Source organism: Erigeron canadensis, chromosome 1, assembly GCF_010389155.1.
Source record: "Erigeron canadensis isolate Cc75 chromosome 1, C_canadensis_v1, whole genome shotgun sequence".
NCBI classification, from domain to species: Eukaryota; Viridiplantae; Streptophyta; class Magnoliopsida; order Asterales; family Asteraceae; genus Erigeron; species Erigeron canadensis.
Genome location: NC_057761.1, coordinates 39374952 through 39447040, shown reverse-complemented (window position 1 = coordinate 39447040; position 72089 = coordinate 39374952). Strand labels below are relative to the sequence as shown.

The 72089-nt window shown below is 31.6% G+C and overlaps 4 protein-coding genes and 1 long non-coding RNA gene across 5 annotated transcripts; 3 read left to right on the top strand and 2 right to left on the bottom strand.

Moving 5' to 3' along the window:
- Positions 1-6851: 6851 nt before the first annotated feature.
- Positions 6852-9213, top strand: LOC122603694 (probable galacturonosyltransferase-like 3). Its single transcript, XM_043776472.1, has 2 exons — positions 6852-7565; positions 8538-9213. Exons 1-2 carry the CDS (start codon positions 6950-6952, stop codon positions 8927-8929), a joined length of 1008 nt encoding a protein of 335 aa, XP_043632407.1. The 5' UTR covers positions 6852-6949; the 3' UTR covers positions 8930-9213.
- Positions 9214-16134: 6921 nt separating this feature from the next.
- Positions 16135-19278, bottom strand: LOC122595666. The gene is made up of 5 exons (XR_006323276.1): positions 19083-19278; positions 18336-18494; positions 16677-16759; positions 16492-16542; positions 16135-16401 (listed from the first exon to the last, which is right to left on the bottom strand). It is a non-coding gene; the product is annotated as an uncharacterized LOC122595666 (long non-coding RNA).
- A 7135-nt stretch (positions 19279-26413) lies between these two features.
- LOC122603817 (serine/threonine-protein kinase STN7, chloroplastic) lies at positions 26414-30269 on the top strand. The gene is made up of 10 exons (XM_043776640.1): positions 26414-26975; positions 27108-27197; positions 27408-27527; positions 27611-27709; positions 28156-28324; positions 28423-28516; positions 28687-28780; positions 28951-29007; positions 29112-29525; positions 29918-30269. The coding sequence occupies exons 1-10, from the start codon at positions 26508-26510 to the stop codon at positions 30077-30079; spliced, it is 1767 nt and encodes a 588-aa protein (XP_043632575.1). The 5' UTR covers positions 26414-26507; the 3' UTR covers positions 30080-30269.
- A 7057-nt stretch (positions 30270-37326) lies between these two features.
- LOC122604266 (small polypeptide DEVIL 4-like) lies at positions 37327-37805 on the top strand. The gene has a single exon (XM_043777172.1). It carries the CDS (start codon positions 37427-37429, stop codon positions 37559-37561), a length of 135 nt encoding a protein of 44 aa, XP_043633107.1. The 5' UTR covers positions 37327-37426; the 3' UTR covers positions 37562-37805.
- Positions 37806-50369: 12564 nt separating this feature from the next.
- On the bottom strand, positions 50370-52479 carry LOC122584883 (transcription factor bHLH30-like). Its single transcript, XM_043756957.1, has 2 exons — positions 51955-52479; positions 50370-51387 (listed from the first exon to the last, which is right to left on the bottom strand). Exons 1-2 carry the CDS (start codon positions 52477-52479, stop codon positions 50914-50916), a joined length of 999 nt encoding a protein of 332 aa, XP_043612892.1. The 3' UTR covers positions 50370-50913.
- Positions 52480-72089: the final 19610 nt, after the last annotated feature.

Sequence of the window (72089 nt, the reverse complement as noted above, 5' to 3'; positions counted from 1 at the left end):
ACTCGATTAAGTTCGGCTCGGTAGAATACTAATTATGTTAAAATATATAATACTCAATGGTAAAAATGTAAATAAGCACAAGCTCGATTAAGCTTGCGAACTTTTCGAGTAGGCTATACTGAGGCTCGAGCTCGACTCGAAAGTCTACTCGAGTAGCTCGAGCTCGGCTCGACTAAAACCGAGTCGATTTCGAGTAATCTGCAAGTCGATTTCGGATAACTCGCGAACTATCTCGTCACATTTACACCCCTAGATGTAAATATAGATTTTTGATGAGCTGATAGATATATGTAAAGATTGATTTTGAATATATAAATTATTAATTCTGATTTTGGCTTATAATGGATCATATGATAAAAATTACTCAGTAGAATTTGGTGAATGAAGAAGATATTTTTCTATGAAGGTTTGGTGTTTTGTTTGTGAAGAAGATAATAATAATTAATTACACTTTCGGACTTGACATGACGATGTGACATTTAACGGGTGATTAACGACAAAAACCAACGACATTACCTTTAATGAGAGATTTTTATAGGGAAAAAGATTCCTAAACTCTTATGAATGTGACAAGTGGATTCCACTTAAACTCTTTTCTAATCTCTCCCTTGAATTTCCACATGTCACTATCCAATTAATTAGGAGAATTTTTAGGCTAATCAATTAGGATGATTAATCATTCCCCTTTCTTATAGTATATAATATGATGTTTAATAATAGAAAAACAAAGAAGGGGGAAAACTCATCGTATCTATATTATTTACCAACACAACTTTGTATTCTTTATTACATTATGAAATGTTTGTTTGCTCCAATGTTTTTAACTAAATAGTTGATAACCTTAACATACCCATTTATTTTTTATCATAAATTTAAACATTTTTACCTAAAATTTATATAATACTCTTAATGAATATTTACAATATATATCGTTCAATCTATAAAATAACTTTATAACCCCTTTTACATTAATCACTTTACATTAATACTCATACCACTACCACCACCACCCGTTGTCATCGTCGTCATACCGTCGAATCGCGCTGACATTTATCTAGCGATATATATATATATATATGGGTGGTAATATAAGGCTGTTATCTAGGTACCTACCTTAGGTACGGAACATTCACATTTTATTTTTTTAATCCATAAAGTTTATGGGGGTCCAAACATTTATTTATTAATAAAAAAAATATTAAAAAATATATATGTGAGGGGTTCCACACCTAAGTTTAAGTGTCGGACTGCCTTATATGCATTGTTCCCATATATATAAAATAATTATCCCAGTGGCCATATCCCAGGGTGTGGAACCCTAAGCTTGTGTGAATATAAAGTTGTCCGGCCAGCATCTAAGTTGGGTGTGGTACTCCTTACATACAAGTTTTTAAATATTTTTTTAATAATGAATAAATTTGTAGGGCTCCATGAATTTTATGAATTTAAAAAATAATATGTGAGTGTTCAAAATCTAAACTTAAATACCTAATAGCCTTATATCACCATCCCTTTATTAGTATTATACTAAATTTTATACCTGTGTCCAACACTGGACACGGGGTTTACGATATTATCAATATTAGATATTTATACATTTAATTCATAAAAACTTTTAATTTTGAAAATATATATACGATTCTAAGTGTTATACACTTATACTTTACAAATTGTAGTACAATAATCACAGTTTCGTCACTGTCATTATTAATCGAGACATATTGATGTAATTGTTTGTTGTAGTTATTTCACGAGACACATGCTATAATGCTTTATTATAAAAAATTTTGAAACCAGTTGTACTTATAATATGATATTATTTTGAAAGATAAATAAGAATTAATATATATAAACATACTTGGATCTTCTACTTGACATTCTATTTGATCATGATGTGAGCACATAACACGAATATGTTTATTTTCAATCACTTGTCCTATGATAAAGAGATAACAATTAAGATTGTTTTCAATTTTCATATTCTTTGATAACAATGATAATTTTTTTTCTCGCCAATATGGTATTTTTAAACAAAATATGCATGAAAACAAAGTTACATCTGAATAATGGGTAAGCGATCAACAAGGTGCGTTACTATACCTTTTTGAATCGAAAAGCCTATTCTACTGAATACAAATCGTTGATAACAATTAGGATTGTTTTATATTCTTTGATAACAATTAAGAAGTTTGATTTGAGTGACAACGATAACTTAAAAAAATTAAATATAAATACTTTTTGTAACTTTTTTTTTTAAAAATAAAAAAATTTATCTCAATTTGAAGGTTAAATACATATAAATTTAGTATTCAGGGTTAAAAAGTGTAAATTATTGATGGAAAACAAAAACGTATAAATTAATGAGAATTTTTTTACAAATTAAAATTAAATACTAATATAATAATATATTTGGATAATGATTATTGGGATTTTTAATTTATAGTTAATTTAAATGATGACATAAGTGAAAGTCAATTTGATGAAATTGAGCGATTTGATTGGTTAATAAGTCATTAATTCAACTGTTTTATAGAATATATTAAGATTAAGATAAGATACAATTTTTTCTGTTTTGCAAACAATTAATATTTCACAATATATATATAAATGTAATCGTTTATAATGCAATTGACCCTATCAAAATCCATCATCAACATGCTATACTTTGAGAATATTATATAGTTTTTATTTTCTATGAAGGACACACTTACGTACGGCACACCATACTTTTCGTGGAACCAACATGCATGGCAACAGCCCATAATGTATGTTTTTCTCTTTTCTTTTTCTAACGATAACAACATCACGTGATATATCTTTAATTCCTTATTTCATTGCAACATCAATATATTGCAAGCGACAGCAGAATAATAGACTATTCCAATCTTTATGGCACACCTTAGGAAAGTTAATTAAAGATCATTTAATATACGAGTATATATAATATACGCCCGATATCTTGACCAGACTTTTGGTAATTCAACCACACTATTTGCATAATAGTGGTGTTTTGTCCATATCCAACTATTTGCAGCGATTGTTAACAAGGGGCTCGCTATTACTTTACCAGATTTGCCATTACACACAGGGGACCCACACTATTTGTAGCGACTATCGCTGCAAATAGTAGTTATGGTCGAGATATCAAAAAACAATGGTAAGGATACGGGCTGCGCTTTAATACCGGCTCGTTATTTATTACTGTATTATTATTTCAATTTCAAACTTAATGTTTTGAAATGATCGAGTATTATTGGATGTCACCTGTCGTTGCTATCGACATATATGTCAGTTTCATAAAATTGAGCTTTATCGGTGCTTCTTTCTAGTATTTGTCCACAAATTGATTATGTAACGCTAAACAAAAATTGTAACAACGAATCGACAACTTAATTGCTAAAGGTCGTTGATAAATATATCGTTTTTAATTTGTAAAGTGGTTAATTAATTTCCGTATAGATGTCTTTACTATTTTGACACCAAAAAATGAATCTCGAATAAAGTAAAATTATGATATCTATATATTTTTTAAAAATTTTATTTGACATCGTTAGACCTTTTTTTTATTAATCAACTAGCTAATTAACCCGGGTTCAACCCGGACCGCTTAATTAAAAAGTTAAAACCAAAAAGTATATAGAAATCTGTATGTAATTTGTTGTCGATACATATAATTTGATATTGAGATAGCAAGATACTTGTAAAGATGAACATTAATATATAAAACCCGGTTAAGGTGATGAAAAAGTAAAAGAACTACGATAAATCAATAGTGGATATGGATTTAAAAATAAAGAGTTAAGATAAAGTCGATCATTTTTCATATTAATTAAAAAAAATTTAAGGTTAGACAAATAAAATGAAAAAAAAATGACATAGGGCCTAATATATAAAAAATATATTACAACAAAATAAAAAATAATTATGACATCATATATGTTTAAAAAATAGTTTAGATTAAAATGTTGGAATGCCACATATGAAAAAAACTTCTAGAAATAATTTTGTTTTATTTATATAAGAGATTACAGCTCTCAATTTTATCAAATTAGAAATTGATAATGTCATTATTAATTTAATTATAAATTAAAAATCTTAATAATTATTATCCAAATATATTAATATATTATATTTATATTAATGTTTATAGAAAAAATCTCACTAATTTACACTTTTTTGTTTTTCATCAATAATTTACACTTTTTACCCTCACTAAATACTTCATTTATAATTATTTTAATATACACTTTTTTGTTTTCAATCACAAATTTACACTTTTTAACCATTAATTTCAATATACTAATAACTAATATATATCAAATACAATAATAACTAATATATAATAAATAGAATAATAGCTATTATATATCTTAATTATACGTTCTACAAATAATTATAAAATTAATTACTACGAATAAACAAAATCTAATGTAAATATATTATTAATTACTACAAATAGAAAAGTATAACGACACCAGAATTTTGTTTACAAGGAAAAACCCTTGATCCAGTTAAATGATCTTAGGTAAAAAAAAACCCGAGAGGATTCAATCGACCCTTCTTTAGTTTTTTTTATTATTCAGGTTGATTACAATACAATGAGGGAGAAACTGATTTGATCGAGCTAATGAACGAAAAAGAAAGCAAGTATGCAGTGAGTAAGTGTGTGAGAATACAAGTGTGAGAGCAGTTATCCTATTCTCGATCAATCACCTCTTATTTATAATGTAAACTCCTAACTAACTATCCGAAAAATCTGGGATCCTCCGCGTGATATTGTTCAACGTGCTGAAGTTGAAAAAAGGACGTTGAGTCTTTCTTGACACGTTTATTCTTCAAGTATGTTAGGATATCCTTGGGATTGCACGTTTATTTTCTTGCTCAAGAGGCTGAATGAATGTAGACACTTATTTTCCACCGTTAGCTAACTCCTGAATATCCTGAATGATGATCCTTAGTTCAGGATCCTGCAAAAACATAAAAGTATTATCGTGTACAACAAAATTATTTTTTAGTAATTTCATTAATCTGGATCATAGTTATAGAAAATCTGACCCCACACAAATCTATTTTTATATATAGTCATGCGATACTTAGATATTGGGTATGATTACTTACCTCTTACGTACCCTGTAATATATATTCTTTTCATGTTTGACCAAAGGTTCTTATTACAACAACCTCTTTATCTTCGGGTACTAATGCATGAGCAAGATTCTATAAATCTTACCTCGTTATATCCGCTTTGGCAAGGATTGAGTACAATTATTGTTGTTATGTAATTTTTTATGTATATTATAGAACGAAAGGTTTTTATCCGTTTACTTTTTTTATAACTGAGCGGGTTTTATAATTTATAAGTCTCCCAAATCATCATGCTCAATTGTTGATATAATACTATCCCGTATAGCGTGTTCATCATTATTGTTTACATTTAATGTTTTGTACTCAAAATTGTCGGTGTATAGTATACTTATATCGTTGCATTACTCTATACGTATATCAATGCATTAACTATACCCATAAGCCACATAAGGGTCCAGTGTATTTAAAGAGTTAAGGACAAGAGTGTAGTGTCATTTTGATAAAGTTTTGGAAAGCTTTTAACCAATAAGGTTATGGCACATGGATTTGCTAATAAGTAGCCAAAATTTGCCTATAGATAACCAATTCTAGTGTAGTTGCCAAATTTGCCAATTTTTTTAAAAAAAGGATAAGTATCTTGTAATGTAACAAATTTTAAACGAATGTCTATAGTAAGAAATAACTAAAATTGTGTGTATTGTATTTAAACAACTCGAAAATAATGTTTATTGTATGTAAGAAAATGTATTCGACAAATTAAAATCAGACAAGTGACACCTATATATGGTTGTCACGTATGTTTTCTTACATACAATAAACATTTTTTAAAGTTGTTTACATACAACACACAAAACTTTAGTTATTTCCTACTATAAACATTCGTCCAAAGTTTGTTACATTCTAGGATATTTATATATAAAAAAAAACAAAATAAAAACAAAAAAGAAGGAATCTTGTACTCTTTAATTACTTACCAATCTTTGTCACAATCGGCCAAAACTAACCGATCCAACATGCCGTATAACTTGCCAAAACTAGTCAATACAAATGTTATAGCTTTGCCAATTTGCCAAAACAACTTATTGATGCTTTTTACTACACCCTTGACCCTTATATTATAAAATTACGGCCGTGAAAACAAAAGTAACCAAGTCGACCCTTATATTATAAAATTACGGCCGTGAAAACAAAAGTAACCAAGTCGAGTTGGGAATAAAAAATGCCTTTGACTCTCAGATTTGTAAGGAGGATCTATTATTTTTTTCGTTTTTCTTAAAATGATTTTGGATGTTGTATTACAACTTTGATTTTTTTACGGGACAACCCTTTCTTAATTCATCGACAAAGATCTTTAATTTATTCATATTTATTCTTATTAATATAACAAGAAAGTAAAACGAAATCCTATTCGGTTCTTAAAACTTAATGTTCTTTCATTAGAGATGTCATTCAATATACTTTCGACGAATTTTTAAATCCGAGGCGGAGCCCATACTGCTAAGGTATTTGACTATCATACTTTATGACATATCAACTCCTATGACCTATCACACTCTATGACTTGGATATCACCCCTGCCAACTCACCGCCATGATACGCGGATACTTAATCTCGTATTTTCTAACGTTGGAAAACCAACTTTATGTAAATTCAAATACTTGTATAGAATGGGTGGTGGGTTTTGTAGTCACTATCTTCACCAACTACTCTATTAAATAGCTCAAATTCGAGAAAATGGACCCATATGTTTCATATACAATTACCATTTATACCTTTCACTTCACATCCTTTCCTTCTTTAGCCCACACATCCCCAACCCCCATTCCCCACTTTCAGAAAATATTTTAAAAAACCACACACCACAATGCCACCGACACTCCACCACCAAACAACCACCCTCATCCTCCTCATCCTCCTCATCCTCCACCTTACCGCCGTCTCCACTCTCCCAAAATTCCAAGAAGCACCCGCATTTCGCAACGGAAAAGAATGTAAAAATACAAAAATACACATAGCAATGACACTAGACTCCACTTATCTACGTGGCTCTATTGCCGGCGTACACTCTGTAGTCCAACACGCCACTTGTCCTGAAAATATTATTTTTCATTTCTTGACCACTCACCATCTTTCATCAACTCTTCACCACACTATCACCACCACTTTTCCTTACCTTAATTTTCATCTTCATCATTTTAAAACAGATTTAGTTAAGAATAAGATATCTATATCTATTCGACGTGCACTTGATCAGCCACTTAATTATGCACGAATATATCTATCGTATCTACTTCCAACAAGTGTCCATCGTGTCATATATTTTGACTCTGATCTTATTGTTGTGGATGATGTTGTTAAATTATGGGAGATTAACCTTAATTCCCATGTTGTTGGAGCTCCTGAATATTGTCATGCCAATTTTACTCATTATTTTACTTCCAAGTTTTGGGCTAATCCTTATTTCTCCAGTGTATTCAGTTGTAAGTATTCTAATTTTTATTATTTTTAATTTTTATTATTATTAGAATATCTTTTGTGTGAAAAAAAGAGTAGGTGTTAATTACTTGATTCAAATTTAGAAAAGGTGTTTGGTATATTCTCTTTTAACACTATCTCTTGGGGCTGTTTGGAATTGACTATTTTAGTGTGTTTATGTTATAAAAATCATTTTTAAAGGTAAGTAAGTGTTTATTTTAAGAAAGTAAAAATAGTTTTAACAAAGTGTTCATTGCTTACACAATTAATTACTACTGTATATTTAATTTCTGGTTGAATAAAATTACTTTGAATAAGTCTATTATTGGGGCAACCTTTTCCAGAAAGCTGATTCAAAACCTTGTATAAATATATAAATTTTATGTTTATATACAGTTAAAAGTAAAACCATATGCAAGCATATGTAGATAAAGAATTCTTGGTTTGTCATGTGTTTGAGAGCTTATTTATGTCAGCATCATATGTGTATAAAAATACAAAAGTGTGACATAGATCTGAATTTTTTTATTAAAGAATATTACTGTTTTTTTGGAAAGGCAGAATATTACTGTTAAAATAGAGTTTATTTTACACATATGGAATTAATTAAATTAATTGTTTTCATTCCATTTAATGTTTATCAATTGGACCATCTTGTATATTTATTTTTTGTAAAATAAGTTATAAAGAAAATGATCTGTACTACAGACTTTATCTAAGCTCAGGTACTGTCACATTAAAAAAAGTTACAGATTAAACCTTTCAATTTGATAAACATACATAACCTCCCCTGAATTTTACATAACCCTATAAATTTTACATAATCCCTTCTGCTTTACCTAAGATAGGTATTGTGTATCTGCATTCTTTACCTAACATTTTTCCTAAGTTATATTTGTAAATGTAATAGCCTTAATTAATTTTGTTCTCTAGGATAAAATAAATTTCTAACTTTACAAATTGTATATTTGTTGTAGCACGCGATAGGAAACCTTGCTACTTCAACACGGGCGTAATGGTAATCGACCTAATGAAATGGAGAAATTATAAAATAACCCAAAAACTCGAAAAATGGATGGAGATACAAAAGAAATATCGAATTTACGAACTAGGCTCATTACCGCCTTTCTTACTAGTGTTCGCGGGCGATGTTGAAAGGGTAGAGGACCGGTGGAACCAACATGGGCTCGGTGGAGATAACGTGGAAGGCTTATGTCGCAATCTACACCCGGGCCCGGTTAGTTTGCTACATTGGAGCGGAAAAGGAAAGCCATGGTTGAGATTAAATTCGATGAGGCCTTGTCCGTTGGATCAACTATGGGCTCCGTATGATCTCTTTAAGCACAGGCCGTTTATTTCGGAAAGATGACTTGAGATCTTGGCTGCTACTTTTAGCCGAAAGTAAAGCATGAACGAGAAGAACACAAGGTAAAAAAGCGATAAAAAGTGAAAACGTGACGTGTAAAATAAAGTTTTGGTAATTGGGATAGATTGTTATGTATAGTTATTTGTTAAAGCTATTAATTATTTTAGTACCTACATACATATGATTAGGGGGTGTCATAAACATTCGAAATCAGAAAACGATCCGGGAAGAACCATGGAATCAAACCAATTTTTCGGTTAATCATATCAAACCGTTTTTTTCTTTTCTTTTTTTTTTCGGTTAAACTTTTGAATACTCTAATAATCAAATTAATTATCAAGTCCCCTTTCTATTTTATAATTAGCCCATATACAAGTTTTGTTTGATTCTAATCTTAAGAGTCTAACAAGATTGAAGAATTTTGGGATGGAGATCAGAGAAGTGGCATGGTGTTTCTAATGGTTAAGGTTACTCAAACTTTATTAATAAAATTAAACAAACAACTTTTAGAGAATTTAAATCCACTTATAATAATAGTATGTTATATCTAAGTTTTGGACTTTGGTGAAAGGATAGTGACTGATCGAAAATACTGTTATGTTTTGGTTATATATATATTTGTGTTCTTGTTGCAAAAGTATTTCTTCTAGTTTCTGAATAGTGATTGACATATATATGTACGTATAAAAATGTTTTATGCCCATATATATATTTATTATGGAATTTGGCGTTTATGTTATTGGAATATGAAAAAGAATATATGGTGGGCTGTATCTGGTGAAACAAATGAGATGGAATGAAAGCATGTAATATAAGAAAACTCAGGATAAGAGATCTATAAAATAATGTTTATTGCCCGTACAGTTTTGGTTGGCGATATCTGGAATTGCAAGACCATAATCGTACATATGCCGGCAACACAATCAATAATGAATTGGTACATCTTTCTTACAAGTAGTAAAGACATTTTGTATTCAAGTCCAAATACTTCATGGTCACAATTTTTGAATAAATCAGATATGTTATTTGCATTATAAATAAGCAATCGATCGATAGCGATCCAGTTTTGGATTATCAATATTTTGCCACAAACATGCAGTACTATGGGAGTCCTGGCTAGACTAGACAATGTGTGATACACATACACTAATGCATAATGTATTACAATTACTCTTATATAACATACAGGTTTTAGAAAGGGGATAAAAAAGAAGAATAATTATAAATTGACAAATATTTTTCAAACAAATTTTCGCAAACATAAATTCTACCGATTAAATCATATATATATATATATTTATATATATGGTGAAGATCCTGGAAGAAGGTGTCTTAAAAAAAGAAGGGAGAGAAAGTCCTATTAGCTAATCAGAACGCGACATGTGGCAAAATTAAAAAAAAAGCGTGGTGGCAATTTTGTAAATAAATGAAAGTTTTGTGAAGCGTGGTTAGCTTGGGATCTCAGTGGGTTGGGTCAGCTTGGGATGGGTTAGCTTGAGTTGGATCAGCTTGGTTTGGGTCAGTTTGGTCAGTCAGCTTGGGTCTAGGTCAGTTTGTCTCGGTCAGCTTGGGGTCTTGTCAGGTTTAGGCCAGCTTGGGTCAGCTTGGGGTTGGGTCAGCTTGGGGTCTGGGTCATCTTTGGTCATGGTTGGGTCAGCTTGGGGCCTGGTTCGGGTCAGCTTGACACAATTTACACATAATCTACACATCTACACAAATGTAGATTATGGGTTCTGGGTTCAGTCAGGTTTGGGTCAGGTCTGGTTGGGTCAGCTTGGGGTTGGGTTAGCTTGACACAATTACACATAATCTACACAAATATAGATTAATCTACACAAATGTAGATTATGGGTTTTGAGTTAGCTTGGGTTCTGGGTTGGGTCAGCTTGGTTCAGGTTTGGGTCAGCTTGGGGTCTGGTCAGCTTGGGGTTGGGTTAGCTTGACACAATTTACACACAATCTATACAAATGTAGATTAATCTACACAAATGTAGATTACGGGTTTGGGTCAGCTTGGGGTTCGGTTGGGTCAGCTTGGGGTTCGGTTGGGTCAGCTTGGGCTAGAACCCAAGCTGACCCAAAACCAAGCTGACCAACCAAGCTGAACTAGAACCCAGGCTGATCAAGCTGACCCAACCAAGCTGACAGACTAAGCTGATCATAACCCAAGCTGACCCAGACCCAAGGTGACCCAAAACCAGGCTGATAAAAGTTTGATTTATTTACAAAAATGCCACCGCGTTTTTTTTTTAAATCCACATGTTGTGTTGTGATTGGTTCATAAGACTTTCTCTCCCTTCTCTCCTTAAGATACCTTCTTATTTGATCTCTCTCCTATATATATATATATATATACTCTCTTTTATTTATTGGATCATCTCACATATATAACATTTGTTTGTAAATTGTTTGTCAACCCGTCATTACTAAAAACAAACAAACTCTATATATCTTGATGGTTGTAATACAACTTCAATATTTTTTTTATGCATTTTAATTTTCAATCTAAACACTATTTTTAATATTTCCAACCGGTTAAAAATTCCTTGAAAAATAATGTGAGGGCATCAAGAGTGCCACATGTGCCATATGAAGCAGGTATATGATGACCGCTTGAGTGTCCTTGAATAGACCTTAGCAGTTCTCGTGTTGATCCTCACGGTTCTTCGGTTGACCATCCGCTTCTCGAGTTAATTTTTGCGGTTCTTGTGTTGACCTTCGCATGGACTTCCAACGCCCTCGAGCCCTCATGATCAAATATACCTCCGCTTTAACACATCTGTTGGTCCTTTTAATAGTATTTTGTAACAAGATTCCTATTTTGAAAAAGGGAAAATAATGTATTTATTTTTGAAATAACATATTTCAAATAGATTTACATCACCAACACGATTTATGAAATAAGTAGGTGCTCTAAGATGTACTCCATTGGTTACAAAATTATTGTCTATTTTGAGTTACACGATTTATAAAATAATACGAGAAATAAAAAGTAGAGGGTAAATTTATTACGATTTGAGAACATATGATGGAATCGGCTCAACAAACATTGATCATTGATATCAAATTTGTATTGAATGTAGTATGTACGTACGTAGTATAGGCTTTTCTATTGATGACAAAAGATACCCCAACCAAACATCACCTTATTAATGACCAATATACTTCATTAATCAAATCTCTTTATATTAAATAAAAAAAATTATTGTGACATCATCATTTCATAAATATTGCTTATTTGTCACATCCAAATTATTTTCTTAATATTAAGTTTTTTTTTTTTTTAATTTACTTATGATGTTATAAACACTCTTATTCTTAAATAGAGATATATATTTTTCAATTTTTTTTTTTAATTTACTTATGATGTTATAAACACTCTTATTCTTAAATAGAGATATATATTTTTCAATTTTTTTAAGAAAAAAACTCTAATAAATTATACATTGTCTTATAAGTTTAATCGTCTAAATAATTTTATCATAACATATTTTTAATTATTCACATATTATGTGAGTTAATAAACTAATTATAACTTATAAGATATACTATTTTAAGGAGACGAATGCTCTTATAAATATTGTTTATTTGTCATATCCAAATTATTTCTTAATATTAAGTTTGTTTTTTTTTTTAATTTACTTATGATGTTATAAACACTCTTATTCTTAAATAGAAATATATATTTTTTAATTTTTTAAGAAAAAAACTCTAATAAATTATACATTGTCTTACAAGTTTCATCGTCTAAATAATTTTATTATAACATATTTTTAATTATTCACATATTATACGAGTTAATAAACTAATTATAACTTATAAGATATACTATTTCGAGAAGACGAGTGCTCTTAGATTATCGCAACTTCGGTGCCAAAAATGCGATTTTATAAAACTTTGATTGATATGCCCGGGTTAAACCCGGGTTAATTAGATAGTTATTCCATTAATACAAAACCGAAGGAAAGAGTAGTTCGGTAGTTCCCATATGGAAGTTCTTCAAAAATGAAGAAAAGGGGTTATAAAATCTAGCGTTAGAAGGTTTTCAGTCGAACCAAAAGATTTTCAGGTTTCAACTATATATGTTCACAAGAAGCTTAAGCCTATTCTCAGAAACCATGTTATACAATATACAACTAGGCTTAAAGCCCGCGTGAAATGCGGGGCTAGTTTAAATATATTACAAAACTAAATTTACTTTTAAATATTTGTAAACAAACAATGTTTTAGATTTTTCCAAAAAACATAGGCCATATCTAGCTATATTATCAAATTTTCGTTTTTCCTCATCAAGCTATAAAAAGCCAAAACTACATATAAACACTTAGGACGCGTTTCACGCGTTAAGTCTTCACTTTAAGAGAAGAGGATATAAACGTAAGCGTTAAGTCTCCTCTTTAAAAAAAGAGGATATAGACTTATGCGTTAAGTCTCCTCTTTAATAGAAGAGGATACAGACCATAGCGTTAAGTCTCCTCTTTAAGAGAAGAGGATACAGACCTAAGCGTTAAGTCTCCTCTTTAAGGAAAGGGGATAGAGACCTAAGTGTTAAGTCTCCTATTTAAGGGAAGAGGATATAGACCTAAGCGTTAAGTCTCCTCTTTAAGAGAAGAGGATATAGACCTAAGCGTTAAGTCTCCTCTTTAAGAGAAGAGGATATAGACGTAAGCGTATAGACCTAAGCATTAAGTCTCCACTTTAAGTGAAGAGGATATAGACGTAAGCCATAAGTCTCCTCTTTAAGAGAATAGGATATAGACGTAAGCGTTAAGTCTCCACTTTAAGAGAAGAGGATATAGACCTAAGCGTTAACTCTCATCTTTAAGAGAAGAGGATATAGACGTAAGCGTTAAGTCTCCTTTTTAAGAGAAGAAGATATAGACGTAAGCGTTAACTCTCCTCTTTAAGAGAAGAGGATATAGACCTAAGCGTTAAGTCTTTTCTTTAACAGAAGATTTAAAAAAACAGTTTTTACATATAGGGATGAGTTTTTTAGGACCACCCTGTATTTTAGGACCAATTAGGACCACATCATAATCATCATCATCATCGACCACCACCACCACCATGATCATCTCTGATGTGACTAAATATATACATATTTCCCACATTGTTTTTAGGTCGTTTTATATGTAATTGTTAGTCATTTTCATGTATATTCGATGCTTTATGGTATGTGCGAGTGCTTTCAGGTTTATGACGTGTAACACAGATGAAAATGGCCAAAAGCGACTTTAGAATGGATGAAATGATGTTCGTGGAAGTTACGAGTGAAGGAAGTGTGGAAAAAGGGTGTTAAAATGAAGAATGGATGAGTTTCAGATCTTAACTCCCGTTAAACAAACCTTAACTGCCGTTAAAAGGGATTTGGAAATACATATGCTCGCTAACTGGCGTTAGAACAAACCTTAACTGCCGTTAGTCACTGAAGGACTGATGGTAAAACAAAATTCCAACGGGCGTTAGAAAAATGCACCAAAAGTGCACAGAGTTGCTAGTTGACCCGTGTAACGGCCGTTACACCTCCCTAAAGGCCATTAGTCGCTGCTTTTATATATATATATCATCTTTAATTGTTTATGGATGGGAACTATTCACTTTTTAGCACTTCAAAACCCTAGAAACACGAAGAACAAATTGGAAAGCTCTTGTAGGTCGATTTCTATCATCTCTTTGTTTAAGAATATCAAATTCTATTCAAGGATTCATTATTTCTTTCTGAATTCATCAATACTATCGGTACAATATGATTTCTTTTAATATTATTTGTGTTTCCTTAGTTATTATGAGTGACTAAATCTTATTTGCACCCGCTTGGGTAGTGAACATGTCATAGGGTCGTTGTGAATGTTACTTGCAAACGTTGAACAAGGTTTTTACGTTTAATCGAAGATCCATATTTATTTGAGTTTAAATATTGTTTTCATCTTTTATATTTATTGATTGATAATCGTAATTAGAAGTTCGGCAGAAATCTATGTCATTGTCAATTGGTTTATGAAAAGGTTGATCGGTCTATAATTAACCTAGAGTCGTTGGAGTTCGGAAGAAACCAACGATAAAGATTTTAAACAATTAAATTCACTTTGAATGTGTAAACACTTATGATAGAGGAATCTGATTAGGTGAATAAGCAGTTCGGAAGAAAGCTTTTATAGGTTGAATCGTGAAAATCAACTCAGGGTCTTAATGCTTAATTGTTTTAGATAGAAATTAAACGTGGAAGCGATAACTATATTTGGAGCAATTAAAGTGTCAAGTATAACGGAAGTTCGTCTTGTCTATCTTTTGAGTCGTTCAACAAATGCAAGTAATGTTTAGGCCCGATGATTGGCATGTGAGTTGATCCAAGTGGGTGTCCTTTTAAATTATTGTTCGAAATTCAACAACAAATATTCTCTTGCGATTAATCCTACAGGATTACTGACTTTTCTTACTAACTCTTGCAAAGTGGCAATTCGGCCACAAAACCCCCTTTTAATCTAAATCACTTTATTTTTACAATTGCTTATTAAGTCCTTGTGTTCGACCTCGTACTTACCAAGTCACTATATTGCATACGAACGGGTACACTGCCCGCAAGTGTGTAGTAGACAGTTACTAGGTATTTCGTGATATAAATTTAAGACTAGAAAATACACATCAATCTCCGATGAATTATATATATATATATATATTTAAATGTTTTAGTTATTTCTCATTTTAAAATTCGTTTTTCTAAAAATTTTCATATGTCCGTTGATAATGTCAAAAATATCATATATGTCTAATTAAATTTTAAAATATCAAAAACGTCATTTTTAAATATGAAAAATATCACAAATGTCCAAATGACTAAATTTTAATAAAGTAAAACACTAAACTCTTTTAAATTTATATATATGTATTTAAATTTTACAATTATAGACTTAAAAGTCTATGTGAAACGCGGGTTTTTTAAAATTCATTATAATTTTATTTTTTTATATAAAAAATTTTTGTTCTAATTTAATGTTACATATGTATATATATCTAAAAAAAAGAGTATTTAAAAGTTGCAATTCCACAAAAAGACCATTTTTAGAGATGCCAATCCACTCCTCTTTGGTATGATACCTCAATATATCTACGATGTTTTCTCACAAAAATTCAAGGCCGAACATCATTAACTTGTAAAATATATGTATGGGAGGAGCATAATATATTGAGATATTGTGACATAAGACCACACACAAAACAAAGCTCTATTCGTAATTATAATCTTCTTCCAAAATGGTGTTGCTACAAAGGTCTGTCACCACCAATCACATCAATATTTGCTAATTCAAAACATGTATGTTATCATCAAACACGGCAAATAGCTTTTTTATAAAAATTGTGGTGGTTTAGACATTTTTTGTTAGATTAGTTGAGTTTCTATTATTAGCAAACTACTATACTGCCACCAACACCCTTAAATTGTGGGTTCAATGGTACATAGGATGTTGTTGCAGGCCCTGCATTTGCAAAAAACACCATTCATTATTAGCATTTAGTCATCTTTAATCAAAGTAGAAACGATAAAAGAAAACAAAGATGGAACTAACAAATTTGTGGAATGTCCTTCGGGAATCTCTAGAGTGTTTTTATAAAGAAAGCTGTATCAACAGAGGAAAAAGATCATCAACATAAATAAATCGCAAAAGTTCATTTAAACACAGTTTTGTGCCTATAATTTTTTGATCAAACAATAAAAATAATATCATAAAAAAGGTTGAGTCTTAAGACTTACACATGAAGCCACCCACAACTTATAAGATTTGTTCTTATGATTCAAGGGTGTAGTGAATTGGCAGTTATATTCACTCCCTATTCCTGCAAAATGCATCTCACAAAAAGGCATTAAAAGCACTTATCATTTGAGTTCTAAAAAAGGTTCAATCTTCATGAGTAAAGTTGTTTAAGCCTCAAATATTGTATGGTGTTTATACGATATTATGTATAAGTTAGTTGAGTTTTTTTCTAAAATAGTGTAATGGAGAATTTTATTTACCAAATTAGTAAGTTTTTAAAAATATTTACCATTTTGGTTTAAAATTTAATTTAACATTATATAGTATTATGGTATTACATCATTATACATTAATTTTTACAAACAATTATTTTTTTATAACCTCCACCAATCATCTTACATTATATTTTATTATATGAAATTGATTAAAACTTTGAAATTTAAAAATACTAAAAATAACTAATGAGTAAACTTTCTAAATAATCTTTTTCACAAACTATTATTTTTATATTATCTTTTTATAACCTTCGTCAATTATTATATTTTTTATAACTAATAAGTAAACTCTTTAAATATCTTTTTTAAAATTTGATTTGTTACCGAAATAAGATGACTTTGTAGTTATATTTTAGACACTAAATCATAAAAGATAAACTTTGCATAAGATTTTGAGGGTTACCCATGCCGACCCATTTAGCCAATTTTAATAATAAATGGTTTTCTAAAAATTAAAATTTTGTAGCGGTATTTGAAAGTTGGATGGTTATGGTAGTATTCTTGAATCCGATTACCAGATTATTCATTTCATTTTAACCAAAAGTCCAGATTATTCATTTCCTTTTTAACCAAAAGTGTAAGTGTTACTCGTATTTATATTTTTGTATATATGTAATTTTAATAACGTTTTTGAATCTCATTACAAAATTATTTAGTTCAAGCGTTAAATTTACAAATTAAAAAAAAAAATATTAAGTTCATTCTGACCAAAAGTTTCAATTGTTTTTTTTTTTCCAAAACACATAAAATTTTTTTTGACAATCATTACATGCGTATAAGTTGTAAGAAAACCAATTACTGCTATTGTTATTTTTATATAAGTTGAATAAAAACACAATAGCGGGTAAAGTAATGTTAAATTAGTTTTAAACTTAATGAAAAAAATTGTTAACTTAAGTTCCAACCCAAAATAGTAAATATTTTTAAAACTATACTAATTTGGTAAATAATTTTTTCCACTACACTAATTTGGAAAAAAACTCTAAGTTAGTTTATGTTATAAAATAATTGACATATATTAGTCTTTGTAAAACACCAAATTCAAATGCTAAGGTTAACATCTTGTCACTGAAATAGATAAAATCCCTCATTTGCAAAGACCATATATGTGCCCAACCATCTATATTCTATTTCCCATTGTTCAAATGAACATCGTTTACCATAACCAATAAGAAAAACCACCGTAAAATTACCGTTTGAACTAAACATAGCTATTTTCTTCCTTTGACTCAATATAGTCAAACCTGCACATTATAAATATTCTCTCTTTGCCCACAATGTTAAACACTGTAATATAACTTCATCTTTTATCATCAAAACAGTAACCGACCTATAAGATCATATCAAGAAAATAGCAACTATCATATAGAAGTGTGTACCAACCAGCTTAAAACATGCCAGGCGAGGTCAAGTAGCATTGAGATATTGCTAGTTGGCCATCTGAAGTTGAGAGCTGAAATCTCACTGGCTTAATATCCCATCCATGAATGTGGTCAAAATAAAGCCTTTTGTGTTATGCTGCAACTTAAATATTGTTGTCGCCTATCAAAACCAAATAAAACATTAACAATCTATATCCAACTATAGTATTCTCGGTTCGTTTTAGTAAGTATAGCCGTTTAGACAGCCCATTTTGGTAGGTAAAAGGTAATTTGATTTGTATAAAAGAATCACGACCAGCATGGTGGTATCAAACTTATCATACGGGGCAAAACGGGCAGTTTGGTTGTGTAGCAGAACAAACTATTTTGGGTGAACTACAAAAAGGATCAAATGAGGCAGATCAAGACCAAGCTGGGTCAGGCCGATTCAACCCCCTACTTTAATCATTAGCAACCTCGGACCCCAATACGGTTTTGACCCAGCAGAATGACCAGTTTTAAGATTACCTAAATATATACACCATAATATATAATATTTCAATAGTAATTCGATGCTATAAAATAAAAACGATTCATAAGACTATATGCACTATAGATGCCCTTGAGGAACCTTTGGACCTGTTTCTTTTTAGACTATTTTTTCTATTGTACCCATTTGACATTTTAAAGTTAAAATATATCCTACATTAATCAATTTATAAAAAGATTGGTCAGCCTCTACCATCAAAGACTAATCAAAGGCGTATACCTGATTAGCATTTAGATTACTCCAAGTCATCTGCAAAGTAGCAAGCTCTGACAAAACAACCAAATCTATACACATCCAATTTCTCATTTGAGCTCATCCTTTACGACTTCCGATGCCATCCACTGGGCTACTTTTATTATAACTCAGAAACATAATAAGTATGATATACTATTTAGGGTATGAAGCGACAACAGGATAAGTTTTGGGGATTTAAGTAGTCATTCAGTCTACTTGATAGCTAAAACTTGATATAAAAAATAATGTCGAAAAAGACAGAACGACCAAGACAAAAACAGGTTTGAATCTGCCTGCTCATACTTTATTACAAACAGACATGAATTGTTAAACTTGAATTGCGCTAATTAAAGTTATCATAAATATATGTTAAAAAACATGTAGTAAGGGTGTTTGATCCACCAAAGCTAGTAGCATGGGAATGCAGAGCATTAGTTTAACAGTATTTGTTAACTGTATGTAGAAGTTATAAACTTCTACATATCAAGAGAGTGTATATATACCTGCAAGGCTCGAACCATGTGACCATCAAAAAAAGAAACTTGTCACCAAGTCTATTGCCCTTAATCATTCTAACCTGACCCATCACCCATTCACCAAGTCTATTCACGAACATAACAAACCATTTATCATCAGGTTCACCAAAAACAGTTAGTGCTTGAACATTAGCTCCTTTAAAATAATCTAATATAGTCCAGCCATAAACTCTACGATATCCATTTTCCATACACGCACCTGTCTTTAACTTTCTAATGTCAAACCTGCAACAATATGAAACTACAACTGCAGTCAACATTCTTACACCAAAATTAATCCACCCCAACCCAAACCAATAATCCATCACATCATTTTCCATATAATAATATTTGATAAACCCTATTTTAAAATAAAGATATGAAAGCAATATAACACAAAATAAAAATACGAAAAACTGACCAATAAGTTTGCAATAACTTATGGCACTCCAGGCTACATCTAAAAAAAAGACGACAGATAAGAAATACAAAAAAACGAATAACTCATGAAAAAGTGACAAAGGTGATGGTACTAAGAAAAAAAACTAACATTCTTTTCTTCAAGTACAACCGCCACTGTGATGATTGTTTATAATTCAAAATCGAAGTTAAGTGAAACAATTCTTCAGTTGCAGTCCACCTTTCTGCAGATTCAAAAAGAAAACTATTCTAATAGAAAAGCTATACATAAGTTACGATAAATGCATATAACTTATCCATATAGGTGTATAAGTCCTTTCTCTGTAACCATATACGTACTCACATATATCACTATATATATCTATACACATATATTTCAGACATAGTAGAAACACCAAAAAAACCTACCGAATACATAATGTCATGATCTCATAATCCGATTTGAAAGAGATATGGATGAACCCAAAATGGCAGCTTGCAAGGAATATGAACAAAGAAAAATCATACATAGATTACAAAAAACACACACAAATTATGAAACTTTATATATAAAGACTCTAAAATATACATAGATTTCAAAACTTGGAGTTAAAAATGATGAACATAACCGAAGTAAATTACCCTAATATTGATAAGAAAACTTAATTTTCTAATTCAAGCTTTCAATCAAATTAAATACTCAAAATTAGAAGAACACTTAAACCACATACTTACATTGTTATTTCCTTCATGAAGATGCATATAGATCTATTATTGTATGTACAACCCTGTCACATGAGTTTCAAATTTAGACTTTTGAGCTTAAGGATCCATTTTCCATCATCCCTTCTTTGAAGGACTCCATTGCAAGGAGTAACTTCTGACTTTCTTTGTGTTCTCCCTCTCCTTGAGCATCAATTTAAGCAATCGTTTCATGAACATCACAGTCAACCAATGTAACACCCCACCGTTGGCGGAAACATGAGGTGTCATGAAAAGTACAGCACGACCTGGAATTACATAGATACTGCTAAATGAAATAGAATATAATAAATATATTCTATAAAAACATGAGTTCAAAGTCATAACAGTGCCAAAATAGCTTATTACAACCAAGTCCATAGAAATAATCCAAGGCATGCAGCCTTAAAGTCTGACAATTAATAAGGAGTACTAATCTCCGAAGTCCAGCCTAGCATAGCAGTCCTTACCCTTGATTAGCCTGAGTACCTGAAAAGTATACTAAAATGTGTCAACAGAAAGGTTGGTGAGTTCGTAGGTTTTATGTCAAAAGTCTAATAAAAGAAATAAGTCTTTTGTCGATTCTTTTAAGTCTAAACACGTAATAGTTCAATATATAACGAGCAGAGTTACGCCATAATAAGTCCAAATGTCTCAATGTCTCAAATTCCGGCCTTACGGTACCAGCCTTAGTCCAAAGTCTCAAAGTCTCAAGTCTCCAATACACACAAAAAGCACGTCAATTAAGCACGTCATTAAGCACAACAACCACCACATAATCACGTACATACACAAAACAGAAGCACGTCAAATGGCATAAGTAACTCTATATGCACAGGCTCGATACTGAACATAAACAGAAGTCGACAAAACTGTTTTAAAAGAACAAGTATACTTTCCACCCCAAATCATGTAAAAAGAGGGGCTACGGAACTCACTTGAAAGCAGCTCATGTATAAATATCCTATATCAACGAACAGGAACACGAACTGTCAGAAACACTGAAACAAGCTCACTATCTGTCCAAAAGTCCTACATTGTCCACAAGTCACCCAGTAAGAACTTGGATTTAATTGTACTCGTGTATGTCCTATACTAGTGTCTTAGAAAATGCCATTATGTATCGTCAATATCTTAATATATATAATAGTCTTGTTGTCCTTATAAATTGTCCAATAATAATGTCACGTCTTATGTTTAGATCTCGTCAACTATTTATATGGAATGTCATCATAAAATATGTTAAGTCCGATGAGTCATTGATAATTATTATACAAATGTATAATTTATATAGTCCTTACAAAGTCTTTTTAATATATATATATATATATTTAGTCATATGTCCATATTAGATTTTTATCCTTATATTTATATATATATATATACATATGATATCAATTCAATTCTTGTATATATACATATATATCTACTTAAATTAGTCTTTTAATATATTTATATATAAATATATATATATATCCATATTAATTTCATTATTATAAAAATTTGGGATTTAATTTTAAATATAGATCAATTAATTAAAATACAATTTAACTTTGTTTAAAAACTTTAAATTTTTGACTAAAATACCAAAATAATACCCAAATCCTAATCTTTATCATTAAGCCGCCGTTGACCAAGTTTGACCAACAGTTTGACCGACGGTTGACCGAACCGAAAAATCAAGATCTAAACACCAAAGGTACAACCCAAATCAAATTTTTGAATCAAAAACATTTCTGGCCGGTTTGACCAAGTTTGACCGGTGTTGACCGGTGTTGACCGGCACTGACCGAAATGAAAATCGAGATTCCGGTCACTAAGATGAACCATAACCAATTTCAAGACCAAAAATTACTAAAACAACTCGGATCCATGGTAGATCTAGCCAAAACAACCCGAAGTCGCATATATATATTCACGTTTTTAACAATAATTCGACTTATGTATTTATATTTGAACCGAAAATACAAGATTACATCAAATCTTGACAAGAACATAGATTTAAGATCAAAACTTTTCGGATTCAAAAGATTTCGGATTCAAGATCCCGGATTTAAAGGATTTCGGTTCAAGGTTTTCGGATTCAAGAAGATTCAAAGGACTTCGGAGCCAAACATTCCGGATCTAAGAATTTCGCATATATATATACATATACGTATACTCATATACAACCAAAAATAAGTTTTTGTTAAGAAAGATTTCGGATCTTTTTATTTCATACATCCATAACCGATTTTAACCATAAATACATAATATAAATCGATCCATATATACACATATACATACCCAAAACCGACTTTTATATATATGTATAATTTTAGTCAAAAAAAACTTGGATCTATATATGTACAAATATATATATAACCGAAAATATATATATATATATAGGTGTAAACCTTGAAAAAAACGGATCTTTATATATACATATATACAAACATATGATCTACCTAACCAACCAAAATCTTAAAGAAAATAAAGAAGAAAATGATGATTGATGATGGTTGATGGTGATTTAGTGGCGGCCGGATGGTGGTTGATGGTGGAGATCCGATTTAGAGGGAGAGAAGAGTGAAGGGGGCGGCTATAATAGAGAGAGAGAGAGAGAAGTGAGGGTGAGTTTTGGGAGAAATGAGGATTTAGGTTAAGAAAATTAGGGTTTTGTTCACCCTTTCCACCCCTTGACCGAATTTTGACCAACATTTGACCCTTCTAAAACCTCATTTGACTCGACAATTCAAGAAGACTCATGACCCGTAAATTTATTTTGTCGTCAAATTTAAACGTAACTTTTTAATAGCTTTCTAACGGATATAAACATGTATATTTTTACTTATTAAATCTTTAATTGATTTAATTTTTACTATTTTTTACTAAATTTGGCATTTCCACAAGACAACTAGTAATCCCTCTGTTCTCGAGTCCACGTAAAATTTTTATAAAGTCTAGATGCTCATAAAGCCCGAATCAAACATAAATTCATTTATTCCACGATAAAGTCTTAAAGACTAATGACGTACATAAACCAAACGAACCAAAATGACCGGAAAGTGTTTCAGGAAGTACGCTCAGGTGACGGTTGTCACAACCAAACAAAAACTTAATCAGTAATGCAGTCTTGTTCTAGAGCTAAAAATAGCCTCTAAATTCACAATCTTCAATAAAAGAATCAATACCTTTTAAAATTAGGCGAAGCACAGTATGAAGTGAACATGAACATTTAATGTGTCTCTCTTTATGATCTGTACATAAATGTAACGAATTCAATTAGTAGCTTTCAGAGAAATCCATCTCTCTCTTTAAGTGATTCCTAAAATAGGAAAAGAACAAAGTTAACTGAATTGAATGGTAGCATAAAAGTGCATATCGGTAACAGGGCTAATCATCAGAGACGAACTCATTACGCAATTTGATCGTTGCAATTCAACAAACAACGAAAGATTAGCTTTTGTGGGCCAGTTTTGATTTTAAAAAAGCTAGTAACAAAATTACAAAGGTAGTATGCTGTTCAAGTACTAAAACATTAGTTGTTTAACAAACTTACAAAGGTAGTACCTGATCAAGAACTCCAACAGATTTAACCCCTTCAATCAACAAACTCAAGACACAAACTTGAAGGTCTTTCAAATATTTAGCAAAAGGCGACTTCTGTCCATACATTTCTCTGAATGTGTATTTAGATTGTGTCGTCAACCTGATCAAGTCAATAACGAAATATATAAGCAAAGGTAGCACTAATGAGTATTGACAAAGTTACTCAAGGACTTCTACATATGTATATCATTAAACCCAACAATTACATTAACATTTAGAGCAGCCAAAACGGCAGCAAGATAGCTTGAAAACAGCCTCCATATCTGCCCAAAACAACAGCAAAATCAGCATCAAAACAACCTCAAAAGCTGCACAAAACAACCTCAAAATAGCACAAAATCTGCCTCATAATGACCACAAAAATTTGTATAAAACATCAAAGTTCCAAATATATTAATAAATAACCCCAAATTTCTTTTAGACATTTCATCGAACACGTTATATGCAATATAACTATCAGCGAAATATTAGCTTTTGTGAGCCAGTTTTCTAGTACTCTTAAAACTTTGATAAATAAACCTTACAAACGGGATCTAGTGATGATGATTCCATGGAAGCAGCTGCCATTGAGATTTTTATCATCAAACATCGAATTTAATATATAAAAAACAAAAGAGACCACATTACCACATAATTGTGTACATCCAACTACTTTTCCAGTAAGAAAAAAAGACATTATAAACATTGTTTCTAAAAAGCAAACTGAAATTTATGGCATGATTGAATAAAAAAAAGAAGGCTCAGCTCTATAGGTTATGTAAGTCAGATAAAAGAGGGTCAGACACCACCATGGCTGCAAACACCGATTGCATAATCAAATACCTTTCGAGTTGCCCCGCCAAGATACGGGTGAAATCACACCCCGGTCATCACCCAAGAATCAAGATACTCAGATTTACATAAACAATCCATACAGATATTTATATCATCATCATAGCCCATTTTTCAATAATCATCATCATTCATCGTTATATAAAACACAATAGCTTTTTCACCTTGATAAACAATCAGATATCAGATTTGTGAAAAAAGAAAAGAATAAGTAAATAAACATTAATACATATAATTAGGTCTTGATAAATTTGATACAAAACATTAATAAAATATAATCAAATGATACAAAACAAAACTTAGTGTGGTGATTTATAAAATAAATAAACCTTTTGAAGAAATATGTGGAAGATGAATAATCGGAGGAACAAAGAGAAAGAGGAGAGAAAAGAAAAATAAAGATAAGATCCTGTTTTCTCTTTCTCTACAAACCTTTGATAAATCACATTTGTCTCACACACAGACTTATTCAAAATTTAAAAATCTTTCTCTCTCCCTTCAAACACATATTCCCACACATGAAAGATTTATTCAAAATTTAAAATCCTCCTCTCCCTCCCTCCCTGCAAACACATATTCCCACACAATAGATCCAGGTATTCTTTCAATATAAATACGTATAACGTATAATCATACAAAAAGCAATTTCTCACACAGTATAAACACTAATAAATACACACCAATTTCGTCATTAGATGATCATCAAAAAAGCTCTAACATAATTCATTGCTTGACACGTCCTTTTTTGTGACCTAAGCGGTCAATCTCCTCTTTAAGAGAAGGAGATACAATTTAACAAACTAGATAAGATTTTTTTTTATCAATTCTCCAATTATGTTAATAAGTTCCATTTTTGTGGCATATAGAATAGAATACCTCGTCCAAAAATCCTTAAAGTGCCTTGTTAGGTTCGATCAAGACGAATGAGGATTATGAGTATTAAATAAAGAAATACGAGAATATACGAAGTGTGTAAAATGATTCGGCCTTGGGACATCTTACTGGGCCGATACCAATTCAGCTTCTTCAACCCAATCTTGTGTTTGACCCAGTCCAAAAAAGATGGTCCATTACTAAAACGGGTAGTTTCATCAAACAAGACCTTGAAAGCCCATAAACATGATAGCAACTCCACATGTCATTTGTGGCCCTTGTTATTCCATCCACTCAACTCAATTCCCTCCACCAATATTACCTGAAAAAAATAATAATAATAATTTCCCAATAAAAAAATAAAATAAAAACTCATTGTGTAGTTTATCCTATGTTTTGTAAAAGGTCCAAATTCAAGCAAGATCAAGCTGAAACATATTACATATAGATGTAAATAAATATGTATGTACATATAGTCACTACTAATATGGCAACAACAACTGCAGGAATAGGATTAGCAGGAAGTGGTTATTATGCAAAACCCAGTTCTCCAAATTCATTACCACAATCACCATTTACAGGAAAAAAGTTAAAGTTCAAAACTTTACAAGAACCCAACTCAAATGGGCCAAGATTCACAATCTTGAAACCAAGTGTGGTGGTGGCAAGTGGTGGGGTGGTAGATTTTGTAAATAATGTGTTTTTAGGGGTTGGAGTTGGACTTCCATGTACAGTTATGGAGTGTGGAGATATGATATACAGAAGCACATTACCAAGATCAAATGCTTTGACACTTACTATTCCTGGTGCTGTATTGGCTTTGAGTACACTTTCTTATCTTTGGGCTACTCCTGGTGTTGCCCCTGGTTTTTGGGATATGTTTGTTCTTGCTTTTGTTGAAAGACTGTTTAGACCAACTTACAAAAAGGTTAGATATTTTTGGTTGTATATAATATATATATATATGTATGTATTTTTTTTTGTGGGGAATTGTGGATGAATATAGGTATTTGTTTGAACTGTTGGTTTATTGATTTGGGTGTTTTTGTGATGAAAACAGGATGATTTTGTGTTGGGAAAGAAGTTGGGTGAGGGAGCTTTTGGTGTTGTTTATCGAGTTTCTTGGGCTAATAAGAAACTATCTTCAAAGGTACCGAATGTGTGTTAATGGAATTCGTATATGAAACATAGTCCTTTTTTCTTTGGAAATTCGACTTGTTTATGATCTTAACTTGTATATATGCATGTCATTTTAGAGCTCTACTTGATAATAGAATACATCCTTAATTCTGGAATAGCCAATGCTTAGATTGAAAATGACTGTAACTAGTGATATGCTTTTTCTGGTAATTGCTAAAAGGAAGGCGATTTAGTACTTAAAAAGGCAACAGAATATGGTGCGGTTGAGATATGGATGAACGAGCGTGTGAGAAGGGCTTGTGCTAATAGTTGTGCCGATTTCGTGTATGGCTTTCTTGAGGTATTTTTAGCCTATATAGATTTCTTTATTTAGATTTAGAACGTATATTATAAATACTTACCAGTTTTGAGTGTATTTTGTAGAGTTCTCCAAAGAAAAGAGATGAGTATTGGCTTATTTGGAGGTTTGAAGGGGAATCTACACTTGCAGATTTGATTCAGAGTAAAGAGTTTCCTTATAATGTTGGTAACTTATCTCAAGATAACTTATATGTATTTCTTTATTGTATCTACAGCCAATACAGTCTGTATGCTGGAATAGATAGTGTTTTCGTATTGACCTCTTGAGTTAATATCGATTCAGATTTGGATCTTAGTTCATACTTGTTTAGTGAAAGATATATAGGGGATCCTAAGACTAGTCATTTGATGTCGTTGGGTGCTATGAAATGTAGGCTTAATTTGTGCGAAATGATAGCAACTCTAGAGTTATGAGATAGGCAATTCATCGGCTAATTGGATAGGCAGGACAGTAACTATAAGCCGACAGATAAAGTAATCCATACATGATATAGAGATAATCTTATGCATTTCAGTTATTGACTTTTAAGTTATCATTTTCTATTTGCATGTTTATAATGTAACTTGCGAAGATAAAGAATACGTACTTCCTGCTACTATGTATATAGGTTGAATCAATGATACTCAAGGAAGTCCAAGACTTGCCAAAAGGATTGGAAAGAGAGAACAGAATCATACAAACTATCCTCAGGCAACTCTTGTTTGCATTAGATGGTCTTCACTCAACAGGGATTGTTCATAGAGATATCAAACCACAAAATATTATTTTCTCAGAAGGTATGGCACACCACATATATAATATTTTCAAATTCAACTTTCACTAATTTCTAATTTTCTACTTCAAAGAAATATGTATTCACTCGTTCCTTAAGCAGAGTCTCGCACGTTCAAGATCATCGATTTGGGAGCTGCTGCAGATTTAAGAGTGGGCATCAATTATATCCCAAAAGAGTTTCTTTTAGATCCAAGGTATTAAGGATTGAATCTAGTTTGTTTCCGCCATCTAATGTTTCCCTTTAGAATTTAAGTGAACTGTAAAACTATGTGAGTATGTGATGGTTGATCCTCCTTTATGAAAAAAAGAGTGGATCCCAAATCTATAAAGCCGTTTGGTAACAAGTTAGATCAAAAAATTTCAGATATGCAGCACCTGAACAGTACATCATGAGCACACAAACACCGTCTGCACCATCAGCTCCCGTTGCTGCTGCTCTTTCTCCGGTTTTATGGCAGGTACGATAGCTGGTACCTGGTAGAGACCAGTTTACTAATGAATGGGTTATGGGTGATGTTAAACCTTTAACGGGGTCAAACCCGCCTGTTTTGCCACCTATGGTACCTACTAGTTAGTACTTGCTAGGATTTTAAGAATGTTAATTCTCATAATGAACATCCATGAACAGTTGAACCTCCCAGATCGATTTGACATTTACAGCACCGGTCTCATACTACTACAAATGGTAAGTTCTTATCAGCCTGAGTTGTGCCATTGCTTTTGACTTTTTGGGTCATTTTATTTAGATGTAGAACAAGATTTGTGATTAATGCTATCTTTTTCCATTAGGCATTCCCTTCTTTCCGGTCAGACAGTGGTCTCATACAATTCAACCGTCAACTGAAGAGATGTGATTATGACCTCATTGCATGGAGAAAAAGCGTCGAGCCTCGTGCAAATGCTGAGCTTCGTAAAGGATTTGAGTTGTTAGATTTAGATGGTGGTATTGGATGGGAGCTTTTAACTTCTATGGTCCGTTACAAAGCCCGACAAAGAACCAGTGCCAAAACAGCTTTAGCCCATCCATATTTTGATAAAGAAGGTCTTCTTGCTCTGTCAATTATGCAAAATCTTAGACTGCAATATTTTCGAGCCACACAACAGGATTACAGTGAAGCTGCTAATTGGATCATTGCGCTGATGGCCCGATCAGGTACAAAGAAAGACGGTGGATTCACAGAAGCAGGACTTCAGGAACTTAGAGTATGTTTTATTTACCCAGGCAACTTCAACCCTTTTAGTTATTAATGAGTCGATTCAGGTTATGTTTTATCTTTAACTAGTCAACAGGAAAAATTAAAAGGAAACTGATCAGATCATACGTCCCCGAAGAGTATTGTTAATGCACAAAACCTTCAAAATCATTTGCCATAGAAAAAACGTAGAAAAAGAAACAATAGTTTTCATGATCATAGTTGACACGTTTATATGTTCTCTTTTTATATCCTGGCAAAAAGTGCTTGGGTTAATCCACCCTGGCCCTGTGCTGACATGTTCTCTTTTTGCATGTTTTAACCCGTTGCCCAATCTGCCCAACTAGCATTGACATTGTGGAAATCAACTATCAAATGACTTGTGTTATTATATGAATGTAGGAAATACGGCCACCAAAGAAGGCAAATGCACAGAGAAATGCTCTTGCCTCAGCTCTTCGGCTTCAAAGAAAGATTTTGAAAACACTGAACGAGAGCATGGATGAGCTTAACCAAAGAAGAAAGAGCATGTGGTGGAGTAGATGGATTCCAAGAGAGGAATGAAGGAGATCGTATGTACATACGTATAGTACTATATATACGCAATTTATAAGCCCATATGTATGATTATGTTTGTAAATTGGTGTAGCCATCGACCATCATATCATATTTACTTACTACTAATTAAAGATGAGCAAATGTTATGAACTTAAAGGGATGGAAATATATCTCCAATGATAAGTTGGTTGCATTATTCGAATTTGGCATGATGGTTTAGGATCTACTAAGAAGTACTGATCGATTCACAACTTTGTGATCAACACTACAAAACTAGCCTTTCACATGCTAATTTTTTAATCTATAAAAAACATGAGCACATTATTTATTCATTATACATTTATGGATTGATTTCATCCAACTTAAGTGCCTAACAACACTACCTTCACTTTTCCCACAAACACACACACACATATATGGAAAAGATAAAATGAGTCCAACTTATTTTGAGTCAATTTGAGTCCATTGATTTTCTTCCATCTCCTCAAATTCCAACCATCTCCTACCACCACCACCATCATCTTCGACCACTACCATGACTTTTCGGCAACGGCGACCACCGCCACGACGACTTACACATGTGTAAGCTACATGGACCTTTTTTAGACTCAAGTTAAGCTGGACTCAATTTATCCCAAAAAGGGAATATAAGGTTGTCCGACACCTAAGCTTAGGTGTGGAACCCCTCACATACTAATATTTTATTATTTAATGAATAAATGTCCGGGCCCCCATAATTTTTATGGTTTAAAAAAGTAATATGTGAGTGTCCAGAATCTAAGTTTATGTACCTAACAACTTTATATTCCCATCCCCTATATATGTATATATGTATATATATATATATAAGGGTGAGTTATTTGTAGTATAAGGGAGAAAAAAAGTACAAAAAGTACAACCTTCTTCCCCGACCACCTTTTTCTCCGGCGAACAACTACCGCCACCACATCAGGTGACATCTCCGGCGACTTTCTGGCGAGAATCAGGTTCGTTTTCGGGTGGATACGGTACGGGCCAGTGACCCTTATCTGTTCTAAGTTGACCGTCAAGGGACGCATATGGGAATCGTATGGATTTGATGGGCGGTGATCCAAGAGATGGTGACGGTTTGCTACAGTATGGGCGAAGCCCTTGCTGCGTCGCCGACACTGTGGTTGGGGTGGTCGGAGATGATGGTGCTGGCGGTGGTTGTCTCGCCGAAGAAAAAGAAGGTGGTGGCTGGCAGCGGCAGTCTCGCCGGAGAAGAAGCAAGCTGCTGGCCGGAGAAGGAGAAGGAGGAAGAAGGAAGATCTGAGCCGTCCAAAGTTTTGATCCAACAACTGGAGATTGCACTTTTGTACTTTCTTTTTACTGTTGTACTACAATTATCTTTCCTCTCTCTTTATATATATATATATATATAAACATGACATTTTATTTGATCTGGTCTAAATATCGCCATTCTTTCACTCAATGTTTGTTTGGTTAAACTTGGCACAAGGTAATGAACTTTTGATCTCGTGGACCAAAGAGGATGTGAGAGATGTCGCCACTCTATGAGGTCCAACCTGAGCATAGATAGTTAATTACTAATTTGGAGTGACAGTTGTTAGGTTGATAAAATGAAAATTTGCGATTTAAAAGAAAAGAGTAAACTATGCACAATGTATGCTTGTCACTACGAAACAACCCATCATTGGATCATGATTTCTGAGAAATAACATTGTGACCATACTATAGCACATTTGCTAGCTGGCCTTGAGTGTGTGTTTTGATCTAATAACATGCTTATATCAAGTTAATATCGGGATTAGGATAATAAATTAAGTTAAAAATATGTTGATCATGCTTATAAGTAGAGTAATACACCTGTAGTGAGCTAGTTCATAATTTTAAATGCAGCATTCGTGCGGCACTTCCTTCAAGTCAAATGACTCATTTACTCGTATTTGTTTATTATATATCACAAGTTCACAACTATGACAACTGTTGGTTTAATTTGTTCGGTTTGCTAAATACAGATCTTAGGGTTGTGTTTAAGGTGTATAAATTGTTTGTATATTTTATCATGAAAATCAGATGACGGGCTTTTAATATGGAAGATACAAGTTTTTTTATACACGTTAAATACAGCCCTTAAGGCTCATATTCACTCCTGAGTTCTTATATAGTTATATCGGATTAGGATCCTCTAAAATTAAAACAATTTTCTCAGTAGAGTTAAAAGAATCTTAACCTTTATATTAAAATGAAAAGTCAATATTAAAACTTAATATTTAAATCTTAACCATTTATGTCAATCTAAAAGATAAAGTTGTGAACTTCTAAAAGATAAAAGTTTGTGAACTTCTTCTCTAAAGTTAATGATCCTTAATCAGTTATATCACACTTTGAAACCACCATAACCCATTGAAAAATATCTAATATATGAAATAGTTGAAAAACTCTCTTCTTAATCATTTTGCGTGAATTTTATGATAGTATATATAGAAGGAATGAGTCGTAAATAACCAAAGCTTTTGCGCCCCTTCATTGACATTATTATCACCGCCATCACCTCACACGCTAATAATGCCGGTGTCCCTATCCATCTTGATTGATAATCAAAAATTTTAAATGCAAGTTGGCTACAGTCGATTGAACTTGATGTAAAGGACAAACATCATTTACATTCTCTGAAAATAACCAAATTAATTCATCATCAATATATGTATTTTACGTATTACTATAATATTAATGGCGAGGCTTATGAACAGTGCCACGTGCCACGTGGTGTTGTTCTATTGGTCTCGTTTGTATCCCGTGTTTTTTTAGATTTTGCCATATCGGATTTCGTTAAGGTTATTTTTTGTTCGGTTTTTCTTGGTTTCCTACATAGTTTTTTGCTTTTGTGTTTTCTTTCTATTGGTCCACCTATAACCCGCGTTTCTTTCTTGGTTTCTTTCTATTGATCCAAAAAACTATTTTTCTTTCGGTTTTTGTTGGTTTATTACATAGTTTTTTTGCTTTTGTGTTTTATTTCTATTGGTTCATCGTATACCCCCATCACTATTTAGATTTTGTCATTTGGATCCCGTTTGGGGTTTTTTCTTGGTGTTCATCATAGTTTTTGACTTTTGTGTTCTGAATTAATATATTGGAAACTTTTACACAAAATTTAATTTTTCCTTTGTTATTTCTATTTTCGTTAAGGTTATTTATCTTTTGGTTTTTCTTGGTTTTGCATATATGATCTCTTTTATTGGTTCATCATATACCCCGCATTACTATTTAGATTCTGACATTACGGATCCCATTTTGAGTTTTTTCTTTCGGTTTTTCTTTTTTGGCATGGTTATCAATAGTCACCATGCTTATTAAAACTTGACACGTCGCATCGGCTATAAAGTGACACATCGCACGTTTCCTATAGTTTGGATTTTGCCACATTGCATCCTGTTCGGATTTTGTCACGTCTTTTCTTTTTAGTTTTGTTTTTCCTTTCGGATTTTTTATTACGGGTTACTTCTTTGTTTTTTCACACTTTTTAATTGTCATTCAACCTTATTGTGATACACCCCGTACCACTACTTACATTCTGCTATATCGCATCCACCTGATATCTGAATTAATATATTAATATTTTTGTCATATCACATTCCGTTCAGGTTTCTACTACGGGTTACGTTTTGTTTTCTTGCATATTTTTAAACAAACATATTAATGACAAAATTATTTCTATTAAGCTGTCAAAAATTTACGATATATATACTAAAATAACGAACTGTTTCAATAAAGGAATTGAGACCCCCCAAAATTTTCTAGTTTATATATGAAACGAGAGGTATAAAAATAAAGAATAAAGAAATACGAGTAGGGAAGTGGCAAATGTCGAGTTTGGGAGGGACAACAAATGCATTGGTCACAAGGTGTTCACGTGCATCCCTGACCTTCTTGATCTGTACAAACAGGGCAGCTTTTATTACTTAATTTTATCCTTTTCCATTTTTATATTATATGGAATGTAACCATAATCATACGAGAATAATATATATAGTAATATAGTTCATATATATTTAAACTATACTTCGTGACTAAATTAGTAGACTTTTTTACTTTGTAATTTGAAGTTCATATATTTTAATTGGATAATGATAAATTAATTTAATTGGTGTGTTTAAATATGTGTTTAATTGTAAGATGAATGACATGTGAAAAAATAAGGAGAAAAGATTAGGAAAGAGAATTAGTGGAATCCACATGTCAAATTCTTAAGGTTTTAGACATATCTTTAGATATACTAATTAGGTTAATTAATCATTTTACATCTTAATTATATATAATTCTTTTTGTAGCTTTTTCGTATAACAAAAGCTTATAATAAATGTATTTTTTTATAAAAAAATTGTATTTTTATTTGTTACTATTTGATTAATAGTAACAAATTACTATATCATTAATGGCGAGCCTTATGAACAGTGCCACGTGCCACGTGGCATTGTTCTATTGGTCTCGCCTGTATCCTGCGTTTTTCCCAGATTTTGCAATAACGGATTCCGTTAAGGTTATTTTTTGTTCGGTTTTTCTTGGTTTCTTACATAGTTTTTTTTGCTTTTGTGTTTTCTTTCTATTGGTCCACCTATACCCCGCGTTTTTTCGGATTTTGCTATATCGGATCCCGTTAAGGTTATTTTTCTTTCGGTTTTGTTGGTTTATTACATAGTTTTTTTGCTTTTGTGTTTTCTTTCAATTGGTTCATCGTATACCCCCCATCACTATTTAGATTTTGTCATTTTGGATCCCGTTTAGGGTTTTTTCTTGGTGTTCATCATAGTTTTTTGGCTTTTGTGTTCTGAATTAATATATTGGAAACTTTTACACAAAATTTAATTTTTCCTTTGTTATTTCTATTTTCGTTAAGGTTATTTATCTTTTGGTTTTTCTTGGTTTTTGATACCTTTTTTTGCGTATATGATCTCTTTTATTGGTTTATCATATACCCCGCATCACTATTTAGATTCTGACATTACGGATCCCATTTTGAGTTTTTCTTTCGTTTTTTTTTGGCATGGTTATCAATAGTCACCATGCTTATTAAAACTTGACACGTCGCATCGGCTATAAAGTGACACATCGCACGTTTCCTATAGTTTGGATTTTGCCACATTGCATCCTGTTCGGATTTTGTCACGTCTTTTTCTTTTTTAGTTTTGTTTTTTCTTTTCGGATTTTTTATTATGGGTTACTTCTTTTGTTTTTTTCACACTTTTTAATTGTCATTCAACCTTATTGTGATACACCCCATATCACTACTTGCATTTGCTATATCGCATCCACCTGATATCTGAATTATTATATTAATATTTTTGTCATACACATCCTGTTCAGGTTTCTACTACGGGTTACGTTTTGTTTTCTTGCATACTTTTGAACAAACATATTAATGACAAAATTATTTCTATTAAGCTGTCAAAAATTTACGATATATATACTAAAATAACGAACCGTTTCAACAAAGGAATTGAGACCCTGCAATGCGGGGTCCAAAATTTTCTAGTAAAAATTATTTTGGACAGAGGGGGATTAATGTGTTTCGAGGAATATATACGATCGAGAAACACCAAATGGTGGTGGCCTAAATCCTTGGTTTTGTGACCAAAGCAATTTTTTTTTATCACGCAAGTAATTGATACGAGTAATGTATTTAATTATTAATTACTTCAATGTAATTAGAAAATAATTAAAGAGCAATTTGCGATATGCATGCATATGTGTGGTAACTGAATTCATATTAGTTATTTAGTTCCAACCAACCCATGTGAAATATATACAGCATTTGTAAATTAATTCACACTATCTAGCTACTTATGTGCTTGCTTGCACAATTAACGTATCGGCGAAACGCAATTAAGTTCGAACTCAAATTCTTTTGCCGCGCGCATTATTGTCTAATCAAGAACACAACCCACGTTATTAGCATGTAAAAGATCACATTGATAAAACAATAGCATCTTTAAACGTTTGATGAATATAGCTCTGGTGTTACTTTTATGTATAAATAGTTTGTAGATCGAACATAACGACCTTTTAGTATATGAATTAATTAAAAAGTGCATACCTTGAAAAAGTCCGAGTAGAAAAGTGCATGGCGAGCTAGCGATCGTCAGGGTGGAAAAATATATATTTTGGAAATGTTGGGTTGATTTTTATATAATAAATTAGACGAAACTAGCTAGTAATTTGGACAAATTAAACCACAAGAACCATTCGTGTGATTTACTTTAATTTTAATATGTTATTCTCCCTTAATTAACATGGTTCCGAAAGGGTAAACCCTACTTAACGTTAGTAGTAATAAGTAGAGTAAAATAATACTCGTAATTTGATGAGTTTAATAATTAAGTTAATTACTGGCCTTTTGAGAGTTTAGAGGGTTGTTTACTACTTTTGAGAGTTTGTAAGGGGTTTACTTAAGTAACAAGTGTCTGGTCGCAAAATTCAAATAAACCCCTATTTTGTGGCGCTTGTATTCATGGGAATTTGGCACGGTATTTGGGAACTCACGTGAGGGTTAGTTAAGTTTGACTGGTATTTTGATCTATTTCCTTTGACACATTGCTAATTTTACTGGAATATGTTGTTGGCCATAGCGCTCACTCTTACCAATATTCATTCAAAATCTAAAATCAACAAAATGCAAATACTCTATCCATAATAATCAAACATCTAATTTAATTTGTACAGTTAAAATTAATATGATTATACATATACCATTGTAAACCAATTAGCCATAAAAGAAGCAGCAACCAAGCCAATAAAATTATATACTTGGAGTTACGGAGTATTCCTTATTTTGTACACTACGGGACTTGGTTCTTCTAAGGGCCTTAATTAATGGTTGCAATATATATAGTTCAAAACATATATGTACACATTACAATCACTAAACTAGAATACTTACATACTCGATCCGTATATCACAACGCAAATAAATAATCATAAGCCCATGTAGAACAAAATGGAAGAAGTCATAAAATATGAATTGATGTTACCGTATTAAGGTGATACCCGACCCACTATGTCTGTAGTACGTTGATACTTACACCCACCCTCTTAGAAGATGACTTGTACACCCCCAATATATATATATATAATATATATATATGTGTAACTACATGTATATTATATTATACGTTTAAAATATTCCTAGTTGGCCAACCCCCTATATAAACAAACCCATCCATCATGTTCTACCATAATATTCCAACACAACTACTTCTTTTGCAGAACAACAACAGAGTTTAAAACACTCTTTTCTCCAACATTTTTCAAAGATCCGGTTGTCAGGTTCAAGTTTTATTATCTGTTACATTTCGGTTCCAACAAATAATAAAAATGAAGATGATGATGATGGGAAGCTCCAAGAGAAGAATGACAAGCAAAGGACTTGGAGGAGTCCTAAAAGAACAAAAAGCAAGGCTTTACATTATCAAGAGATGCGTCGTTATGCTTCTTTGTTATCATGATTAATTAATTCATGATATATGTAACCTACTACTATGGTTTGTAAATAGATCCAAATTTACATATATATGTTGCTTGAAAGAGATAGAGCTCAACAATTTTGTAACCCGGCCTATATATGTTGGCCCTAATTCGGATGTTAGATTAGTTCTTTTTTTTTCCCCCGGTGCCAAATGATCGATTTGGGAACTAATCATCTTAATTATTTAATATATTGACATTATTTGATTTATGAAAGAGTACGTGTTAATTGGTGATTCTTTTTACGTTTGTGCATTTTTCATTCTCTCTAGCTAGCTAGCTTTTCTAAATCTATCTTTTTTTCTGATCTAACTTAATTTTCGCTTGTTGCTTCATATAGCATCATTGTTTTCATGTAAAAATTAATTGTTCTTATATGAATATATATCCTTTATTCCACATATGTATTAATTATTAAAAGGTTCGTGTTATATATAAGTTTCTTTTCCACATGCACACATGTCCAGAAAGGAACGTTATTGAGACGCAAGATAATTTGTTTCATTTCATTTGACAGATCCAATAAACCTAAATTCGGTTTTGATTAAGTATATATGCATGGGGAGTCGATCAATTAATAGAGTCTTCAGAAGTAATCGATCCTATTATTATTAATTAGCATTAAGTGAGGTGATCGAAGAGATATTGTATAGTCCTACTTAATAATTAAGACTGTCTCATCAACTCGATCTATGTAGTCTCCCCGGCCCAATCTACTGTGATATATATAGTAGAAACCTTTTAGCTATATATATATATATATATATGGTTTCATAATATCAATCTTACTTTCTAATTAAATGTATATTACCATTATTGGTTTCTAGATCAAATATATAGTTCTATGAAGTAATCAGTTTTGCTATGACTCTATGATGTATAAAAGCAAGGGATGATATCTAGGAGTATATATATAAATATATCATATAGCTAGAAAGCTAGCCTGATGTTAAGAGGACTAAATATGATTAGTCATAAACCATGTTATGATATGGATAATGATTTAAAGTGACGTGGTCTAGTTGGTGCCACCTTTAATTTATACACTATATATTGGTCAAACCAAAATACTACTGTATTATTCACTACTTTCTGGATATCAATAATGTGTAAAATAATTTCATATATATTTTAACTATAATAACAAAAATTTATATACTACAAACGTCGTTGTATATGATAAAGGAATTGTCTAATATGTACCTAAAGGCACACACATAGAGTGCGATTAATTCATCAAATGTACGAGCTCAATAACGTTTGTTCTAAGTAACCTACTCTATATAGTTTTGTGAATCTTCAAAAAAGTTTGTATAATTGTATGTGTAAATAGAGAAAAAAGAATCATATTTTGAAAAGTTGTACATGGTATTCAATTCACTAGTGTTGCAAATTTAATTAGAAGTGAAATAAGATAGAAAATACTCGAATTTTACTTGTATAAATTCTAAAATCCATTCTCTTTTGTTTGTTTGTCTGTATGTGTGAGTGTCTAGCTATACGTTGTTGTGGTAATTTGATTTTGTTGTCTTCAACCAACTAGCCAAGAAATCTGAGTTGTTTCCGACCAAACTAACAAATTAAGTTAATTAATCCACCAATAATTGAACATAATGCATCCAAACAGGACTTTAATTAATCTTAATTTCATATTTGGTGGTCAAAAGCTAGATAACTGATCGATGGTTTGCATGGCTATTGCGGCATTATTGTCCTCCAACCGGCATACCACGTGTACTGGGCTACGGTCGAATATTAAGATTTGACTTGCCATGCATTTTGGAATCATTTTGAGTCATTTTATTTATCGATTTATCTTTTAAAAAGTCAATGTACTATTTGAATTGGCCATATATTTTAAAAGAATTAACAAACTTTGATTTTATGATCGATGAACGTTAACGGGATGGAGATCATTTAAAGTTATTTTTAATTTTATAAATAAAATTGAGCACATTTTGATCTTTAGATTAAACTTAAGGGTCTAGATTCAAATATGATTTTTGAATTTTGACATTTAATTTTAATACAATAGTCAAAATATTAACTTTACCAATAAAGTTGAATTTTAATTTTAGAGAATCTCTTTCCATGTTAACATCATGAAACCAAGACTTAAACAAGACTCTGTAGTTTAGTCAAATGGTATTGATTTTTTTTTTCTTTTTAATCTATTTTTAATTTTTAGCATTTCAAACCAAACATTTTATATTGCCATGAAAGACTCCAATACAAAGGATATCTTAATTAAGAAAGTAATACTAGTTTGTATTTTATAACTATATATGAGAAATGTTTATTTGACAACTAAAATTTCTGTGAAAACTAGAAAACTGATCAAAACACTATGTAATCTGAACATAACACAATGTGTTTTTGATAGCCTGTGAAAAGTCAGAAACTGGTCACACTATGATTTGAAACTTAACACAATGCGTTTTAGGAAACACAATGTGTTAAGTTTCAAATCACAATGTGTTTGACAAATTTTCCGATTTTCACATAAATTTTAATTTTCAAATGATCACAACCCTTATAAGTATATACTAAAACCGGCCAGATTTTACTCATTAAGTTGTGTGTTCAAACTTCTTGGAGTAACACACATTCAAGGTTTCTTTCATGGGTATGCTACTCTGCAATTTCCGGATATAAATAAAAACTAGCATTTATTTAGTCCCTGGTAGTTTTGTTTGAAATATGTCATTCCAAAAAAATAAAGTATTCAGACCACAAATGCATCATAGGCTTCGAAACTTCTATATTTACTCATTTTGGCCACAAAATTAGTAACTCATACTAAGACTTTACCAATCTAGATATGCATCAGATTTATGATTATCACTATTAAAGTGCTTGATAAAAAAAATAAAATAAGTAACTGCTCAGTGCCGTCTTCTGCGGGTTTTGAGTCCCAATACCTCGACGGTGTATGGGGGAGGTTAAGATGTAGGCAGACCTTACCTCTACCTAAGTAGAGAGGCTGCTTCCAGTTTCTACCTAAATGGTAGAAAATGCCCTCCAACCTTTGCATGGGATGAGGATCAAACCCATAACCTCTGTCTCCAGAGACAAGGGTTTTTACCATTGATCCAACCATGCTGCTTATTAAAGTACTTGATCAAACAACCATATGAAAAACGACTATATATATATTTTGTTGATCAACCAATATAGTATTAATTGAATTGATTAGATGAGTCAACAATTGGTGACTTTTAGCTAGTCAAACAATAATTAAATGAACTTCACTATCTCGCTTGACAGCAAGCATATCTCAACAACTAAGGTATTCCATAATATATGGTTACAAGAAGAATGATATCAAGAACAAAATCTCAACTAGTAATGCAACGAGTAACTCACTAACTCCAAAAGGTTTCAATTTGTCCCGTTGGTTAATTAGTCCCAAGTCGATCAATGATCGATCAAAACCTATCATAAATATTTATATATGAAGTTAATGAATACACAATGACAAATTGGTTTAGACGATATATTTTTCTATACCTTGTCTGATTAAAGAGATCGAACCGTGATTAAGAACTTTTAGAACATTTGGTTTACTTTAAATTAGTCAACCAAACAATATATTACTATTTGAATTGATATGATTTATTCAACACATGGAGAACTTAATTTAGCCAGTCAAGTAATATATTAATTGATTTTATCTATCAGTGTTGTCTAGCTTGACAAGAATATCTCTACAATATCAGCCACTTAGGTATTACCATATGCATATTCGCTCATTGCAATGATATCAAGAAAACAATCTCGAATGAATTAATAATAAAATGAATACGTACGTAACCACAAATGGTTAACACTTAATTAATTTTCTCATATATTAAATCAGCAAATCATTAGCTTGATATTGGAGGTCTCTATAACATGGTGATGGTCTCTAGAATCTGCCATGAATATCGAAAGTTTGAACTAGAATAATATGAATTATGTGATGTTAAGATAATAAACAGTCGGTATCTATATATACAAGTGGTGCCTTAATTACATAAAGAACACAATTAGTAGTAGTTAAATGGTTTAGTTAGTAATATCTCAATCTTGCATATGTTAAGAAAATGACTCTTAACAATATTCTTAATTTGTTATATGATGATGTAGAACTTCTTTCTTCATGTTTTCATGAGGATATTTAGTAGGGGCAAAATTATTTTAGATTGTGGTTGTGATTTGTGAGATTAATTATATGACAACTTATGACTATTTAATCAATCAAGCAATAAACCACTAGTTGAATTGTGGATTTAATTTAAAAATTGATGGACTTTAGATAGTCAAGAATTAAAATATATTAACTTATACGTAAACACACTAATCATGACAAGAAATCTCAATTATGCCAACAACTTAAGTATCTCATATTAGTTCACAAGTGATCGATAGTGTCAACAACATAATCCTAACCTAATAATTATAGGGTAAGATCGAAAAGTGTCAATTCTCTCCCATTTCATTTGTTAAATCCCAAGTCAACTTGTAAGTTTAACTAACAATTTATATCCTAATTATGGTTCATTCAATAGCCTAATAATATATTCATAAATAGTGTTGATCAATTTGTTCTTTTTGCACTACAACAAATCTGTCTTTTATATGCATTTTATTCTAATATGACACTTATATGCCTTTTTTTCTTTTCACTTCTACACACTGTCAGATATGAGTAAAAATTTTCTTAATTTGTTTATTTATATCAAGGAACGGAAAAAAAATGTGTGTAGATCGATTTTTCTGCACCTAGCTAGGTTACATAAGAAATTTAAGAATGAATTAATTGTTCAACTTTTATTTATACGATTAAAAATGTATACAAATATAAGATTTTAAGAACATACAAATATAATATTTGTTATATATATGTTCTAGCTCGGATTGTGTATTTTGTTGTATTTATTAGTTTTTTTACTTGCATTATTGTAATAAAATTTTAGATATGCTAAAAAAATAAGTCCAATTTGTTTTTTTGAACATTGAAAATTTTTTTTAGATTGTATGCAATTCTTGATGCAAACAATTTTTCTATACAATAAGGGAGTTGATCCTTCTACAACAAAAATTCTCCATCCACAACAAATTTTTTTTGGTTTGACTATTATACCCTTTTAATAATTTACAATTCTTACCCTTTGATTTTACTCATCTTTCCTTACCAAAAACAATCTGTATTATCTTTGCTTTGTAGCATGATTCTAATACATTGCACATCAATACATATTTGACTAAAAATCGACACATATCTGATTTCAAAACTTAATATACGGACAATATGCAAAATAATCTTTCCTTGTACATTTGCAATTCACAACTAAAAACAAAATTATTTCTAACTTCAATAGTTCAACAAAGGCATAAAAAACAAATTTAAAAAAAACCCAAAATTGTAGTTATAAATGAACAATCCCATTTTACTACATAACAAAATAATGACAAGAAAGTCTTCTTTCAACAGCTAGATACCATGTCTAAAAATACCATTGTTGTTAGACAAATTTTAGTTAATTACCTCATAGCCATCTTACTCCAACGGGGTAAAATTAAACGAGAAATCTAAAAATACACAATTCATTAATTAGTTATTTCCATAATGCGTGTAACCAAAATCCTCGGTCACTTCATTGTTTGTTTGGATAGAACTTGCAGAATTGTGTGCTTGCGATGACTCGACATACTCAAATCTCGAAGGATCTCTTGCCGTAGAAGTTGTTCCTCTCTTTTTTTTGCTTTAGGCGGTCTTCCTTTTGGTCGTCTAATCATTTGGCTCAAAGCATGTATCAGATTCATTAACAAAGTTACTAATCATTGAAATAGCAAATTCTTTCTTATTTAAAGCCCACGCTTGGTACTTTGAATGAAACTCTTTGAGCAACTTAACTATTGTATCATCACTTTTGTCATCATCTTTCCAATTCAAAGATAAGGAATCTAACCTCCATTGTGGATGAATATGATCCAATGAAAGGGTCAATTTATGTCTAATGTAGTATTGTATCTTATGAGCACATGGAAGATCCATAGTTGCTGTAAAAGTACCCGTGCAAGAAGATGTAGGACCTAAAAAAACAAAAAGAAATAGTTGGTCAAAGTAGATTTTCAATACATAACAATGTTGAAATAAAGATTACGTACCATCTTTTATTTTCTTATATTGCTCATAAATTTCTTTCAATGCGAAGTGAGAAACATGATACAAAAGCTCTCTAAAAATGGGTATGTTGCAATCATGCAGAACTTTGATTTTCTCACTTGCGAGTGTCACTTTGATCTTGTTAAACTCATGCTCAACCGCAAGACAAATCTTATCTTTCACTTCTTGGAAATCAGCAGTAGAAACTTGTAAATATTTTTTTAATTTGGCATGAGCGTCTTCAACTCTTGATGATGTACGAGTGCCAAAATGCAAATACTTTTCAGTCCAAACGTTAACGAATTTTTCTTTCCAAGGCAACCATACCTTTTTAATGTACTCAATTGGACCTTTGATATTGTTATAAAACAATTCGAACTCAGCCCATTTGTACTCAAAGATAGCTTCTGTTGTTGAATAGATCACATTTTGCCAACTTACCATGAAGTTATCAAAGTCTTCATCACAAATAAAATATTTCTTGCAATTTGCCAAAACATTCTTTTCAATATGCCAAACACACAAAAGATTTGTTGCGGCTGGAAGTACATTCTTTATGTCATTCATTAAGGCCAATTCCCTGTCCGTCATAATCACAGATGGTAGATTATCCTCTCCAAGAATCTTCTTAAATGCATTAAGTGCCCAAACATAATTTTCTTCATCCTCTTTTTCCAAAAATGCAAATCCAAAATAAAAGGTGGTGTTGAAGCATGAGACACCGATGATATCAAGTAACGGCATTTTATACTTATTGGTTTTGTAGGTGCAATATATCACAAAAGTACTGGAGAAATGTTTGGCCAATTTAATTGGCAAAGGGTGTGTAATGAACAGGCGAGTTATTCGACCATTTGGATCCTGTACAATATCGTATGGAAAACCAGCCTCTGTACAATATCATTTGGATCCTGTACAATATCTCTACGAATCCTTTTCTTTAAGTTGTATATTGTTCTTGAATTTGCTGGCAAACCCGGGCTTTCTTGACGTAACGATGAAAGAATTTGTCTAGGTGGTATTCCAAACATCGTCATTTCCTTGACAGATTTTACTTTATTCGGTGATAATCGATGAAATAATGGACGCCCAGACATGTCCGTTGATGGTTCATGGTTATGTGTCAAGTCTTTCACTATAAACCCCCAAGCACCATCCGCTCTTTTTGCCAACAATTTGGAAAGGACAATTAATCAAACGAGTCGAGGTTCTCTTTTCTCTATTACTTTCAACAGGTTTTTTATAGGATCCTCCTCGGTCACATTGCAAATTGACATGCTTTTCTTTTCTTGAATCACGAATAGATAGTCCATATCCTTTAGTATAATAAAATGATTGAACACTTCGTACTAAATCATCAGATGTTTCAAATTGGGAGGTTGCTAGATAAGCTTTTTCACTTTCAATAACTGAATTTTCTAAATGAACTGAGCTCTGTTTTGATCAAATAAAATGTATAACAAATTAAATATGTAAGAAACATGATCCTACTCACATATACACTATAAAATTGCTAAATGGACCGAATAACATGTGTTGGGTTATTCACCTAATATAAATCTAATCTAAATATTTATATATGAATAAACAATCATGATAATTAACCAAACATATATCCTCCAAAGTGTGAACTTATATAACAACAATCACCACATCATGTAACAAACCAAAACTCAAAATACACTCATGGGCTTAAAAGGTATTTAAACAATGATCGAAACCACATATGGTGATACAAACCAAAATAAATGAAACATTGTTGGAGTAAAATACTATACATTTACTGAATACAGAAATATTATAAATTTTAGAGTTTTTTTTATAAGTTTAATCAAATACCTGTGACTCCATAGCTGATTTGATTAGGACAGTGGTTGGCTTGTAAAAGATAAAAGTGATTAAGAGTGATTGATCTTGACAACGATTGGAATGACAATGGGAGAAAGAGTAGTTGTAGTGAATAATTAGGGTATATACAGAAGAAGAAAAATAAGAATGAAAAAAAAAAAAAACTCGTACAGAGTAAATGGATTGTTTTTGTTAAGGACAGATGAGTAATTAAATGGTAAAAGATGTAAATTATTAAAAGGGTATAATAGTCAAACCAAAAAAAATTGTTGTAGATGGAAAATTTTTGTTGTATCAGCTCCCATACAATAAAGGGGGTCTATTTTACAAAATGGAGGTGTGACTGTGGACTAGTGTGGAGTGTGGACGTGTGGTATACTCAACATCCTGACTTTAGGGCATTAGGCTTTAGGCCCATTATGTAAATTTATCTAGACTCTAGCCCATGTAATTCTTGTCCCTCGATAAAAGCTAGAGTCCTTGCGACTTGCGAGTTGCAACTTGATCTTCCCGTTTAACTTGTTCCGTCCAATTACACAATTTTAATTTTAAAAAGATGCATATCAATGCTCTAGTTTAATTAATTTTATCTGTAAATTTTGTTTAAAAGTGTAATTCATACTTCTTAAGTTCTTAAGATAAAGATATGTTTGTCAAAAAACCAATTTTTGGTTTAACAATCACCAATCAAATGGTGACACCTAACATACTTGGCCAAAACAAAACCAAATTTAACCAAAAAGTAAAAGGTGATGAATCTAACAAACCAGTAAAGAAAAAGCAAAGCAAAGGGCTAACGAGAGCGATTGGTACCACAAACCAAAAAGAACCAAAATAAAGGGGTAAGAAACCACACCTTTTCCAATAAAAAAGAACCAATAACATCTTTCACCCTTTTCATTGCGACAAATACTATTTTCATTTTAATGCATATGATCACCAATTCAGGTATTGTGTACGTTTGTCCGGTTGATATTTAATATCAAATATATAAAATCATTGTTCTATACAGTAAGATAAAAGAAAAAAAAAAAATAAAATTGCCGCCCTAACTTGAATCATTTCTTACGTTTGCTTTAGCATTTGGTTTTAGTCATTAGTTATAGTGTACTTCTCATATAAGCATTATCCATACCGGTTTTAACAACATAGATTTTATAACAAAATAAGAAATGACAACCATTAGGGTTTAGTCTATTGACAAGAACTTGTATCTCTCGGAGGTCATAAGTTATATTGACAAGAACTTGTATCTCCCAGAGGTCATAAGTTATATCTTTGTCGTAAAACTCTCAACTGACAACATTATTCGCCCGTTATGACTCTTCTTGCAAAAAAAAGTGGACTCACTCAAGCTCATAAGAGACAAAGCCCCCCATTTTTTTAGTCATTAAGTGTTGAGTGTATTATGTGACTGAATGTATATATAATGTTTGTATACATTAAGTAGAATACAGGTAATTGACGGTTATTTTTGTTTATTAAGTAAAAAAAAAAAACAACATGAAATTGACTAAATATATTAAGCTCTTAATTATTATGTCTATTAAGTAAAAAATAAACGGACCAAAAATAAATAAATGAATGAATAAAGATGGCATAATAAAATGTCTTAAAAAGATGGAGAAAATACACAATAGGATGGGAAAGGAGACAATATTTGTCATAGATTGGTAGATACAAGACAATGTATTTGCTTTTTGTTAAAGTTCGATGGGACACGAGTGTGGTAAAATTATTGAAACCAATTGCGTTTTAAAAATCTATGTTGCCCATTTTTAATTTTATTTTTCTTTCTTTTTTTAAGATCTTTCAATTCTACTTCGGAGCCTCAGAGGTGGTCCTACTCGGCTACTCCTGACTCCTGAGTCCGCACTCCGCACTCAAACGAGGTTATATGTTTTGGGTTGGGCTGCTTGGGATAACTTCATATTTAACAAACCATATTAGGGCATTAGGCTACTTCGATCATTATACATTGGGCTACTTGTGGGTCATTCAAATTTACCTGTCTATTTGTATAGTGCGAGAGCTAAAAGTTCTGTTTGCGAATTGCGATTAACAAGGCAAAGCTGCAAAAGTATTGAAAATAAAAGATGACTACGGTATTATTATCTTTTTTTAGAAAGATTAGTATACACAAATTCATACAAAATGTATATACATTAGTGCATATATATTAACAATTTTTCAATCATGAGTGATGAGACCACCGGTCATCGCATTTATATATCACTAGAAATAACGGTGAAAAAATCCAGACCAAAAACCAAAAAAGCCCAAAAACGTTCGATCACAAAAGAGTGAAATACCAATGGTAACTACTATGTAATATATTTTATAAATTATATCATTTAATTATCATACCTATTAGTCTGTTACCTATACTTAGTTTGAGTGCGAAAGACAAATCAAATAATCAATACATGACGAATTTTATAAGTAACATCTCAAATTCAACACTTATAAAGATAAAAACTTTTTAAAGTAAATCAATGGTATGTTTTGAAATTTTTTACCAACCATCAATAGATGGATTGGTATAATGATATATGATGGAGCCTGAGACTACGTGATCTTGTGTTTAAATCCTAGTAAAAAGAAAATCCTCACAAGAATAGAGACGGGTTAGCGGCCCATATTTGCCGCTCAAGAAAAGAATTGTTTGCAACTAATTATATGATTAATATCTAATTTGGTACGATAGACTAGTTTTAAATAGAATTGAATATATAAAATGATAAATGAAAAACTGAAATAACAAAAACCAAAACAAAAGTTGAACCAACCAAAAACCCATGGGCCTTGGCGTTTGCATTTCAAAAACTGAACTTTTCAATTCAGTTATCAATAATTAGTGAAAAACAGAACTAAAACAGTCCATATTCCCCTCTAACTAGAATCAAGGCATGAGAGTAAAAATGTCATCCTCCACACTAGCCGTACCCATCCAAACCGGTTTGGACCGACCTGGTTCGACCAAAACCGAAATCGAGTTTGGTTAAAACCGATTTTGACCAAATTGGTTCGGTTTCTAAGCCAAACCGGTGGTTCGAAACCGGTTCAGGATTTCCATGGTCAAATCGGTTTCAATACCGGTTTCACCAAACCGGTTTGAGAAATCGGTTTCATACCTATTCGGTCCGAGATACCGTTTTCACTTAATTTCAAGTGTTTTTTTTAAATAACTTGGAGTTTTTTGTGTTAATTCACTAGATATTATCATTTGGAAGGTATCTTGGGTCCTAGTCTTGAGTCATTAGCAATCACGTGACCGAAAAACGATTTACGTAGTTAAAACTAACAGGCTCCGTTTTCAAATCGGTTTGGACCCGAACCGGTCCCAAACCGACCCTATCGGTTCGAAATGGGTTGGGTTTTCAAGCCTCCAAATCGGTTCCAAACCGGTTCGGGTTTGACCTCAAATCGATTTGGGTCAACACCCCTCCAAATCGACTCGGCTAGATTTATAAAAAAAAATTGAATAATAATGAACAAGCAGATTTTTTGTTCATTACTTTACTGTTTTTTTTTTTTTTTTTTTTTTTTTTTCTCGGCCGGAATAGCTATAATTTTGTGTGTTTATTTTTAAATGATGAACATCCATGCATATATTGATTCATACATACTTTTAGTATCTTTTTTTACAGGAGCTAGAGTAAAATTCATACTCAGTATTTCTCTATCACCGAGACATTGCGAATGGTTCAGCTATGGCTTGATGGATTTTATTATTATTATTAGTTTTTTAAACTCTATGGAAATTTAAGTAGTGGTCTGGTCATACGCATGGCTATTTTGGTCCCCCATTATCTTATTTCTCATGAATTGTTTTTGTAGTTTATTATTTGAGATATGATTATAACCACGACACCACCACTATCACTCTTGTCACTCTTGAAATGAAAGGCTTATCATGATATCATTCCTACGTTTTTATGACGTCCTCAACTTGATGAATAAACAAAGGCCATTCGAAGTGCCCCATCCAATTTTTTTCCCACGGTTGTAGTAAAAGTTACCATATGTAATAATTCACACGTTCATCTATCGTAATCTTATGTATCATGTATTAGACCTACAATTTATGCAATTGTAATGATAACTAGAGGATAAAAGCTTCTCGTGAGTATGTCTTCCTCACCACTTTGATAGTTTGATGAATGACAAAGTTCTTAATTAGTTTTATTTAGATTTGTTCAGTTTTGAAATACCAAGTGTGTCTATAATAGCTAGGGTGGAAGGACCTAACGTTGGGCCCAACCACTCGTCGCCATATAGTCATTGTAAAGTGGCCCATGACGTTCAAGGGTTGTCGCCCCGAAATGAGTGAAGGATGAGGTCATTCGGGTCCTTTATTATTTATGTTTTTGTTATTATTATTATTTTTTTTTTGTTTTTTAGCTTTGGTATTGGTATATCATGGGGTCTAATTTTTCAGATAAAATTACGGAATATTATGGTTGTGATGTGGTTGCTGGGTGGTGCCGATATAACACTGACATACTTGCACGTACATCATCTCGATTGGTGTGACCATACAATCACTCTTAGCATCAAAGAAGTCAGTAATTAACAATTGCCAATACATGAAAGGAATTTTTAGTCCACTCGATCGGTTCAAACAGACTTTGCTTTCTAGCTTGTTTTTATTCGATACCATAAAAACGATAGAATTATAATGGATCCAGATATCCCGCTTCTTTAAAGGAGAGAACGACCATTTCTAATAATTTGTCAACGATTTTTGGCCATGCCAGTAGAATTAACGGTTAACTATCGAATCTACTCATATGCTGATCAAGTGGACAAATACATACATGTACATGTATCTTAAAGTAGAGAAGACTCCAAAATCAAAGAAAAGCAACAACCAATAAAGTTTCCGCTTTTTACATTTTTACACAGTTTTTTCCATACCGTGTATAATGAGCCGTAACAAATGCCCACTTTTGTAGTAGTGGATCAAACAAAGACTACATATTTCAAAACAAAACCAACTTACATTCTTTTCGTTATATTGCAACTACGACAAAAATATTCTTTGTTCACACCCTTTTTTCATTTCAGTAGTCAGAAGTTTTCTTATACTTTCTGAAAACATGACAAAAGAAAAATATGAACAAACAATATTTTTGTTATGGAAAATAATTAATCAACCTAACTCATAATTTGCCTAAAAAGCAACCTAAAACCTTAAAAATTTGACATGTGGATTAATTTCATTAGTTTCTCTTTCCTACTCTTGACCCCTGATTTTTTCACATGTCATTATCCCCTGATTTTTTCACATGTCATTATCCTATAATTAGGTTGATGAATCAAGAGATCTATGATACTAATAGATACCAATATTGTTATTTGTTCTTTGCCTCTTAACCCCAGTAAAAGAAGAGGAATAATCATTCATATTATTGTCTGTTGTCTCAACAACCGCTTGCAACGCTTCTTCAACGAGGCTTATCCAATGATTCACCGTTTGATTGTTATCGTTACTAATCATCGAGGGATCCTCTTCACTTGTTACAAACAAAACATTCTTAACACGCCTTCCTAGTGTTGTGATCTCAGCTTTTAAGGTTCGTAGTCGAAGCATTTTCAAAGTCTTGATTAGGTCTGGCAAGAGATCCGACCTGTCCTCGCAACATAGCGATGCTTTGATCACAATCCGACCTTCTTCGTCCAATGTGTTGTCTATAGTTAACTCGTTCATCTCTGTTGGGACTAGACTTTGTTTCGCTATTATAGACGTTTGGTGCTTGAGCTCTTTCAGATGTTGTATCACTTCAGCTAGTAATGAGGCCTTGTCTGTCTACAAAATTTACGTACATTAATTATTTACATACACATATAGAGATTATATTAGTACGTATACGTGAACTACTTCACAATGTGTTTCAAATACATGCTAAATATGTATTAATCGAATACTATATATATTTGACTAGCTAGCTAGAACTAGAGTATTCTAAATTGTGGTAGAGAGCCTATAAATATTTTAGATTACGATATCGTATACGTGTATACAAATAAATACTTGATAATAAGCTAATTTTAATTCCTGGTTAAAGAATTTCTGAAATGATGCAACTTAATTAAGGGATACTAGTTCAACAATAGTCAAGCTATTGATTAGTCTAACAAATAATTAAGCTTAATTTCATGTACTCGTATAATTATTACTAATGAATTGTACACAACTTTGACAATGCTACTGCACATTTTTTATATCAAATTTTCAACCACAACTTTTCCCTGATCGATCTAGAAACTTTTATCGATTAGGGAAAAGTACTATTGGTTGAAAATTCGATATAAAAAAATATACAGTATTGTAAAAGAAAGAAAAGCATATAGGAACAATTAAATGAAGACATACTTTGGTGGTGTTGGGAAGTAAGGTGCGAAGCTTGGTAAGATGATTATTAATTCGTTCCCGACGCCTTCTTTCAGCTTCACTATGGCTTTTGGAGGCGGCTATAGCTTTAGCCTCTACAATATCTTGAGCACTCATATTAGTCTTACTTGTTTCAACAATATGCATCCCAAACGGGTCTACTGATGATGATAATATTAATCCAGGTGGAACTACACTACTAGTATCAATTGATGGCGATGTAGTAGTAGTAGTAGTACCCTCGTATGCAAACTGCAAGCCATCCACCACCCGTTTGAACAAACCACGTTGTGATGAAGAACAAGAAGAAGGAGATGTTGTTTGTGGCTGAGGAGGAAGCAAAAAGGGGTCATGGTCTCCGGTTGGGCATTGAAGGACACGGTTATAAGCGGTTGTGGTGTGGTGGTGGAATGATTGAGGTCGTAGCAAAGTTGTCCAAGAAGAAGGATGATGATGATTGTGCATGATTAGAGGGATTATTTGTGATGATGACGAAGGTAGGAACATGAAAGTAGTAATTAGTATAGCTAGATGAACAATTGTTGATATATATACCCATATAGTTTAAAGGAAAAAATTAAGTAAAACATGCCGTGCTTATCTTAGAGAAAATAAGAGGGATTATGTAAAATTCAGGGGTATGTAATTAAAATTCAGGGGGTTATGTGTGTTTATCAAATTTAAAAGTTTAATCCGTAACTTTTTTTAATGTTCCAGTACCTAAGCTTAGGTAAAATCTACAGTATGGATTATTTTCCTATCGTTTAATTAGTTAATATATTGCATGTGTTGATGAAAAAAAGGGAGAAAGCTAATGTGAAAAGAAATAAAGTTTGGATGGTAGTGAGGGGATGATTAAAAAGGGAAGATTTGAAGTTATCGTTGATTGTAATTTGTTTAATTTAAATAATTAAACAAATTTAAGAGATTATCTACTTTTAAATCGTTGATTATAAAAAGAAAAAAGCTAGGCAGGAGTAATGATTCATACACAAAATATATTTATCCTACAATACATAAATATATATATATATATATATATATATTATACAACTTGAGGTTTATCGTAAAAAAAAAATATTAAAGTAAAACAAATAATAAACTATCTTGACCTTTAGATCATGATAAAATTTATGCACAGAGATTTATAAAATTTTTAATCCATAAAATTTATGGGGCCATGCATTTATTAATTAAACAGAAAATACTAAAATATTAGTATGTGAAGGGTGTTACATCTAAACTTAGGTACCGGACAATCTTATATTAATTTTTTCCTATATGTATTATTAATGCACAATGATTTTTATGATAAACGATAATTTTCAGTAAAAAGAAACTTGTTTTTTTTTTTGACAATCTGTATAACTCTTGGAAACCAGGACTCTCGAAAAACCTTATTATTCCATCCCTACAAATGTGAGAAGTGAGACTCGAATCCAGGTGGATCCTTCCAAGGTCAAAGACCTTACCAATGGGTCACCAACCCCATTGGTAGAAACTTGTTTTATTTGTTTTACATTAATACTTGTTTTATTTTAACTAACCCTATACTATTTCACGGTACAATTTCAAAAGCTTGAGCATTATAAACATTTATATTTTTCATCAAATTGGAAGTTTTTTTTTGAAAGGTGTGGTCGGATCATTTGCTCGCAACAGGTAATCTAGCTTACGTTGTCTTAACCAGGTCCGCGTTAGAGAGCTCTCTCACCCTCAATAGCTAGTAGGAGGAGAAACCCCTAACTAAACCGCCCAAAAGCACAACATTTAATTGGGATAGAACGTTGTCTCTTCTGCAAAACTCAAACATGTTTCACTAGAGGACTTTATTGATGAAATATCTTAGAATGTCCTTTTCATGTCTTGAACTCAAGACCTCCAATATGAAAAATTGGTACTCAACCCTTGAGCTACAAGAGAAAGTACATCAAATTGGAAGTACTTACCAAATGATGAGAAAATCTTTTTAACTATCTAGCCATTTATTTAATAGGGTGAACTAATTTCGGCGAGGCTTTTTCAGTAATCGTCCTTCCAAGTTCCAACTCGATAAAAGAGCAAAAACCATCATTTAGCTATTTTTTCCTTCAAATTCGTCCTTCTCGTTAACAGTGATAAATTTTCTAAGTTAACCATGTCACGTGTAAGTCGCATGGGAGCAATTTTGATCATTTTACATACCCTTGTTTATATCTTTTTAAACTATTTATCCTTTTTCGAAATCACTATTAAACCCACATCTCACTGCCACCATCAAACCAATCCATTACAAACCGACTAAATGCCGCCTACAAATGGAAGCTATCACGACTGCGCACATGAAATGACCGCTTACATTTTTACTCTTTCTTTTATATAGCCAATTAGCAGATATATAATGTTAATTGGAAGATTTTTTATAGTGATGAGATACAAAAAGTGGAATGATCCTTATTACATGCGCCCAATCGCCCATGTTACATTGAGGTAAGCATTTCAAAGTTTGGTGTTTAGTGGTTATCAAAAAAGTTCAAGTCAAAGAACACGATTACTAAAAAGTAAAAACATTTTCATAATCATAACTTACATCTTACAACCATGTGCACTTTAAAAATAATTCAACATTTCATACCTAGTTATCTTTATTTATAGTTTCTTTTCTTTGAAACAGTTAAACTATACTCCATATTAATATTATGTTTCAGTAAGATGCCAAAATAATAAAAAAAAAAACAATTACAAGTACGATAAAAAAATAAGATGGACTCATTGCCTATAAGTAGAGGTGTCAAAACTAGTTAACCGGTTTCAGTTAATTATTTTAATAACCGTATTCGGTTTTTTTTTTTTTTAAAATTAACCGGTTCTGGTTAACCGGTACCGGTTAATAACCGGTTACTCCATGAAAAATATCAAACTGATGGAACCGATTTCGGTTTATAAAAACCGGTTAACCGAAATGGTTAACCTATTCCAGTTAACCGATATTCTTGCAAAAACAGAAACCTGCAGTAGCTTTTGGGTGTCCCATTTTTATACAAATTCATAACCTGGACAGATTTAAGCATCAACCACACATAAAACTAGCAAAAACATAAAGTAGCATATTCCAAAACTAATTAAGCAAAACAGAACCAGAAAACAAAACCAATTAAGCAGGAATAGAACCAAAACTAATTAAGCAGAATTCCAAAACTAAACAGAACAGAACCAGAAACAGAACAGAGTGTTTAACATAGCCAAAATTAAGCAGGAACACAAACAGAACAGAACCACAACAGAACAGAACCAGAAACAGAACCAGAAAACAGAACAGAAACATAAATTAAGCAGGAACACAAACAGAAACATAAGGCCTATGAGATACTAGCTTTCCTATCTCTATTTATAGTTATACGCTATCTGTATTTAAAAATTGTCTTATTAATCAGCCTTTAACGAAAATAAGTTTACGTAACACAAATGCTAATGATGGACCAATTAAGAGGGCAACCACACAAAAAATCCACAAACACTTAAACAAATTACAACATACTTACTGGCCAGTGGCCACCACGTACAACATTAATTATAGAATCAGACTGATGTGATTATAAATGAAGTTTGAAACTCGTATAATTAAGTGACATTTTTCTAAGACATATGTATGTTCTTTCAAAGTAATTTAATCTTCCTCTATCAATTTACAACGTATGTACCGAATTGGTACCTACATAACCTCCAACAGGGATAGTGTCAAGGTTAATCAACCACTTAAATTCAATTGTCTCTGACAAGATTCGAACCCAGAATGCTCTTATAAACTAAAGTTTTTTATGTTTTACTCTTTTCTTTTCTTTTTTTAACGGGAATACTATAACTTTCACTTAATACTACTGATATTGCAATTGAAAAATATCGTTCGATAGTGACAAGCATATACCCACCGACCCATCAAAGTTTGTAACGGTAGGAGCCTCACATCACGACCTCATATATCCCTCGAATTAAGGATGGCCTCAAAATATTAATGAGGTAAACTTAAAAAAGTAGTCATGTCAAAATAGTTAATTGTATAATGGAAAATAAGGTTCGATCAATATTCTAATATAACTTTGTAAGTTGTAAAAACACGATTTTTTTAATTTTTCCAAATATCACACAACACAACAAAACAATTATTCCAAACATCATACAATACAACTAAACGATTATTCCAAACATTACAACTAAATGACTAATTTTTTTTAAACTTCGGATTGCTTCGTACCAATTATCACTCTTCCACGTGATGGGGTAGCGGAGAGCCGAAGACTTCCTCAAAGAGTTGCCCCTCTTTTTTTTGGAGTGGGACAACTCTTTGGGGTAGCCCCCTTTAATTTTTTATTTTTACTTTTAAATTACTAAATTATATATAAAAACACAATTTTCTTAATTTTTCAAAACATCACACAACACAACAAAACAATTATTCCAAACATCACACAATACAACTAAACAATTATTCCAAACATTACAACTAAACGACTAATTTTTTTTAAACTCCGGATTGCTTCGTACCAATTCTCACTCTTCCACGTGATGAAAACTGTTTCGAGATACCTTTGTGTACTCAGCCAAAGTCCTTTCAACCACTGCACCGTGTTCATCGTCGTAACCTTGGTTCAAATGGATGAACATCATATCAAATACGTGAATGTTTGTTCGCATGCGGTGCCAATGTGCGGCCACCGCATCTGAATTTCGATATGTCGATGGTTGGTTTTCATAAGTGAGGAAAAAATGGGTCACTTTCGACCATATATTCCCTTTGATAGTTACTGCACAACGGGTCGTTTGACACCTCGACCCAAGTTCGTGCCAAACTTATTTCTTCGGACCGAGTCCAAACCATTTGATTATAAAGAGTAAAATGAGTGAATTTGAAAAATAGAGAGAAAAATGGAAGATAAAAGTATAAAAATGAGGAATAATAGTATGGAGTATTTATAAGGGTATAATTAAAAATTTAAAAAAATAAAAAATAAATAACTAGTGCAACGGAACAATTTTTTGAAATCGCGTGGGTTTTGGGCAATGAATATGTGTCGGGCTACATTTTTTTTTATCTTTGCCGCCCCTCGGAGCTGGGGGAGGGGGGGCGGAAAGAGGGCTAAAAATCGCCCCACTCCAAATAGACGACACAAATTGATGCTACATTTACGTTAATCAACATCAAAGAGTTCTTTCGGAAAGTAAAAAGTAGGACCAAATTGACTTGAAAGTCAACTAATCTAACGCATATTATTACTTTAACCTATTAGAATTTCTTCAATATCCCCCAAGTGGATTATACATTGTGTCTACACAACTGTCACTAAACGTCTAAACCTGTGATTTATTAATATGGATATGGTTATCAATTAACATCTAATCATTCTATGTTCTTTTTGTTGGGTCAGCAAGAAATTTATTATTTATTTTAATTTAAACTATATATATATGTATAATTTTCATATATTTATTAGCATCTACGGAGTAATCCTTTTAAGTTAGTAGTAATTTTCTACTTTAACTTTTAAAAGTTAAGGGACTAAGGGTATCAGCTAGATTATAGCTGGTGCTGAAAAACAATTAAGATCGAGGTGTTCGTGTCGATTCACATCTTTTTATGAGAAAACTAGATGGTCTAAAAGTTCAAAAATCATTGATATTCCAAAGCATCGAGGTCCAACCGGGTTGATCCGAAATGAAGTTAACATAGTTTTTTTTTTCTTTTAGCTTAATTTGATGTTCAAAATTTCTAAATTCCATTCAAGTTGTATATACGTCACTGCAATATACAGTAACTTAATCTTAATGTCTTTATTGATTTGTGGGGTTAGCTTTTGTGGGATGTTTTGATTATTGATTTATTGTAATATTTTTGGTTTCGAATAAAAATATTGGCTTTTCATATTATTGTTCGAGGAATGCTCTAGGTACGTTTTCAAAGCCATGAGGGCCGACAGCCCAACAAGCCCAATAGATATCGATCCAGATCGAATAAAACCGGTTTGATTGGAACCCAACCGAGGAACATCCGGTCCAGTCTTGAATCATAACTTTTCCAATTTGCAGACTTCTAGTCTGTAAGTTTGTAACCGATCTAGCCATCCTTAGTTTATGAAGCAAACCATCTTTGATGAAACAGTTAAAAAAGAAATAAATGTTACACTGATATTTTAGATCTACAACAATACGGATGTAGTTTGACATATGCTTTGATTAATAGTGAAATACTTCACAACCTACCATTTTAAGTTATAAAGGAAATAAACCTTCGGCTTTTGAGCAAGCAAGTTAAAAAAATCAGTAAAAGTTCTCGAACCTTCCCAAGAACAGTGCTGTTTGAAAACTTCTATCATTCTGCCCCCTTAAAGAATTTTAGCATGTAGGTTTCGAAAGTTTATATGATCTTATTTTACCACAAACTAGTTATGTTACCTGGGCGTTGCCCCGAGAGACACAGCGTTACTTTTTTCAAATTTTTTTTATAGACAGAAGATACATTCGTCTGTTTCTTATTCAAACGTGTATCTGAAAATGTATTGTCATGTACAAACTTAAGATATAACTGGAATGTTCGCAAGCCCCGCAACTTAAAAAATCAGTAAGTATACAGTTCTCGGACCGGCCCAAGAACAATGCTGCTTGAAAACTTCTATCATTCTGCCTCCTTAAGAATTTTAGCATGTAGGTTTCGAAAGTTTATATGATCTTATTTTACCACAAACTAGTTATGTTATCTGGCGTTGCCCCGAGAGACAAAACGTTATTTTTTACATAAATTTTATGTAGGCAAAAGATACAATCATCTCTTTCTTATTCAAATGTGTATCTGAAAATGTATTGTCATGTACAAACTTAAAATATAACTAAAATGTTCGCAAGCCCGCGTTGCGGGGCCCAAAGTTATCGTTTTTACACGTTCATGACACAACATCATATTTATGTTTACTCACAAAAGCAACAATGGGGAAAAAAAATGTTACCAAATATACATCCAAGAAAAAATAGTTAAAACAAAATCTTTTAAAAATATTTTTGTTTAATGAAAACATGTTAAAGACTTAAAGTTAGATTTAAAAATAAAAAAAAAAAAAAAAAAAGCTAACGAAAGTTCCAAAATCATTTAATAAAAAAGTTGGTATAATTAAATGTTTATTTAATAAACAAAGATTATTTCTAAACAGCAAAAAAAAAAATAACTAACCAATAAAAATTTCAACAGATAATATTTATTTGTTTTATTAAACCCATAAGAAGTCAAAACGCCAAATATCATTAAAAGAAAATCCACAATAAAATTTATATATATTCTTTACTTTTATTTTCAACTATATATCTTCATAAATTAGTTTCTAGAAATTTCGATTCTTAACTTATAGCATCATAAGATCCTATTTAAAATTTGATTATGCACATACATGCTTTGTAGTTCATGAAATGTAGAAGTAAAAATTTGAGATTATAATTGTTTAATTTGCATAATAAGGAGAATTAGGAATATAATTCAACATGTATATTGTTATTGATTATATTATAACAGTTCAAATTGTTGAGTTATTAAGTCTGGTCATCCTAACAAAAAAATTAAAAGAAAGATAAAAGGGGCTTCCAAAAATAGTGATGATCTTTAATCTTTGTAACACCTGTGTGAGGAGTGGTACATGCATTTTTTTAGAAGGGTTTATTCATTGTTTGTCCAGGCAGGGACGGATTTAGCTTGAGGGCAGTGAGGAACTGCCCCTACTCCATTTTGATACAATGCAAATTTTTTTTTTTAATTTTAAAGTATATTTGGAATTTTGTCCTAAAAGTGAATGGAGAAACTAACTTGTTGATAATGAAATCATGTTTTGTATAGTTAAAAGCTTATTGTTGAAGTAAAAATGAGATGAAACAATGGATAAATAGATTTCTAGTTTAATGGTGGTATGGCAAATTGGGTTGTTGCAAAAAGACAAGGGAAGAAGACAACATATTTGCAAAAGGAATCTTCCTTTTAGTTTTTTTGTCCTTTTAAATCCCAAACTTTATTAAAGTGATTATATTGACCCTTTTATTTTATAAATAACTTCTTAAGCTCATAAACTTTATATATAGGTTTTTGATTTATGGGAAAAAATACTACTCGTAAAGTAATAACACAACTACAATAATTTAAACTTTTTTTTTCCTTTTTGAAAACAATATACGAGTATAATTTTAAAAACTTTTATTCGAAACAAACATTATTTATTAAAATGTTTCTTGTAATTGAAAATTCACATCTTGAGCACAATTATTTTGATTTTCAAAGTAGTTGACAATTAAAATGAATTGATTTTTGTATTAATACTTTTTATTACTTCATACTAATCATTTAATAAATCTTAGAAAACTATAATGCTTTTTATAGTCAGGTACTTAGGGAAAGAATTTATAGTTAGTTGTTTCAATAAAACTTGACTTCTAAAATATTATTTTATATTTAATAGCTTATTTTTTAGATTAATTTTTTTTTTTCTTAAAACAAAGTTGAACCGAGATTCTAGTTTTACAAAATTTAGTGGAGGCATTTTCGAGCAACTTGTCATAGACATCAAAATTTTTAAGACCAACCCTAAATATAACACTATTTTAAAATTTCCCTCACTCAACATATTTTTTGGCTCCGTCCCTGCAGGCTATACAGGTATTGGCCATTAATTTGCACAGCCAGCTCATTGCTTATACAAACACACAACATACTCATTACATTGCAGCGTGCATATATGTGATTGAAAGTTATGATATGTTTAAGTCTAGCTAGTGTGGCCTGACAAAGAAATTAAAAAGAAAAATAAAGGGGTTTTTGAAAACAGTGGTAGTCTCCGATCCTTGTAAGACCTATGTAGGAGGAATTGTAAATGTTTTTCTAGAAAGGGTTCATCCGTTGTTTAGAAAGAAGTTAGACTTTTGAAAAACTTTTCTTCATTCATATCAAACTCGATGCAACAAAAGAAAAAAAAGAAAGAATTATATACTATACTAATTGAATTGGATGCTAATAAAAACTCGCCCAAGTGACGAGTTACTATTATTTTAATGTTTAAGAAAAATAAAGACTGAGTTCTAAAAATGGTGTGACCTTAGAAACCTGGATTATGGGTATTGTACTATGGAAAAACTTATTTGTTGCTTTTTGACCCATTAATTTGCATACTCATCCCCTATTGCTTTTAAATTCAAACACAACTCATTTCATTCTTCATCAACCCCATCACTTCTAAATCTAAAAATAATCAATATATTTCCTTATTCTCTACTTTGTTTTACTTCTTCTAACTCAAAAAACAACCAAATGGCAGGAGGATCTTCCTCTTCTTCTTCCACTCGAAAAATGCAAAAACAGTTATGGTGTACCCGACCAAGTGCATTGCGTCGAAACCTTCACATTGTTTTCCTTTCCATTGAACAAAAAAGAAGAAGTAAATTTTCTTTTCTTCCAAATCATCCCAAAAGTGGAGGAAAAAATTTGTAAACAAAATGTATTAGAGTCTCCTTCCAATTTTTTCCCTTTCTTTTATCTTCTTCTCTTAAATAAAACTAAAGAGCGGAAATATATTTATAATCCTTCACATTGTTTTCTTTTCCATTGAAAAAAAAACTCAAAAACACAACATAAAAACATTTTAATTTACTTTTTATATGGATATAGAACATAATATGTGGCAAAAAGTTGCTTTTAGTAGAATTGGTTGTTGAGTTTGTTCTTGTTCCCCATGTCATGTGTTTGAATCGCATCTCTTTTTTCTTCTTTATTGTTGGTTACTTATATTGACTGCCATTTTCTTCATTGTTATTTTCTATCCCTGATTTACTTACTTTCCGAAGACCCTATGCAATTTCTATCTCCAAAAACCCCCCAATGTTTCTTTTTCATATTTTGCATTTAAGAAACTATGGAGGATATATTTCTTGGATTACGAGTACTTTATTTGATCTTTGATGATGGTTTTGTTGGGAATAAAACTACACACACACTAACCAGAAATGAACAGAGAAATAACAAGGAAGAACACGAGAGATTTAATATGGTATCTTACACTAAACTGTGTGAACTATTCCACTTGGGTTGAATCCCTCAAAATATACATGTACAAGAGATATCTTTATATAGACTACACAAATTAGGGATAGCAACCTTGCTCTACAAGTTAGACTTAACTAGAATTGGGCCTGCTGCCAGTCTAATTAACTAAGGCCTGGTGCCTTTAGAAGTTGCTGGAACTTAGTAGTCTAAGTGGGCTGATGACAACTCCCAACAGGTTTTGTTTGTCCTTTGATCCGATTAGGTAACAAACATAATGCCCCTTACTTTTCCTTTTTATATTCGATAAAAATATTGATATAATTTCTTCGATTTATTATTGCTAGTTAGTTGTACTTGATGATTGTTTTCTGTTTCCTTTTTGTCTGGACTTTTGTTTCTTAGGTTTTATTTTGCTATCTTACTTATGTGTTACTATATACCATTTACCCGGTATTTTGACCATATATATAAACATTTGTATAAGCATGGCTACAAATGTTGTAAGACCCAGAGCTGTTGGGCATGTAATACGTTTCAAACTTGGGACCTCCTGGGAAGTTTAAGGTGATATACATAGCCCACCACACGTGTGGACTTGATCAATTTGGGCTAAAAGATGGGTTAAGTAAAACATTGCTTTATGGAGAAGGGGCTACCATGGATGGTCAGAAACAAGGTGGTTGTAAGCTTGAGGAAGAAAAAGAAGATGAGGATGATGGTGCGTTGGATGCTGAGATTTTAGCTTATGCAAAGTTCCTTGGAGATCACCTGGATGATGAGGGGACTGCCATGGATTCTCAGAAATAGGGTGGTGGTAAGCTTGAGGAAGAAGACGATGGTGAAATGCTAGACTGCGCCATTCAACATAATCCGGATGACTTATAAGAAGATGTGCCAGTTGGTGATCAATCAGTTGGACCATAACTGGCTGGACACATTCATTTCGCGACATCAAATACATGTGGCTGCTGTTGCTTTGGTAGATAAAAATGGCGCAGCTAATTCCAAGACTAAACAAGGGGATGTTGCTTTGGATGGTGATATGTTCTACTAATGCAGATGAACATAATTGCATAGTACAAATCGAAGTGTTTGACTTTTGGTTTGTAGCAGAGTTTTAGAATCCCTTTGAATAATTCTCTTATGTACCAACAATTTTAAATTTCCAGATTCTTAATTAGTCATTTTTTGTGGTTTTGTTCAATATGTCTAACATGACATTTGTCTTCATACACTCAGACTAGCCACATTTTGCTCCCCTGCTCTGCTCATTACATTAATCCTCGTTTTTGACCAATTAACACTAGTAAAACACACATGAGAAAGATTGAAAACACAACGATGTATAACTTCCACACCAAAGCACGCGACCCGAGTCTTCTTTTACATATATATATATATATTGGCATTCCTTATCATGTTATTTTTCCCCCCTTATATCACATGATGTCGAGGTCTCCCCAATTGCGAATTTGGTTAGATTAAGGCTATTTATACGTTTACCAGGAAAGTTGCTCTCTAACATGTACTCGTATTTTTTTTTGAAAGGTGCTCTCTAATATGTTAGCTCTGTGAAATGGCAAGAGAATAAATATATGTATCGGAAGCCGGCTGGAAATATTTGATCTTAGGTGCATTTTCCTCAGGAATCTTATTGTTTGGGTACGATCGGACAACTACCGATGTTTGTTAATATCTTTTTCTTAGAATGTTGTTGTTAAATATTCAAATAAGTCGTGTTTTCCGTGGTTTTCGGTGACACATATAGTCATACTATTTATGATACAACTTTTAAGATGCACAAGTTTGATAAAAAAAAAAAAAACTTTATCTATCTATCTATAGTGCATATATCTCACAGACATGCAGTATAATAATGTTGTTATGAAAAGGCGTTTTATCAAATAAACTGATCAATTTCTGCATAAACAAAATCCAGTTCCATATATCATAGTGAGAAGCTTGCATTGGCGTTTGGGTTGATGACTTAGCCAGTTTGGATGCCAATTAATATAGTAAAAAATCTTAGAATATGCGATGATTGTCATCGGGTAATGAAGTTGGCATCTCACGAACCAAACACCTACTAACTCGTTCACATGCTCATTTTTCTCCAGTGACCAAATCAACAATGTCGATCCAATTATCGCCCCAACTTTTCCATCGCCCCAACTATGAATGTGGTTGTCTACATACAGTAACATGAACCCAATACCTCAACCGCTCGTGTTAACTTTTGTGATTGCAAACAAGCTTATGGCCATTAAAAGGAACATTTGTATATATTCTCTACTTATTTTTAATTTTTAATAGAAAGAATGAAAAAAGGTTAAAGAAAAAGTATTTGTTTGGATTGTTTTAATATATATAAATTTATTTGACAAGTTACCCAAACATTTTTTTATTATTTTTATTAAAAATCAAAACTTTCAAAAAATAAGCTTAAACAACCGAGGTAACATTTATAAATAAATTACAAATAGATGTGTCGTTTGTGTATAATAAAAAGTGGTCAAATTTTAAATTTATAAATTTAAGGATATACCAAACTAAACGCACACTCACGGGCAGTGGACCCATTCATTTTGTAATATAGTTAGTGGTAAGAATATGTTCATTCGTAGGGACTATGTTTAAGAACTAAGCAAGATTACGTAATACTAAAATTGGTTGGTGGTTTTGTAACGATTAAAACAACTAACGATTAAAATGAGACAATAATGTCGGAATGTGTCCAACCGCTTGGTCTAGCGAGGAAGCACGAAATTACTAGAATGAAACACAATAACTAAAAGCATCTATTTCGACTCAGGTCATTCATGATATGTTCAGGTTGCATTTGTTCAATACAATAGTTGAGATCCAAATAAGTCACTAGATTCAGTCACATTGGTACCACCCTTTCCGCTTACTAGTCCGTGTCTCCTACCCAAATCTCCTAATTGATTAGCTACAAGTGTGAGTACCACCTTATCCACCTAAAGTTCTTTAGCCAATTAGTTTGTTTAACTATTTAAATAACAATTTTGTCTAGTTGACTTACCAAGCCATTTAACAGATTAATTCTTATTTTTATACTGATCACTATCATACCATGACCTAGCAATAATCGTTTATACCATAAACAATTAAAATCATATACGTACACAACGGATACCACCAAGAAGCATACATATATCATTAACGATAATAATAATAAACCACAAAGAATTGAATTAATTCATTAAGATCGTTAAACGTATCTAGCATGCAAACATCACATAATCATATCAAATCATCTTAGTAGATGTTTAAATATCTAGCTCTCATGACAAAACAAATACTACTAATAATCATTAATATAAATAAATCTATAATAATAATAATTGTCAAATAAATAAATCTACCAATATATATATAACAAGGTGGTAAATTCATTCCTAAACAAACAATAACCCTTGGATGAATTCCATTTTTGATTTAGAGCCATTAGATCAAATTTAATTATTTTATCTTTCTTAAATGACAATATTAATACTTATACTTTTTATGATTATACAAAAATACCCATTTAATTTACACTTTTTGATTTTTCATAAAAAATTTACACTTTTTACCCAATAATTTAAATTTAATTTACACTTTTTGGTTTTCCATAAAAAAATTTTACACTTTTTACCCAATAGTTTTAATCAAGAAATCAAAAATAATAGCTAATATATATACCCCTTTAAGTTAATTTACACTTTTTGGTTTTCCATCACAAATTTACACATTTTATCCATTAGTTATAATCAAGAAATCAAAAATAGTAGCTAATATGTATATAATAGTATTTTTTAATATATTATTATATTAACTACTAATATATATCCTAACTAGATTAATAGTCGCGTAATACGCGAGAAACATATATAATTAATAACATGTTAAATTTTTATAATATCATAAGTCGACAAATATTTAACCAGGTAAGAATTAAGCCACTAGAAAACATGAAGTTACATTAGTCGTCGATTAGATTATGCTTAATAGTGTCCAGACAGTTCACTTTTAGGCATGATGTTTGCTTTTTTAACAAACCTTAGTCATATATATTTGTGTGTTATTTAACCACAGTTTTAAAAAATAGATACATCATCTATTAGAGGTCTCGCTAAGTAAGATTTTCGTTTCTTTGGATGTCTTTCATTCATCCGGATATGTCTGCATTGTCATTGCACTTGTGTTTTAATGTTTTGGTTCGAATAATTTAGTTATACTCTAAAATTTCTAAGCATATAACTTAATATAAACGTATTACATTAAAAAAGAAAATTTTATTGTAATAACATTAAAAATTAATTTTATAGATAAAAAAATAATGCAAAATATAAAAATATTAGTTTTCATAATTATATCATTAAAAACATTAATTATTAATATATACAAATTTTAATAAGGAAGTAATAATAACTTAAATTTAATAAAATTAGATCAAAATCGCTCAGGTCAGCAAGGACTCACGCACCTACTCCTTATCTAATACCTTTCTCGCGACCCCTACTCTAAACAAAAAACTAAAGGCTTAAATTTAATCCAAAAAAGTTAAATAAGGTATATGACATCATCATTTGATCTAAAGACTCTAAATAAAAGTTAAAACTCATCTAATGGTTCATACTTTTTCAATTATAAATTAAGGTTTCTCTTTAATATATATTTAATGATAATAAAATAATACTCTTTATCTTTTGTTTTATCCAATAGAATAATTGTTAATATCATATAAAAAAACACAGCATATTTTAATTAAAATACTTGAGATATGTTTCATTTAAAATATATAGATCAATTTTCTATTGATAAAAATAGTAAGTTATATTTCAAACCATAAAAAGAAAATTGAATATTAATAATGTCATAATACCCTGTATTTACAATATTATATATATATATATATATATATTTATATAATGTCCGGTTTAATCAAATTATCAACGACAGTTTTGAGAAAGGTCGAGTTTAGCTTAGGTGAGTGACAACTTCGGGAACATCAACCTTTAACATTGATCTGCAATTTTGGAGCATGTCGTGACAAAGAAGTTGCGCTCTATTAAACAAAATAAAATAAATTGTCGAAATTAATGATATATAATTTAACTTGTAAATATGCGTGACTATTGTGATTACTATTATAAAAGAATTTGAAAAGAAATAATGTTTTTACATACAACTATATTATCAATGTACTGTACCTTTACCCAAACAAAAAAAAAACATTTTCCGACCTCTTTTTTTTCTTTTTCCTATTATATTAAAAATCAAAATAACTCAAAATTTTTACTCTACCAATAGAGAGGTTTATCTCAAGACTAATATTTCCAACCAAGTGATGTAGATTTAAAGAAGATACTTATGACAACAAAGTCAATGTTTGTATGTATTCTTTATTTATTAATATTTTGCATGAACAAAATTACAAATATACCCTTAAAAAAGTTTACATTGTACAAAAATTGGAGTCCGACTCCATCCATGGTTATATTTCATAAATTTTGTAAAGTTATTATAGAATTAAATCTAAACTTAATATTAATGCGTTGCCTATAATGAATTCTAACTTGGCAATTTAAAGTATTTAGGATATATTATTTTTCTTTATTTCGATTGATAAAGATCACAATTTCATTTTATTTAATTTTTGTGTGGAAGGGGCAAGGGAGGAAGGGGAGGGGGTCGAACTCGGAAAATGAAATGTAATGGATTGACTGGAAGGCAATCGTCAAGTAAAAAAGTGGGTGATTTAGGTTTTGGTGGTTTAGAGACTCAAAATTTAGCATTAATATGTACAAATAGATATGACATGTGGTTCAAAACTTGGATGTCGTGAGGTTTAAAATTATCCAAGTGATTTATGGTTATGAGTTTGCATTCCTATGTAAAACAAATGGTAATAATATATGGGCAAATATATGTTCCTCATTCTCTGAGGCACACTCGATTGCTAGCCCCTTAAGATGTTATTAAAGATCAACTGGGAGTGAAAATAAGACAAGATTTTGGAATGATCATTGGCTTAATGATGGCAATCTTGCAACTCGGTTTAAAAGGTTGTATGCTTTGACACCATCTAAAGAACGTGTCATGTGTGATATTTTTTATGATATGACATGAAAATCCGAATGACATCGAGATATTTGTGATGACATGGATAAGCAATAACTTTTGACATTGAATAATTTATTGAATCAGTAAGACTTAATGAACAACATAATAAATTTTTGTGAAATTATTAAGGTCAAAAACACAAATGTTAATAAAGTGAAATTGAATATTTTAATTCATTAATTATTACTAATTCGTTAACTATTACTTAAGAAAATTATATTTTTGATATATATAATTATAAAAATATATTTACTCGCGTATTAAAAATTTATTTAAGACAATAATCTAGTCTTAAAATAAAGTAACCGTAACAATAATAATGAAAATAAAAGAGTCTTAAAAGATCAAAAGATGTAGAGGGCTGCTGCTGTTGTTTTAATGAAACCAAAAGCCTAGTTAATTGATTTGCGGCTGCCGCTTCTGTTCGCACGACACCACCACCTTCACAAATTATATTTGACCTACTAATGATTGCCTACTCTCATTAATCGTAAGCTGCTCTCAAATAATAATAGTTGTTGTTTGTTTGCTGCCTACGTGACCTAAGAGGCCAAAGAGGCCGTGTCCCTCTTTTCTTCTTGGACGGCTCCAGCCCAAGACATACACACACATGGGCTACTTAATTATTTGTTTCTTCACTTGCTTGTTGTTAGCCCACGTGAACATCATCAAATCATCATCAATAATATTAACATTCGTAAAGCCCCTTCTTTTGACTCTTCTTTCTTATCAGCCATATAGTCCACGAGCACCATCACTTAATTACTCCATACTCCATAACATGTGTTGCTTGACTGCTGTTGACTTTGGGTCACATCTCTTCATCTTATCGGCTTAATCGTTGTTTATTCTTAATTTATCTATGTTCGACTCACTTTTGTCATATCTCATCTCAAAGACTTAGAATAAATTAAATCACATATTAAGTACGAAAATCTATGAAACGGCGATAATTTACATCTAAAATGATCAAATATGATGAGTGAAAAGTCTATATATTTATCACTTATCACATATATCACTTAAATTTTAAAAAATTACATTGTACCAAAATTGAAGTGGAGCAGAGAGGTTATAATAGCTCCGTCCATGAATACATACACACACATATAGTCTAATATTATAAAGTACCTCGATCGATATACGGAAAACAATATTCTATATGTATGTATTCCTTTAAGACATCAACAGATCTGTCTATGGCCATCACCACCAAAATTTTCATAAGTTCATGATATTTTTCAATATAAAAGTCCCACGTACAAGTATTCAAAGAGGTAACACATTTTGACATAAATGAGTCAGACACGCCTTACTTGGGAAACGGGCCACCTGACCCAAAACGGGCCTAACCGCCCGAAACCTACAACATGACGTTTATATTATAAAAAAGGTAGCTTCAAAGACGTTGTTGCTATAAACGAGCCAGACGCATCCTTACCCGTGAAACGGGTCACACGACCTGAAACGCGCGTAACCGACCCAAAACCTACAACGTGACATTTATATTATAAGGTAGCTTCAAAGACGTTGTTGTTATAAACGGGCTCGACACGTCCTTACCCAGGAAACGGGCCACACGACCCGAAACCTACAACATAGTGGTGGACTTAGAACCGGAATTGACGTGTGGCACAATTTTTTCCCACTAAACTTGTATAGGCATAAAGTAACGATAACAACTAAATTGTTACGATTTTTAGCTTTTTTTTAACATATTTTTGGCTATTTTGAATGTATGTTAAGAATTTTTGGCATTTTTATTAGTTTTTCTTTATCATTTAGTCATACGGATACATCTTTATAAGTTTTATTGATAAAAAATGTTTCAAAAGTTTAAAGTTGGTTACAAGACCAGTATCTCATATTTATTTGACCCGTAGCACCAATAAAAAATACATCCTTTTTCGAAAAATTTTAACTTCATGAATTTAACGGATCCGTAGCCCGGGCTACCTCTTAGATCAATGTAGGTCCGCCCCTGCTACAACATGAAGTTTTTGTCATATAAAAATCCCACGGACAAGGTAGCTTCAAAGAGGTATCACGTTTTTAACATAAATAGCCCCGACAAGTCCTTAGCTAAGTACTGCATATATACCCTTGTCCAGGTTTAAGCCCATGATCCAAGACAGGCCCAATATCCTCTAGTCTACACCACCTCCGTATGCAGCCCTAAAGCCACTATGTGAAATGAAATACCGACCACCTGGTAAGTAGAAACAAAGATGGTGATATACTACACCTAAATATCTTATTAGTAAAGGATACGAGCTATCATAGAGACCAATCGACCATCTAGCCTCTAGGCTCTAGCCATCTTATCATATAAAATCATAAATAATACCACACGAGTAACTTAATGCACGAGGTTTCTTTACATTTATACTTTCGAATCAAGTTAGTTGGCATACAAAATGGTCATAGCTTGTTATAACTTTTCTAACTTGATATTATAGAACATAATAAATGTTGTTTTCTTATAACGAGTAATAATCACTTTTTATAAAACCGAACGACTGAGAGGTTTTTTGATATCTTACTTAAACTTAATAAGCTCTTTGTTAGTAAACATAATTTAGTCAAGAACACATACACCCCCTTATAATAATCAAGCGTACAACTTTCATGCTTTGAATAAATATCGATAACTTAATTAATGGAGCTGGAGCCCATGAAAACTCAAAAACTGAAATATTGTTATAATAAATAATCACATTTCATGTCAAAAAAAATCAAGGATATATCTTTCAAGCAAAAGTAGTACAAGAAGGACAAAATGCCAAACCAAGCTGTCATCGCTATGTATTGATTGCTTATAATTAAACTAGTATTTGATTTCATATATTATGGAGTAAAAATGAGTGTTTATTATAAAATATGATTAATCTTCTTAATAATATGATATATAATGCCATATCATATAATTAGAGAATGAGAGTAGGAGATAGAATTAGTAGGTTATACATGTCATCATGAAGTGAAAACATGATTATTATGAGGATTAGTTAGAAAGATTGTTAAAATCGTTAATACATTATACATGTGGTAAGAGTTAATGTCGTAATGATGGCCGTCAGCTTCGCCGCCCACCATTTTTGATTGTCTAATACATTGATGGGGTTTGTTAAATACAGCCTTTAGGGCTGTGTTTAAGGTGCATAAATTGTTTGTACATTTACCATGAAAATCAGGGGGCGGACTTTTAATATGGAAGGTACAAGTTTTTTATGCACGTTAAATACAGCCCTTAGGGCTGTATTTAGCATTTCCCTACATTGATATATAAATATTGTGTTTATTAATTGCTGTTATATGTTCAATAATGTAAATGATTAGATTTATTGTGTAAATAATTAGATAAAATAAATATATGATGATAAAATGATAAATTAGTAATATAGCAAAAATCTTTATCGTTATTCAATACTAGCATGTTACCCGCGCAATGCGGCGATAGTCATGAGTGGGGGCTGAGTGTTGGTGGTAGAGACGACGTCGAGTGGTGTGGATAATTGATGTAAATGGTTAATGAAAATATATTAAAGAATAAAGGATTGGTAGTGTAAATTAATCATTAATGTTATGTGATAGTGTATTTTAAAATATTTTAAAGGGTGCTAAGTGAAAATATTACATACATATTTTCAATATTTTCAGAGATAAAAGGAGTTATTTCTTTTATAATATAGTATAGATGTTAAAGAAATTAGTAATAAAACCCGTAAAAACGACTAAATATAGACAGGTGCTTTCCTTTCCTTTTTACTTTATCAATACAAGTAACCGATCGAACTCCTAACAACTTTACTCTTATCCTTATTTCAAAGTTACCAATGAAAAACGCCCCACTTGCCATTATTAGCATTTAAATGTGCGGAACACACAAGCTAGGCGTAGCTACTTTGGTTGGTAAAAGAATCCAACACAGCCATATGTTTTATTAAGA

Excerpts from the sequence above, each read along its gene's own strand:
- LOC122603694 (XM_043776472.1), top strand. The coding sequence starts at position 6,950 with ATGCCACCGACACTCCACCACCAAACAACCACCCTCATCCTCCTCATC. Across the intron at positions 7,566-8,537 it reads TTTCTCCAGTGTATTCAGTT|CACGCGATAGGAAACCTTGC; the intron begins GTAAGTATTCTA and ends TATTTGTTGTAG.
- LOC122604266 (XM_043777172.1), top strand. The coding sequence starts at position 37,427 with ATGAAGATGATGATGATGGGAAGCTCCAAGAGAAGAATGACAAGCAAA.
- LOC122603817 (XM_043776640.1), top strand. The coding sequence starts at position 26,508 with ATGTATGTACATATAGTCACTACTAATATGGCAACAACAACTGCAGGA. Across the intron at positions 27,710-28,155 it reads GTAAAGAGTTTCCTTATAAT|GTTGAATCAATGATACTCAA; the intron begins GTTGGTAACTTA and ends CTATGTATATAG. Across the intron at positions 28,781-28,950 it reads TTTCTCCGGTTTTATGGCAG|TTGAACCTCCCAGATCGATT; the intron begins GTACGATAGCTG and ends ATCCATGAACAG.
- LOC122584883 (XM_043756957.1), bottom strand. The coding sequence starts at position 52,479 with ATGTTCCTACCTTCGTCATCATCACAAATAATCCCTCTAATCATGCAC. Across the intron at positions 51,388-51,954 it reads TACTTCCCAACACCACCAAA|ACAGACAAGGCCTCATTACT; the intron begins GTATGTCTTCAT and ends TAAATTTTGTAG.